Source organism: Pyrus communis, chromosome 5 (genome assembly GCF_963583255.1).
Source record: "Pyrus communis chromosome 5, drPyrComm1.1, whole genome shotgun sequence".
In the NCBI taxonomy this organism is placed as follows: domain Eukaryota; kingdom Viridiplantae; phylum Streptophyta; class Magnoliopsida; order Rosales; family Rosaceae; genus Pyrus; species Pyrus communis.
The window spans coordinates 4,024,332-4,086,938 of NC_084807.1; the positions used below are offsets into that span (position 1 = coordinate 4,024,332).

General features: G+C 36.2%; 8 protein-coding genes and 1 pseudogene across 10 annotated transcripts; 5 read left to right on the forward strand and 4 right to left on the reverse strand.

Annotated features, from left to right (window-relative positions):
• The first annotated feature begins 6,207 nt into the window (after positions 1 to 6,207).
• LOC137733596 (LOB domain-containing protein 22-like) lies at positions 6,208 to 6,921 on the forward strand. The gene has a single exon (XM_068472728.1). The coding sequence runs from the start codon at positions 6,208 to 6,210 to the stop codon at positions 6,919 to 6,921; it is 714 nt and encodes a 237-aa protein (XP_068328829.1).
• A 2,258-nt stretch (positions 6,922 to 9,179) lies between these two features.
• On the forward strand, positions 9,180 to 20,565 carry LOC137734139 (uncharacterized). The gene is made up of 13 exons (XM_068473433.1): positions 9,180 to 9,433; positions 10,978 to 11,126; positions 11,591 to 11,682; positions 12,497 to 12,610; positions 14,375 to 14,705; positions 14,922 to 15,101; positions 16,372 to 16,452; positions 16,791 to 17,009; positions 17,210 to 17,352; positions 18,266 to 18,432; positions 19,124 to 19,341; positions 19,490 to 19,582; positions 19,950 to 20,565. Exons 1-13 carry the CDS (start codon positions 9,229 to 9,231, stop codon positions 20,145 to 20,147), a joined length of 2,190 nt encoding a protein of 729 aa, XP_068329534.1. The 5' UTR covers positions 9,180 to 9,228; the 3' UTR covers positions 20,148 to 20,565.
• Positions 20,566 to 21,048: 483 nt separating this feature from the next.
• On the forward strand, positions 21,049 to 22,425 carry LOC137734878 (large ribosomal subunit protein cL37-like). 2 transcript variants are annotated; one of them, XM_068474190.1, is made up of 3 exons: positions 21,049 to 21,207; positions 21,620 to 22,002; positions 22,292 to 22,425. In XM_068474190.1, exons 1-2 carry the CDS (start codon positions 21,096 to 21,098, stop codon positions 21,976 to 21,978), a joined length of 471 nt encoding a protein of 156 aa, XP_068330291.1. In that variant the 5' UTR covers positions 21,049 to 21,095; the 3' UTR covers positions 21,979 to 22,002; positions 22,292 to 22,425. The 2 variants fall into 2 exon arrangements, with proteins under 2 accessions (XP_068330291.1, XP_068330290.1); XM_068474189.1 differs by lacking the exon at positions 22,292 to 22,425 and having other exon boundaries at positions 21,620 to 22,154.
• A 1,054-nt stretch (positions 22,426 to 23,479) lies between these two features.
• Positions 23,480 to 30,484, reverse strand: LOC137733916 (uncharacterized). The gene is made up of 11 exons (XM_068473133.1): positions 30,307 to 30,484; positions 29,499 to 29,745; positions 28,533 to 28,737; positions 28,158 to 28,248; positions 27,891 to 28,036; positions 27,027 to 27,270; positions 26,009 to 26,113; positions 25,658 to 25,840; positions 25,157 to 25,367; positions 24,481 to 24,973; positions 23,480 to 23,869 (listed from the first exon to the last, which is right to left on the reverse strand). The coding sequence occupies exons 2-11, from the start codon at positions 29,722 to 29,724 to the stop codon at positions 23,797 to 23,799; spliced, it is 1,977 nt and encodes a 658-aa protein (XP_068329234.1). The 5' UTR covers positions 29,725 to 29,745; positions 30,307 to 30,484; the 3' UTR covers positions 23,480 to 23,796.
• A 1,937-nt stretch (positions 30,485 to 32,421) lies between these two features.
• LOC137734090 (inactive protein RESTRICTED TEV MOVEMENT 2-like) lies at positions 32,422 to 34,354 on the forward strand. Its single transcript, XM_068473366.1, has 2 exons — positions 32,422 to 32,669; positions 33,067 to 34,354. Exons 1-2 carry the CDS (start codon positions 32,522 to 32,524, stop codon positions 34,170 to 34,172), a joined length of 1,254 nt encoding a protein of 417 aa, XP_068329467.1. The 5' UTR covers positions 32,422 to 32,521; the 3' UTR covers positions 34,173 to 34,354.
• Positions 34,355 to 34,654: 300 nt separating this feature from the next.
• Positions 34,655 to 39,056, reverse strand: LOC137734089 (protein RBL-like). The gene is made up of 6 exons (XM_068473365.1): positions 38,829 to 39,056; positions 38,567 to 38,665; positions 36,757 to 37,844; positions 36,428 to 36,686; positions 35,802 to 35,875; positions 34,655 to 35,164 (listed from the first exon to the last, which is right to left on the reverse strand). The coding sequence occupies exons 1-5, from the start codon at positions 38,845 to 38,847 to the stop codon at positions 35,805 to 35,807; spliced, it is 1,536 nt and encodes a 511-aa protein (XP_068329466.1). The 5' UTR covers positions 38,848 to 39,056; the 3' UTR covers positions 34,655 to 35,164; positions 35,802 to 35,804.
• A 1,189-nt stretch (positions 39,057 to 40,245) lies between these two features.
• Positions 40,246 to 44,202, forward strand: LOC137733597 (uncharacterized; annotated as a pseudogene).
• A 1,810-nt stretch (positions 44,203 to 46,012) lies between these two features.
• On the reverse strand, positions 46,013 to 48,390 carry LOC137735455 (transcription factor DIVARICATA-like). The gene is made up of 2 exons (XM_068474880.1): positions 47,970 to 48,390; positions 46,013 to 46,806 (listed from the first exon to the last, which is right to left on the reverse strand). The coding sequence occupies exons 1-2, from the start codon at positions 48,383 to 48,385 to the stop codon at positions 46,473 to 46,475; spliced, it is 750 nt and encodes a 249-aa protein (XP_068330981.1). The 5' UTR covers positions 48,386 to 48,390; the 3' UTR covers positions 46,013 to 46,472.
• Positions 48,391 to 52,371: 3,981 nt separating this feature from the next.
• Positions 52,372 to 60,292, reverse strand: LOC137735619 (inactive poly [ADP-ribose] polymerase RCD1-like). Of its 2 annotated transcripts, XR_011068668.1 has the most exons (9): positions 59,883 to 60,292; positions 59,697 to 59,742; positions 56,438 to 58,000; positions 55,684 to 55,925; positions 55,218 to 55,306; positions 54,003 to 54,230; positions 53,802 to 53,897; positions 53,097 to 53,227; positions 52,372 to 52,774 (listed from the first exon to the last, which is right to left on the reverse strand). XR_011068668.1 is itself a non-coding variant. In XM_068475065.1 (8 exons), the coding sequence occupies exons 3-8, from the start codon at positions 57,871 to 57,873 to the stop codon at positions 52,712 to 52,714; spliced, it is 2,154 nt and encodes a 717-aa protein (XP_068331166.1). In that variant the 5' UTR covers positions 57,874 to 58,000; positions 59,697 to 59,742; positions 59,883 to 60,291; the 3' UTR covers positions 52,372 to 52,711. The 2 variants fall into 2 exon arrangements, 1 of the variants encoding a protein (XP_068331166.1); XM_068475065.1 differs by lacking the exon at positions 53,097 to 53,227 and having other exon boundaries at positions 59,883 to 60,291.
• Positions 60,293 to 62,607: the final 2,315 nt, after the last annotated feature.

Below are 62,607 nucleotides of genomic sequence, written 5' to 3' on the forward strand. Positions count from 1 at the left end.
GTTCTTTACAATTGTACAACAATATATAAGGAGATTGACTCCTTGAATTATGCCACAACAGGTGGCTTAGTTGACTCCTTGAATTACGCCACAACAGGTGGCTTAAGGAAGACAAATAACAACTCCTTGAATTAAAGGAGTTGACAACTAAGATTAAGAAGATTGACAACCCAAAGATAAACCGGACTCTTAACCACATAAGGAACAATCAATACCCAGAAGGAACAAAGAAGAATAGTTGACCAATCCCCCTATTGTCCAGTGTTACCGTAAACCTACCCTAGTATTCAGGAAACCCTAACTAACTTCCAATAAACCCCCTCTCATTCTTCACTATAAATATTTCTCCAACCCTATATGCTTCTCCATCCAAAACATTCATACATATATACTTTGTTTCACCATCTTCTCTCCCTTAAAAAAATCTCTTCTTTTATATATACAATACACCCAACTACGCAACCAAAACTTTATGAAAGCCTTTAAGGTTTTGCTTGTTCTTTCTATGGTAATGGCTTTAGCCATTACTCTCTCTCCAACTACGAACCAAGAAGAATCATTCTTGGATGAGGAAAACAAAGATACAGATGATGCAACCAAAAGCATGCAATCAGATAAAGTACTGATTTGGTACTGATGTGCTTTTATAAAAAAAAATGGGTATAAAAAAAACTGAGCTCAAAAAGGTATTTGGTAAACACTTAAAAACAGCTTATTTTTGTAGTTTTGGGTGAAAAAAAGTTGAAAAAGTGAAACAGCAAAAATGAGCTTATTCTCACATCACAGTAGAAGCAGTTTTTTTTTTTTTTCAAAGCACAGCAATACCAAACCAGCCCAAAACCACTTTTCTTAGGTGAAGAAGCCACTTGCTTGCCTCTTGGGCCATTGTGACTGCATGCGACAAATGCCCTAGGGTTTGTCGGGCATCGGGCAACGCAGGGCCAGATTGCTGCAAGAAGAAATGTGGGGATACGAACACAGAATAAACTGTGGCACGTGTGGGAAGAAATGCAAGTACGGGGAGACATGTTGCAAAAGCAAGTGTGTGAACCCTAGGTCTGACAAGAAAAACTATGGGAGCTGCAACAACAAATGCGAGAAAGGCAGTTCATGTGTCTATGGGAAGTTACCATTTGAGGGACTTAACCAATTAATTATTGTTTATAATTTGATTTTTCTTTTTATTATAATGTAATTAAGGAATAAATCATTTGTAAGAGGAGGAGGATCCAACCTGGATTCTATATTTCCTCTTAGGGTTAGGATTGTTTCCTTCTTCTTGTGTGCTATATAATTCTTTTATGTTAAGAAATATTCTAGCTTGTACTCCAAGTTATTGTTTTAAATAAGTACTTGGTATTAGAGGTTTATTATGAAGTGGGTCTCTTTCTCTCTCAATTATGAGGGGAAATATAATCTTCTGTTTAATTAATTAAGTTCTTATGCGGAGATCATCTTCACCGTTCAATTTGATTAGTTTGATATTGTACGTATGATATAATGAAATTTATTTATTTATTTTTTAAACAAACAATATTATCTACACTAAATGAGACGGGATTAGCTTAGTCTCACAACGGGTTAGCAATAATTTAGTTCAAATTCACCTTTGGTGAGAATCGAACCTAAGACCATCTCCAACCGAAGGGTCCAGATGGCCATAGGGTAGAAAACAGCCCGAAAACTGTCTCTAACCGAGGGCTAGGCTAAAGGGCTCGTGGTGCCCATTGGACAAAAAAGGGCCAAAGGGCCAACCGGCCCTGGGCCGGGCTATAAATTAGACACCAACGGCTAGTTGACGTCATGCTGACATCAATTACTGTTGGATTTGATTTTTTTTTTTTTGGCCAAAATTTTGTTTAAACAATTTTAAAAATTCTCATTTTTTCCTATAAATTCCTAAGTCATTCCTACACCATTTGTCACAAAATTTTCACCATTCCTACACCATTTCAATTCTCGTATTTTCTTACCTCTTCCAATAATGTTTCCTTCAATTTTTTCAATAGTTTTCAAATGGCCTCATTTGCAATTAAAGGTAGGGCTTGGACCCGAAAAGAGATGAAGCTCTTTGCAGGGCTTATAGATGGGTCTCGGAAGATAGTGTGAGGGAGAGTTCTCAAACAAGTGAAGGTGTTTGGACTCGTGTGTCGAAAAAATACTACGAGTTATACGAAGGCACCACTCCACTGAATATACCCGAAACCACGAGAGTTATTCTTCAAGATGGAAGAAACATCTTCATCCAAGTTTGAACAAATGGCATCAAGCATTATTAGTAGCCGCAAGTAGACATGAAAGTGACACCAATTTGTACGACGAAGTAAGTGTTTTCACAATTTATTTTAAATATTTAATTATATTACATTTAATTTCATAAATTAATTTCCTTTAATTTTTGTAATTATATTTTCTAGGTACGCCAAGCGAAGGAATTGTATATGGAGGGCAGCTGGAAACCCTTTCAGCATCACAGTTGTTGGGAAATTTGTAAAAGGTGGGTGTTATTTGAAGATCCACCTCAACATAGAGTAAGTCATACGCCGGTGTTCGGAATTGCATCCTCAGCTGTAGATGTGGATAAAGATGAATCCCCTACCATTCAACAAACAAGGGTAGAAAATCCGTTTTCAGGTGAAGGTACCATACCTAGGGCTATGGGACGAAAAAAGGCCCGAAGGTTGAAGGAAAAGGGTAAGGCAAACGATGATTACGCCACTCAATAGGAAGTGGCAACATCATTACAATTAATGGCGGAGCAAAATGTCATTGCCGTGAAAGAAAGGAACTGTAAGCATGATGGACGGGCCAAACAAATACAAGAAGAGATAGATGATAAGAATATGGAAATGAACATTTCGAATTACACTCCAATGAGTAAGGCCTATTTTGATAGAAAAAAAAAAAAAAAAATTATGACCTGGCAGCAGTTGTTTACCTCTCACTATACTCCTACAATGGCGGATGATGAAGATGATGATGATTATGGACTTTAAATTTAAGTTGTTGTAGTTTTTAAATTTAAATAATAAATTATGTTTGGCCCTATGACCCTTTGGCCCTCGGTTGGAGATGTTTTTTTGTCATAGGGCTATGTTTGGCCCTATGGCCCTTTGGCCCTCGGTTGGAGATGGTAAGAAATATGGTCATGTACTGTTCATTAAAGTATTAATTTCTTGGAGGGCCAGAGGGCTAAAACAAGCCCTCTGGCCCTCCTTCAGTTGGAGATGGTCTAAGACCTCTCACTTACAAGTAAAAAGGAATATCACTAGACCAGTGGCGAAGTTAGAAATTAAAGCTAGGAGGGGCCTCTAAGCCCTATGAAAGAAATTGAAAAAAAATATATAAATAATGGGAGAAAAAGGTTCATTTTTTATAGTGGAATGAAAAATTTTAATCAAAAAAGAGTAATGAAATCACGATTTTTTTTTTTTTTTAGATAATTGTATCGTAATCACCAAACTTGTTTATAAGTTCCTATAATGAAGTTGAACAAAAATTAATAACCACAACTCAAAACTGCAGCTATGAAAATTGTTTTTCAAGATAAATTCTTCCTTTATTCTATTTATGCGTAATTTCACTATAAAAGAACACTCTACCATGCAAAATAGTGAACTAACTAAGGAAGGCTAGTTGATATATGTCTTTAGTTTCATACCAATACTTGTAAAACATATTTTCTTTTGTCAATTAGCGAAACACAATAATGCTAGCTGGGAGAAACATAAGTTGAAGAATGCAGAGTATCCAACTAAAAGTATACAAACAAAAACTACAAAATGAAAAATTTCAGGGTAGGCCAGGACCTTTCTTGGTCCTCAAATGGTTCTGTTACTGCATTAGACCATAGTACTAAGTGACCTAGAAGGAATTTAATTTGCAAAGGAAAAGCCAGCCGGGCATCTAATTGGATGAGATCATATCTATATCGGCGCCCAAGATATGATCGAACAATGAGACGGTAGCCAGTTGGTGGGACAACTTTTTCTTTGCAAGAAAATGGGAAACCCGAATAAAACTAGTTAAAACAGCATATGTCCAAAAAATTAAATTAAAATTAGTTTGGTCAAAATGATAATTAATTGCTAACACCATTCTCTATAGCTATCTAGTTGTTATCGAATATGTATAATGCACCATAACTAAGTGTGGGGTAGAAAATACCATTGAAGTGTTACAGAAAAAGTTTGTTTTTGTTTTTTGGATATATATTCAATTAAACAATAATGTCACATTTTTTTTAAATACATTGTTTAAGTGAGAGTTATCTATTTTCTGTTTAAATGAGAGTTGCAACATATAAACAGTTTAGGCATAATTTACTCCTTCTTTATTATTTTTCACTAAATATGTGTGCAAGATGGCTTTTACTAATCGGCGTTGCTAACAACGTTTAAGCCTTTGAGGGTTGGTACAATTTTTCCTTAATTACTCACCATTCTTTACGAAGTAATTAAATTGTCACGGTTTTTTTTAATAAACGACATTATGTAGTATCTATACTAAGGATGGGGAAGTAGGCTAAGAAATAACATGGTTCAAATTCGTTTTTGACGAAAATCAAACCTAAGACTTTTCACTTACAAGTAAAGAAGAAAACCGTTAGATCATAGTAATTGAATTGTCACGTTTTATAAGTACTTAAACTGTCACATATTTTCAGAAAACTCTTAATCAAAGGATGAAAATCAACATACCCCTAGAGCATGCTGCATAAACCAAACTAGAAATTATACGGCCAATGAAAAGAATTAGGAGCTTCGGCAATCTGCCTATATATTATCTGTGTAGTATGCATGTTTCTTGTTCCTATTCACCTAATTAATTTTGAGATAATATATACAAGTTACAATTTTTTCTGGAAGCCTACATTTGTTTACTGAATTATGACATTTTGCTAATATACCAACCATGCAATATTCCCCGCATTGGTGACTTTTCTATGTCAACCCTCATGCATCGTCCCCTACATATATATACATGTTCAAGCCCTGCATGCTTATCCATCCAAACTATATATTCATAATTTTCAACATCAAATACTCTATATTCTTCTTTTCCAATCACAACTAGATCACATGAAATCCCTCAAGGTTTTGTTTCAGCTAGCGATGCTGATGGCTTTAGTGGCCATTACTCTCTCAGCAACACCAGACCAAGAATTCGAAGAACCTTCTTCGGCGAGGAAGACAACAGTATTAATGTTTCAAACAGTGAAACCTTTGAACAAGAAAATATTTCTTTGGAATTGATAAATTATAGCGGATGAGGATACGGGCAATTTTCAAGTAAAGTTTCCGTTAGCAGTTGGAAGTAATGGTCGGCATCACCTGCATTTGGTGCACTGTCAAACAAGCTGAACTCCTCTGGATCTTCTTCAAGCAGTTTCAACAAATCAGCATACTCCAACATGGGTTGGTTATTGTTTGAAACTAGCTGAGAGAGCCTCTCCTGCTGCAGCTCCAGTTACTGGCTTCCACCATTGCTGGAAATGTTTCTGCATCGGCTACATTGCCTGATGCTATTTGTTTTGGCACAACCTCAAGTACCTCAGTTGTTCAGGCGACGTCTGTCAAAAACAGATTCTGATTTGGGGAAATGAAGGGAGCAGTCAGTCCTGGATTATAAATTGCGCTTGATTCATGCCTGCTTCAGTTGTTCCCCTGACTTCTACTGAAAACTGGGTCTAATTTTGGGGATTGAGAAGGGAGCAGTCGGTGCTGGACAATAATTGTGCTTGATTCATGCTGGCAAGCGCATTGGGAGCTGAAAAGTATTGGCTGAGCGCCGGTGTGAGCTTACAGGGCTAGGGCTCATAAACCCTTTTTTGTTTTAATGTTCAAAGTCAGTAACAAATGGTGAGTCAAAGAGTTTAGTTATAATATATGGAGTTTTACTGAGGTTTTTATGAACTAATCGCGTTTAAAATTTCAACTTAATTATAATTTTGTTTTTGTTGGTTGGAAGTTAATTTTAACCTAGTAATTTGCATATATACGACTCTTTGTAGATACTTTACGGCTAACCAACAACATCTACTAATTAATTTTCAATGAAATTCAAATTCAAATCTTAATAAATTTACACAATTTGAATTTAAATATTATCTCTTAAATATCCATATATCTCTCAGTTCCAGTCCATGCTCTCATCACTCAACAACATCAATCACAATCAAACCTTCAATTCTTCATTTTCTGATCGATGAAGCCAGCGCGATATTCGATAACTTCAGCTGCAGCAGTCCTTTTCACCTTGTATCTCTGCATTGTACTAATTCCTGCATCAGTTTTTGAACGTACGTTTTTCGGTTTCCCTACAATGCCAGCGAAAGGAGGAGGCAGTGCAGGTCAGGCTTGTGCAGCATGCAAACACCAGAGAAAGAAATGCACCCGAGACTGCCCTCTCGCCGCACATTTCCCGGCTAGTAAGCCCGAAACGTTTCGGAACGCACATCGTTTGTATGGGGTGAGCAATATTAAGACGATTCTTAAACAAATTCACGAACCTCAGCAGAAAACAGACGCAATGCAGTCTATTGTATTCGAGTCCGATATGCGCGCAAAGTTTCCTGTCACAGGCTGTTTGGGAATCATAAACCAATTAAATTTCCAGCTGCAAGAAGCAATGAGAGAGCTTTATCATGTTAGAACACATCTCGCCGTGGTTTGCAAGGATCAGTTGTTGCAAGATCATGCAAACCGGCGGATTGCAGACAATGTGCATGGTCAGGATGATGATCTGTACTATCGTAATTTGGTAAAACCAGCAGCTCTTATGCCGGTTCAAGTCCAACAGCCTTATAATTTTGTTCCACCGGCGCAAGCTTTTTCTATTCGTGCTGAACAAGAAACGGATGCTCCGGCAGCTCGGAATTATCAATGTTATCATGATCTGGATTCCAATGACAGATATTAATTCCATGTGAAAAAGTTCATGAATCTCAAGAAGCCTGCAAAGTCGAATAAATTTGTTTAATTCGTTGAGACCGACTGATGCAGTGCTGATCGTTCAAGATACGCGCGGCAGCAGCATGCTTCGGGCTAGCTAGCTAACAAAGCTAGACATTAATTAAGCTCGATAAGTTAATTACAAAATGATTTCGTTTCTGTTTTGTTCTTCATAATTTTTGTTGTTAAAAGGAAGACGGTCGATGTTGATGATGTACATTTCCCCATGATGTTTGTTGATCGACGTATTAAATAACAAGTCTTTAATTTCTAAGAATATTTAAACAAGTGCTTAATGTGCCGGTCACTTATTACGGTCTTATGATATTTCTCAGGTCTTAGATTCAATTTTCGCCAAAGACGAATTTAAACCACATTATTGTTAGCTCATTGTAAGGCAAAGCCCACCATTTCCCCTTAGCGTAGATAATATCGTTTGTTAAAAAAAAAAAAAAAAAAAAAAAAAAAAGAGAGAACATTGTGATCTCATATAATTAAGATAGTCCTCGTCTAATTTTGTTTTTTCAATAACAAATTATCCCCTAAGTGACTAAATAAAAGATCAAGTTAATTTTTTTTTTTCGGATACAAAGTAGCCCAAAAGACTTACACAAACAGCTTGAGTCCTAACAACCTTGAAGTATCATTTAGAAGTAGACCAACAATTGAGCGAAGAGGGTCATCCAACATAATACAGCTCAGGTCCAAAAGAAAACTCAACTTTGCCAAACCATCTGCCAATATATTCCTTTCCCTATAAATATGATTTAAATCACATTGATCACATTGAGAAATCAAGTGATGATAACCATATAACAATGAAGCCAAGAGATGCAAATCATGCACAATACTTTTGAAAAGTGAACTAAAATAGCAGCGTCAGATTTCACAATTATCCTCCTAACACCCTTATCCAAAGCTATTTTCAAACTCAAAAACAAGCCCCACATCTCATCTTCAAAGACTTCTTTTGCTCCCATATTAGCTAAAAATCAATGTAATATCTTAAAAGGTGGTTAAACACACCTCACAACTTTTAAATTAAAAATATATATCTCAATATGCAAGTGGTAGATAGCGTTGTGGTTAATGCGTTTATACTTACTCTAAGTGTCGAATTTGTTCATATTTTCGGCAAGTAAATACTCAATTTAAGATTTGGCAAGAAGTTGTTACCATAACTGTACAATATTTCATTAGGAAAACTACCAAAATTGTATAAATTTCAGCAAGTAGCTACGGAAGTTGTGTGTATTTTCAGTGGGCTTAAAGCAAAGATTGGGCAACAAATGCAACTGTTCAAATTTTCAGCAGGTACCCACTGAATTTCTAATCGATTCGGTAGGTATCTACCGAATAATACACAATTTTTCAATATGGACAAACCTAAAATCTGAATGGCGATTTTGTCTGCTTTGCTTATTTCATAATAATTTTAGAGTAATTTTGATTCCGATCCCTAATCAACTTAATTGTTAAGCTGAAATCTTGTTTGTTTAAATATTTTGATCGAGGTCCTTAACATTATTTAAGAGATTTAACTCATGTATTTATGCATTTAATGTCCCACAAATTATGAAATGTAAACAAATTTAAATAATATTTTAAAAATATAGTAAATACTTAAAAAAAAATAATATATATATATATATATATTTTTTTTTTTTGTCAAACTTAAAGATAAATATTAGAGTAACATTGTTCTTCACAAAATTATAGCAAGAAAATAATGTACCCAACCCACATAAATATTTAACATATTTTAAAAAAATAACTACTAATATATATTAAAACATAAAATAAATACATATAATTAGCATGAGTACATTTAGTAGAATTAAATATGGGTACAAATACAGATAAAATTTTAAAATATATGGGCATAAAAAGAATTTAATATATAGGTACAAATTAAAATTGAAAAGAAAATTAGTACAACCTAAAAGAGGGTTGCAAATTAAAACTAGGCACAAACTAAAAATAAAAATATATGATAAAAAATTTAGCATGACTAGATATAAATACACCAAAATGTAACATTTGTAACACTAAATGAATATATTTAAAATAAAAAATATTTTATTATTAAAATAATTAATGACGTTTATTAATACCTAAAAATCTTAATAAAAAATAAAAATAAAAATAAAATTTTAATCAATAAAATAGCAAAAAATAATAATAAAAACCTAATTTCATAATTTTATCTGCTTCATCCGTCACGAAGTCACAAATAAGAAAAAGAGAGAGCGAAGCAGCTCTCTAAAATTCAGCAATGGCGACCACGCCAGCACTGACGCTTCATCTCTCTCGCCTCGCCCGCCACTTCCCTTTCTCTTCTTCTCCTCTCCCGACTCCTTTTCACTTTCCTCGTGCTCGACTCCTTCTCAGGCTGCCTGACCTGCCCTTCCGCCGCACCCGTTCCTTCTCCACCTTCAACTTTTCCCGCCGATTCTCTGTTGCTGCCTCGACCGGCCCAGGTACGACTCCAATGAGTTTGTGCTTCTTTCTCTTTGTCAGTCAGTAATTTTGTCGAACATGTCCCGTGCCTCTCAGTAATTGACATTAATTTGCAAAAATAGTGTACTTTATGCAGTTAACGGTCTCTCTCTGCGTTGGTTGAGCATTATGTGATATGCAATCTCTATTTGTGTAGCCGAATAATCTGCTTCGAGCATTTCCAATGGGCTCCCTGAATGAGCTCCTAACTAAGATTTAGCCAGGAGTAGGAAAAATTCGTCTTCAATCACACTTCTATCGTTCTCCTAGGATAGCAAAACCGCTCGGAGCTCCTAAATCTGGGATTCAAAATGAGCCCTAAGTGCTCGTACTGTTAATTAATACTGTTTTAATAATTTTATTGGTTCATTGACTCCCTATATTAGAGTGTATGGTTGGAGAGAAATTTTTATTGGGAAGCTCCTAAGGTAGTTTTGTAGTCTTTTTCGCTAAAATTCAACTTGAAATAGAGAGCATGAGTCATAGCGCTTAGGGAACACAAGTTTGAGCGAGGATTGGATAGGAGAGGTGGAAGAAAAGGTTCGGGAACACCTTCATCCCACATTTGGGAAAATAGAATATCTTACTAGAGTGTATGAGCTCTTCTGCTCCCTTCCCTTACAAAGATGATTTCGTAGGGACAAGTTCTCTCTAAACCAAAATTTGGTCACAAGCTTTTCAAACTCTCATACTCTTTTTCACTCCGCCCTCACTCTTCTCTGAGGCAAATATAACTGCAACAAAACCTCAACGGCTTACCTGCTTGGACTGCATAATCTAGACAAGCTGGTGATGTCATATCAAAATCCTGCATTTACAGTGCCTGTAAGCCTTTAAATTAAATTCAACAAATCACCAGTAGGATGCCTTGAACAAATAACATGAGGTGGTTTTGGAACAAACGATTCTTCCGAATTTGTATCGGCATGAACAATTAGCATAAGGTGGTCTTTCTTTTGCCTCTGTTTTGTGGGACCCACAACTTTTGTTTGGGACCCACTCAATATGGAATACATTATGGCTCATTTACTAATCCGTAATCAGAATAGGAATTGGAGGAAGGGAATTGAGGAAAAGGTTGAATGGGGTAGAGTCAGACTCAAATTTGAAGAAAGTTGGGGTAAAGTCAATCGGAACGAAACCATTGTGTTTACTACAATGCACTTATTCTAAATAAATTATTGTATATGCTATATTGCTATTTAAGAGTAAATAAACCCAAAAAATTTGGAATTCTAATAATTACCCATATATTTTTAATAAAAGTGTCATTATTATTAGTATAGTTATTTTTAATAATAATGATAAATTGAAGAGGAGAGCTAGTCTAGTTGTTACCTAGCCTCTTACTTTTGTTCCAATCTCTTAACCTTGAACAAATAGCATGAGATGGTCTTTTTTAACATGTGTGGGTTTTACTTTGGCCTTGATTTTTTAAGTAGCCCTTACCATTCCCAAATTTAGGAATTGTAAGTATGAATACTAAAGGTGAAATTCAATCACTCTATTGTTCACAATTTCACAGGTCTAAGTGATGATGGGATACATGATGAAAGATATGATGTCATTGTGGTCGGAGGAGGACATGCAGGCTGTGAAGCTGCCCTAGCATCTGCTCATTTAGGGGCGAAAACTCTTCTACTCACCCTAAATATTGATAGAATTGCTTGGCAGGTTTAATTCTGCTTTTTCTTGATAACCTTATATTTTTTCTGCTGTATTTAGAAGTTTTTTTGTATTTCTCAAAATTAGATATGTGAAATTAATTTTCATTTTGATTTTAACCTTATAATTCCTCTAAAGGAGCAGGAGAAATTTTTTATCCTTTACTCTAGAAAGTTCAGCAGGTTTTTTATCTCGGTCTGATTGAAAGTTAAACCAATGAGATGTAGTATCTAGCATACATATTGCAAAACACAAAAACTGGGAGTCAGGCTTTCCAACTAATTTATTCAACTATTCTCAATTCCTCACCTTTAGATTTGATGTTGTATTCTCTCTCTCTCTCTCTCTCTCTCTCCACACACACGCACACAAATAGAGGTGCGATCATGTTACTGAATGCAAAATGGTTTAGGTGTTTAGAATCATGACACAGATCATTTACAGAGCTTCTTAATGAAAAATGTTCGATGCAGCCCTGCAACCCAGCAGTTGGTGGACCAGCAAAGTCTCAACTTGTACACGAAGTGGATGCCCTTGGTGGTGAAATTGGGAAGATTTCTGATCGGTAAAGTAATAAAATCTCCTATATTTGAATGTTCTTTTCTGAGAAGCTTGAGGGTATACTTGTGGCTTGCTATTGTTTTTATTTTGAACGATGAAATTTAGAACTGACTTTTCAAGAACTTTGTATGTTTTGGTGCGGGTTTGGGGTATTTACATCGAAGAATTAGAGAGGGTCAAATGACACATGCATTAAGAAGGATTGCATAAAATGCTTGAGTACAAAAGTAAAGTGATTGTATTGGTGTAAGTAATTGTGTATTGCAACCCCTTAACGTAGAAATGAAAAGAACAAAAAAATTCTTATTTTTAGGTAACTGGGCCTATAATTTATGAATAAAGAAAAGAATTTTTTTTTTGAGATGGGATCATTGGAGTATGATCAGAAAATGCTGTTCATCCAGTCTACAAATGGTTTGGAAAGTATTGCCTTTTTGTTTTTGGGAAAGCCATTTGGGATTTTTGTTTTTCTTTGTGGACAAAAAGAAGTTGTTTCAGGTACTCTGCCATTGCGTAAGCTTGCTTAACCCTTAAGCTTCGATATGCCCTAAATAGGGTCATTAAATTGGCAGAATATATTCTGATAATGGTAAAACATTTTCTTGTTATTGGTAAAATATTTACAATATGAAATGCAATATGTATTTGTAAGGTTCCTGCCAATTTTTTCCTGGTCCAGCATGTCAGATAATTTGTAATTCTTTCTGCTTATTCTTTGCTTTTTAAATGTTTTAGTTTTTGTTGGTTTTTACCTTAAAGTCCCCCATGTTCACCTTCAGTCTTTGCAACTGTTACTGATTTTCAATTTTTATGCTTAGGTGCTATTTACAAAAGCGTGTACTCAATGCCTCAAGGGGCCCTGCTGTTCGGGCATTGCGTGCACAGACTGATAAACGGGAATATGCTATGGAAATGAGAAAAATAGTAGAGAGGCAAGTATTACTTTTTTTTTTTTTTTTCATGATTCTTTCACTGTCCTTTTACTGATGATTGTGGGGTTTGGTTTATTTTCCTCTCTCTTTTTTTAACCTATTATTTCCACATAGACGGTCATGAATTTCATATGTGGCTGATTTTATCCAGTCTTTATACTTTAATAACAAACACTTCACGGTCTGGTTCTTATGGTTTTGCAAATTCTGAATCATGATTGCTTGAATTGGGATATGGTATTATTTTTTGAATTATCGTACTTTGAAATGTAATAGCTTTTCCCTGTAAATGCATGTTGTAGTATCAAATATATCTGCTTCTTTTTTGTTTTTAGGTTGAATTACGAAAATGTGCTATTATTTTGGCTGTGTGATCAAGCATTAGAAAGTATTTATGATTTAGTGATGCTGTCGTCAGCATTTGCTTCAGAGTTACTTGCCCCAGTACTGGCAAAAACACATTTCTCCCCTTCTGAGATGTTTCCTTCAGTGCAGCCAAGTGGTGCGGCCAAACAGTAGAAGCAACTAGATAAAAGTTGTAAAAGCAGCTGAATTGCTTACATTAAGTTAACTTTTTTGGTATAAAGTGTATTCTTCAACTTTAGCCTTTAGGCTATGGAAACGAATGAAATCCCAAAATGAAAAAGAAGTAATGTGGTGTTAAAAAAAAAAAAAAAAAAAAAAAAAAACTAGGTGGAAAATGTTCTAACGAGGACCTAAATTGGGGAGCTACGTTAAGGGCTTGCATCTCAAATGTGAGGTCAGATATAGTTGGCTGATGAGATGCATCTTAACTGTCTATGTCTGATCTATGGGTTTAGATGGAAGCTTTCATCTAAATCTATGTTAGATTACCATTGGTTATATGAGTATGCATCTTTGTATGGCTTTGATATGTCTTTCGTCTAAATCTTTGTTAGATTACCACTGGTTATATGAGTATGCATCTTTGTATGCATTTGATATGTTTCTATATTTTTATGCATTTGGTATGGACATGAATTAGCTTTGAAAATGACGTAGCTTAGTTTAATTCTTGACAGGTTAAAAGTTCAATTTGGTACAATTTTGACGTTAAATTGTATTAAAAATTTCTGCTCCAACGTATTCCTTGTGGCTGACTGAATGATATCATAGACCAAGCAGCATTCCATATTTCTCATACTAAATTCTTTCATTTATAAAATGAAATAAAACTACACATTTGAACCTGGCATGTTAACATGATATCACTCATCAAGAAAGAAGAGAACTGAATAACAAAGGAAAACTATCGGTTATCTAGGCAAGTTTCAAGTAATGATAATTGAGTTTTCATTTTATTTTGTGAAGCTTGTAATGCAACCCTTCCTAGAAGGATATATATTCATGTGCTCTTGCCAATATTCACAGTGTCTCTTTTAATTTATTGTACTGAAAATCATTAATAGGTTTTAATTTCAGATATTAGAGATCCTTGAGTTTAATATATTGAAATCAAGACTTGGAATCACTCTCATACAACTCATGAGTTTGGTACAATACAAATGGTCAACCATTCGAAAAAGAACTCACCTCCACCAGACTCACTCTACTATCGTGTGATAGGAATCAAACTCACCTGAATTAACTGTAGAAGGCCTTATTCTCCTTTTTATTGAGAAGAAACAGAATTTTTTTTTTAAACCAAAATATGGCACAATTATCACACTTATTCTCATGTTGCAGATCTATGTTTTTGTGGCTATTTCTTTCCATATATTTTGATCTGCTTTTGTATTGCAGCACACCAAACCTTTCAATTCGAGAGGCAATGGTGACAGATATCTTATTAGGAAAGAATGACAATGTTGAAGGTGTGCGGACATTCTTTGGGATGAACTTCTATGCTCCTTCAGTTATTCTCACGACAGGCACATTTATGAGTGGTAAAATTTGGGTTGGTAGAACTTCTATGCCTGCAGGAAGAGCTGGCGAATCAGCTTCACTTGGACTCACTGAAAACTTACAGCGCCTTGGATTTGAAACTGACCGGTTAAAGACTGGAACCCCAGCGCGTGTGGACTGTCGCACTGTTGATTTTTCTGGATTGGAACCACAACGTGGCGATGAAGAGGTCCATCTATTTAATCCCATAAGTAGGTTCTGTATATTGGTTGTGTGACACTCGTAATTTTAATTCGTGCTTTGCACTCGTCATTCAAGTAGATGTTAAAAAGTATTTAATGTCATAACAATAACATTTACCTTTTCTTTTCAGAGCTTAATATTTAGAACTATCAGTTTTGTTGCTTTGAGAATTGTGTTCTAAATTTGAATTGATGGTTAACAGGTTGGCTGGTTTAGTTTTGATCTTGATGTCCATATTGAAAGGGAACAAATGTGCTGCTATCTCACACGTACCACAAAGAGCACTCACCAACTAATCAAAGATAACTTGCATGAAACTCCTACTTATGGAGGATGGGTTGAGGCGAAGGGGCCTAGGTATTGCCCTTCAATTGAAGATAAGGTAAGTTGAAATTGACCTAGTACTATTAGTTTTCTAATTATTTTATATGAAGTTGGGCCCTTTAAACTACGATTGCATCACCAAGTGAAGTATAGTGTTCCAGTATCATGAAAAACAACATAGTTTTGAGTCTTGACACTTTCATATCAATTTTGTTGTAATCTGGCTCTATGTGAGGATGTGAGGTCTCACAGTAAGACCTTCCCTTGTACTGGTTTTTTTTTTTTTTTTTTTTTTTAATTTATTTATTAATGAATGCATGATTGTTATTTAAGAAAAAGCCTCTATGTGAGACTTAACAAATTTAAAAGATAATATTTCACTGTCACACTAGCTAGAACTATAACTCTCAAGGAAAAAGTTTGAAATAAAGAGGTACTCTCCAAATGGCTCTCAAAGCATCCTTTTATAGGCTTAGGAAATGAGGCCATAAACGAGTGAAATTATTCCTATGATAATGGCAATTGATGACCCATTGCTATAGTTCCGTATGCAAATAACATCCCTAATAATTTGCATCCAGATATTGATAATTCTCTGGTTGCTCATGGTCTGTCCGTTACCTAAGATAATGGCAATTGATGACCCATTGCTATACTTCTGTAGGCAAATGACATTCCTAATAATTTGCATCCAGATATCAATATTCTTTGGTTGCTCATGGTCTGTCCATTTTATTGCTAGATAAATAATGCTCCAACTTTCACAAAACACAGTAGTTATATACCTTTTAAATCCCAGATCTAGTTAAACCTCTGAGCCAGATTACCTCCACTGGTTCTGTGGCTGCAAGAATTCTGCCTCAGTGGGGCGACATAGTCAAATTTATTTAGCACAATGTGTCTGAAGCTGTTAGGACAAGCAAGGCCTGGGATGCACACTATAGGGCATCCTTTCCGTACATGAAGCACCATTTATGTACTATCATTTATGGTTGCTGTGGAAACTGTTTAGTTTCTTCCTTAAAGGTGGGGAGAACACTATAGATGGAGAATACCCCAACACATTATATTAGAAGCATTTACAATAGTGTTACTAAAATACTCCTAAGGGTCATACTAAAATACTCCTAAGGGTCAAACAGTAGTAAAATCAAATGAAGGGTGATGAGAAAGTAACAAACGTGTTAAACATGGTTTCCAACAACCGGTAACCCTTCACTTGTTTAATATACCTTGTGGAACATTGATAAAATAACATTCTTCCAATCTTCTTCTTTCCTATCAAGGGAAGCTTCCTGACGTCATTTTGGCCTATTTTTTGGGTTTAGATTGTTCGGTTTCAGGATAAAGAGTCTCATCAAATATTTCTTGAACCAGAGGGCCGAGATGTGCCGGAGCTTTATGTGCAGGTATATTAGCATTCACCTTTTTCCTTCTCTGCATTAAATGAAAAGGAGAAAAATATAAATAAAATGACTTAACTGAATGGTTAGTGCCCATTTTTTATTTCTCTTTTGATACCTTAGATATATATATATATATATATATATATATATATATATATATATATATATATGTCATCAATTTGTCTCTGATTGAATGCATGTAGATACCCGAATTTTGTCAAGTTTTTAACAGATTAACTATAGCAGATGATACTTGGTATCAATATTTTATAATCTGTGTTATGGATATGCTTTTTATAAACATCATTTCCCTAAATTTCATCATTTCCTTCTCCACATAGGGATTCTCAACTGGTTTACCAGAGAGACTACAGTTACCACTCTTGAGGACTTTGCCTGGGCTTGAAAATTGTTCAATGCTGAGGCCTGCTTATGCTGTAGAGTATGACTTCTTGCCTGCTCATCAATGTTCTCGATCTCTCATGACAAAGAAAATCGATGGGCTTTTCTTCTCTGGTCAAATAAATGGAACTACAGGCTATGAGGAGGCTGCAGCACAAGTAATTCTTTAGAGTACCTTTACTCAGTGAAATACAATCTATCTGTAGTTGTCGATGCAATGCTACATCTGAAAGAATCATGCATTAGGGTTTCACTTGTTTAAAAGGAACTTTGTGCCTTTGGGTTGTTGTGTCTAAATCAATAATTTATTTGTTCTAATTTTTTTTTTTTTTTTATTCTTGTTTATGCTTTTCTCAAGGGCATTATTTCTGGTATCAATGCTGCCAGACATTCAGATGGCAAGTCCCTCATTGTTCTTGAGAGAGAAAGCAGTTATATAGGAACATTGATTGATGATCTGGTCACGAAGGACCTTCGAGAGCCTTACCGCATGCTAACCAGGTAATGAGCTCATGATATTATCCCAATATATATAAGATCATTGTTATTTCCGGTCATACTTTTAATTTTTGGAATCAGTAAGTGCTGAGTATTAAATTTGGTGGGTGGTTGAGGTTGCATGTTTGATGGTTCGGCTTAGTCACTTCACAGTTCACATCATAAGTGGTCACGTGAATGTTTTTGAAGATACAAGCAGAACTTGGAAGACTATTTAATTGCGTAACTTTAGATCATTTTAAACAGTCTTTCTAAATTCTAACATTTTCTACATGGCTACATCATTGTTTTGGCGAATAGTTGGTTCTTTTTATGACACCAAGAGGTTCTGTAATAAAACTTAAAGCGTAACACTACTCACACCCATAACGGACCATCTATTTTTTTCTCTATTGTAACAAATATCTCATTATTTTCTAGACAAACAAGCCAATCGATGTTGCTATAACATACAGCCAATTGGTGTCATAAAAAGAACCAACTATTCTTCTAAACAATGATGTAGCCATGTAGAAAACTTAAATGTAACACTACTCCCACCCGTAAAGGACCATCTCTTTTTCTCTATTGGGCATCACTGCCCTTGGCAGATCACTGGCCTCCCCATCAATTTTCAAGGTACAATGAGGACGAGCAACTATATGGCAGTAAGACAATGCTCAACTTTTGGAAGTTAAACGGTGGAAGTAGAAGTCGTTGTTGTGGCCTTCTAGGCTTCTACACAAAAGAACATGTGAATGTTGAGGGGCACTGCTACCTCTAGATGCCATGGGCGGAATACCAATCGTAGATAGTTTGATTTATCTGCTTAGCGTCAGTTAATTCTTCATAACATAAAATAAGTTCATAATTCATCTGTAGATTTTCAAGTTGGTTTAACATTCCATAACATCCTATCCTTTATTTTCCAATATAGTCGATCAGAGCACCGGTTACTTCTCCGATCTGATAATGCTGATAGCCGTCTCACACCACTGGGGCGTGAAATTGGGTTAATAGATGATAGACGATGGAAACTCTACCAGGACAAACAAGCTCGAATTTCAGAAGAAAAGAAGCGATTGAAAAGTGTCAGAATTTCAGGTTCTCATCTCTTTATCTAATTCTTCTTATAATTTGTAGCCTCTTTACGCTTTTAGCATTGTTGTGTACTTTAGGTTGTTTAACTTGGCATATTTTAGTGAAACTATCAAGCCGAAGTACATTTTCCCCTTCTAGTTTACCAGGAAGTTTCAATTGGCCCTGATTTCAACTTGATGGGTTAACCTTGCAATTCCTTTAGATCCTTTCTACGTTGTGTCTTTAGTTGCAATACAAACAATTGTGCCAACCCTATTTTTTTCAGTTCATACCAATATTTTTCTTTTGTTTAATCTTGTTAACAAAAAGAATAAGCATTCATGAAATTTCGAATGGGATCTCAAGTCTAAGAAGCAAGGTAAGCATATAATTCATTCCCTGTTAATGCGAGCATCAGTTGTGCTCTATAACCCACCCTATAGTCTAGTATGGCCAGTGTTTAAAAAGCGCGCGTTGGGACGCATGTCACACACCTCATAGCTGTACGCATTGGCTTACACTTTGTTCCTTAGGATTAAGCTATATGGGCAAAACTGGGCATGGGTTGGTTGATTCAATACCATGTCTTTTTTTTTTACCTTTTGCTTATTCCTTCTAAGTTGGTTTGAATATTAAAAAAGTCGAATAAACTGAGATCTGTGGGTTTGGAGATATATAACTGGAACTTATAGTTATTATTCTGTGCTTCTTTCAGGAGGGGAATTGGCAGCTGATGTTACTCGTCTTTCTAGTCAGCCAGTGAAGGACTTTACAACTTTGGAGAGTCTTCTAAAGAAACCACACATAGAATATAAAGTTCTTGATAAGCATGGTTTTGGGAATGAACTGTTGTCTAGAATAGAAAAAGAATGTGTGGAGATTGACATCAAGTATGCCGGCTTCATTCTGCGCCAACAGAGCCAACTCCAACAAGTGAGGAACTATTATGTGTTTCAATAGAACCTTTGCCATTGCTTTAAGTCATGCAATTCGCTGATTTATTTCCTATTTAGATGCGTAGCAACTTTTAATTTTTATTCATCCATAATCTCATATTGTCCAACTCTTATTCTGTGTTTAGATGGTCCATCAACAGCACAGATTACTTCCAGAGGACTTAGATTACTATTCAATAACAACTTTATCTCTTGAATCACGCGAGAAGCTCTCCAAGGTGTGCAAGATATATAATTTTATTTTGCCATAACCTTTTACCAATATGTCCAGAACTCTGATGTGGCAGAAACTAATATGCTTTTCATATTGTCGACAAAATGTCTGTAGTACCAAACTCCTGTTCTTTTTTTTAACTTTTCATCTATATGTCATTTTATATGCATAGACGCCTACATGTAATGACATGATGAAAATTGGAAGCATGACACTGATTCTTTCACGTGATAATAAATCTCTTTTGAAAGTGATAGTTTCCTCTTTTATACCAAGCTGTCGCTGTATCATGCATCGTATAGTAATTGTATGCTGCTTTGTTCTGAATATGTTTCATTCGGTTTTAATGAAACAACAAATGATGTTTTCAGGTGAGGCCACAGACCGTTGGTCAAGCCAGTAGAGTTGGTGGGGTGAGCCCTGCCGATATCACTGCTCTCCTCATTATCCTTGAAGCTAATAGGAGGAGAGCGCATGAACAGAAGAAGCTCGAACTGCTAAATTCTATCAAGACGGACACAGATCAGCATGCAGATGAATTGCCGTTGACTGGGACACTCAGTTCATGATGTTTCCGTGCCTGTCAAAGTTAGCATTTGAGTTGGATTCAAGTGTATTAAGTGTATCCTAAAGTATCAATGTCTAGAGAACGCATCACGGTACGAGGTGAATTGGAGATCTGTCTGGGCGGATACCCAGGTCGGAATTGCATACAGATAGCTTGTTTTGCAACGGAACTATGAGGATCTGCTGCTATTAGCTCCTGTATACTCCGGGAACGCTTATCGATCCTTGTCCTAGCATAGTCTCGTATTCATGTCTGCAACAGAAGTGAAGATAGAAGTTAAAAGTACTAGTTGAAGTACAATGTCATTTGTTTCAGGCTGCAACTGGTGAAGGAAAAACCCCTTTTCAAGCATTAGTTATTGAGATTTTCTATTCCGTTAAGAAAACAAACCGGATACAATTGATGTTATGAAGTTGGTACATCTTTTTTAGGGTGACTGAAAGTTCTGCAATGGACAAAATGTAAAATATCTATTTTGGCCGGAAAATGCGACCGAAAAAATAAAGCTACATCTTTTTTAGGTGGACCCCACCAGTCAAATGTAGAAAATTCAAGAGTTTAAATTTACATTTTTTCTATTGGAGTAGAATTTATATGTTCGAGATGATAGAGAAAATGTAAATTTAAAGTTTTAGAGGGCAAGCCGAGATCAAAATTGAATTTCAAGGAGCGTAACTAAAAATAAGTCTAAACTTAACTGCTATTTGACGGAATACATAGAAACAAACCAAAATGGAGAGTACATTGAGTTTTACAGAGCCGAGCTAAAAATAGGTCAAATAAAAAACCTGTTGAAGCTCTTTAGAATTTCAAGAATCGACGGATCAGATGGGTATTACTGAAAACTAACGGTCAGGATTATAATCATCATCGGCTTATCCAAAGGAGCAAAAGCTAGAACATAACCAACCAAATTTCAATCTTGACACTTGAGTGAGCGAGCACGAAAATGGGTCTTCTTCTCTACTCCAATCCTCTCCCTCTCAACACCGCTTCGTCCCGTTCTTCTTCTTTTTCTTCGCCGTCTCCAACTTCATCACCTTCACCTTTCTCTGCAACTAGTAAGCTCTCTCTCTCTCTTCTCTCTCTCTCTCTCTCTCTCTCTCTCTCCATTTACTTAGTACATCAGCTTTTGCATTCTGTTTTGTATTATTTAAATTACTTCAAATGCTCGCCTATTTTCTCCAAGCCACACAGCTCAATTGGGTGTTCTTGGTTGGTTTCTGCTCGTTCAGGTCTTTTGTCAAACACTTGGCGTGCAGGCATTCGCTTCAATAATCCAGTTTCACCTCCATTTTCGTTTTTTTCTAATATCAATACATAAATGTGCAAAAATTTTCCAAAATGGAAACGTACAGTGTGATTCGAGGAGCGTTTTTGTAGTTAATTTGCTTGTTTATCTGCTTTCTTGTTTATTTTTCGGCTCGTATTCGTATTCGTATGATAATTTTGTTTTGTGTCTCTGGTTTTCAGTTTCATGGATGCACATGAAACCAAATGGTCTGCGTCCGAAATTTTTCAGCGGAGTTCGACTTCGTATGCCCGTTGTGAAAGGGTCAGGTTCAGTAGTTGTTAAGGCCTCCTCCGACATTGATGGAACTGCTGCTGCAAATGAGGGTAGTGAGCCCCTTCCAGATAGCAAGGAAGAGGTGGCGGTACCCGTCGACAAGCTTCCCTTGGAGTCAAAGCTGCAAGAGCGGCTAGAGCAGAAGGCGAAGATGCAACTGGCGAAGAAGATAAGGCTTCGTAGGAACCGACTTGTTCGCAAGCGAAAACTGAGAAAGAAAGGCAGATGGCCTCCATCAAAGATGAAGAAGCTAAAGAATGTTTGAGTTTTACCTCAAGATTTCTTGCAGGTTTAGTTCTGACCCTTTCTGTTTCTGCGGTCTCTCGTCGTTTTGTTATTGCAAGATCAAATGTCTCTTCATATTGACGTAATTTCTTAGTTTGAATCTTGCTGATGTCAATGAAAATAGTATTGCCCAATATGATGTGAACTAGGAATTTATAGATGGCAGAAATGCATTTGCTTTTTCCGCGTCGAAGATGTGAGAAATGTGGTTGATTTAGGCAATCCTTTCATCTAAAAAATGTAGAAATTGTCTCAAGTTCTGCTCCAACATTTACATTAAACCAATAATGCAGGGTAGGCTGCTTGGCACAAAAAACGCTGTGACTGAAGGTTGTTTGCAACCCCTACAAATGTCGAAATTGTCTCCTAATGTTTTATGAACTCCCATAATGATCTCTCGAACATGATGAATCCGAAAATATATTTTGCCACTTAAGCATGGTGCAGATTGACATTCTGTCACGGTGAATTTGTAAAGCATCAACCCTAGAGTTTGGAGTTCTATCCAGAGATATGTTAAATAAAACTCTAAACTTTTTAGGATCATAACCAAACCACCGTAGAACACCAAGCAGCCACCTCGCTATTCAGATTCCGGGGGGGTTTTCTCCATTTTTCCACTAGAATCAATTTGGAAATATGAACTCGATCCTCTCTCCCCGTGCTCATGAGGAGGTCGGTCTCTCCTTGTGTTTTTGCAAGGTTCTGCATCTCCTAGCCATTTTGTGCATGTTTTGATCATCCCTTGGCTTGTTCAGGGTTGTTCTCCAGTTTTATGGCTGGATCTTTCTCCCCAGTCATCCAGTGCGAACGCAAGCTTTCAACTACTGCTAATTTATTGTTTGGTTTTTTATGTTGTATTGTGTATCAATCTTTGCAGGGCAAAACCCTCTCCAAGTGCGGTTTTTCTTAGGTGCGCCCCCTGTAGCATACAGGCATTTTTGTGACCGTCGGATTTCATCCTGCGGTTAAAAATGATTACCTTGTGACATTCTTAAGAGTGTAGACTTTGTCAATGTTATCGTGAGAGTTGGTAGACGGGGAACCAAATAAGTTCCCCTTTTCACTAAACAAAATTGCTCTTGTTTTCAACTTCTAGGTACAGGCCCTTTCTAAAGGGTTACCATTTTTAGAAATAGAAAATGAGGATAACACGTGCAGCCGTCGGATCATTTTTAATGAAATCGCGCAGCTAGAATCCAAAAAAACTCTTCACGTGGCAATCGTTCAATGGATGGATACTGTACTTCTTGACCACGTAACAAGCGTTTAATAAACGATGACGCCTCAAAACTAAAACTTTATTGGATAAGTGAATCTCTTCAGGTCCCTATAGTCTACACTATGATCCTAACATTCTTTTTCGACCAAGAGTCATACGTACACTATCGCCAGAGATAATGATGCACTTTATATCATATGAGTGCCTCGTTCATCACGTGATTAGATTAAGAGAAGAGGGACGGTACAAAATTTCCCGCAGCATAGAGGCACCCATGATTGTTTTTTGGTTGTGATTATCATGGATTGAAAGGCCATCATCACCAGCAATTCCAAAGCAAAAGGAAAACAAAACACAAAAAATAGAAATTAAAAATTCAAAGTATTATCCAAAGCTTCTACATGTAATCGTTAAAATGGCTCGACAATGAATGCTTATAATTTTTCTAATTAACTCAAAGTAGCGACATTGAAGTCAAACCTAATGTCAAATCCAGCAGAGGTTCCTCAAGCTTTTCCCTTCCTTCTTCTACCGTGGTCCATAAGCATAAGCTGTGTCCAAAACTATACCTCTAAACTATAAGCTCAGAATTAGAGCAACCACGACGACAAATATGCATGGCCTTGCAACAGCACCAGCTGAGGTTGACCTGCAGGCATCAGATAGCTGTAATAAGTATCGTTCGTTACTAGTAACCAGTTCTCCCTTCTGTTTATATTACACCAGAATTCATGAATGATATAAAACAATAGGTAGTGATACATAGACTGAAACCTAGAAGCCACCACCGGTCTCAACTCCGTTGCATTATTTCATTTCTTTTTCTTTACCATTAAGTTTTATTGTATTAAAGACCAACCCCTAAATAAATGTGCAAAGATGCCGTCCTATGTTCAAATGCAAGAAATAGCAAGATGGACTGAAAGCAAACGCTATGAAAGCAATGCAACCGTACATGAGCCAACAATAACTGAATTCCTCTCTCTTCCCAGGAATGCATCAAACAGTAGTGAAAAGCATATAATTCAAATGGAAAGAAAGGGTAATCGGATCACATAGATGACTTCATGTGATCCGATTTTTAGAAAACGAGATGATAGAGACCATTATTTACCGTATAGGACCCTCGTGTTCTGGTGCAAAACAAGGGTAAAACAGTGAAATATGTAAGAGGTCCTATATGGTGGAATACAAGGTCCCTACGATGGTCCTATACTTACAAAGCTGGTCCTATACAGATGTATATGTATGAAATGTTACCTTGCTACAAGCTGCTTGACTGACTCAGTTTCAAGTCCATGCCCTAACGGGAAAAGTGGATCATAGTGTGAATCCCCAACATTCATTGGGAGTTGATCTACAGTTCTGAACCATGTCCTTGGAAGCTTTCCGCTGAATCCATGATCCCCAAAAAGGACATCAGTAATACCTTGACCTTCAGAGCCTGGCAACCATGCTGCCACCAGAGCATCAATCGAGGAAATGTATGGTTCAATTACGATAGGTCTGCCAGTAATTAAGATAACAATGCACTTGACACTTTCACACACATTGCTGATGACACTAGGGCCAGGTTCCACCATTGTTAGATTTGTGCTGTCTCCCAAAGTCTCAACATAAGGGTGCTCGCCAACCACAACAATAGCATATGCAAAGTTGTTGGACTTAACAAAATTGCCATCAGGATTTTCGCTGTAGATAACTTCTGTGCTTGAGTCAACTGTTGAGTTTATAGCACCAAGAATTGTAGTCCCTAATCATGAAAACAAAGTCTGTCAAGATCACTGCTCAAGTAGTTTCCTGGAATTAAACATTCTTAAAATAAATAAAAAATGTGATTGAAATGTATTTGGACATATTCCAGTGCATGAAATAATACTTGAAGAGAAGTTTAGGAAATGTAATCTATCAATATAGCCATGAAAGCAGACTATACCGCTTGTATAGTTGTTGCCACTGAATCCTTGCCATGTCATTGTCCATCCACCGCATTGGTAACCCAGATTATCAGCATGACTGCCAACGACTAGAATTTTGGACACCTTCTTGGGAAGAGGTATGACAGGATCTGTATTGTTCTTGCTTTTCCCGTTCTTCAAAAGCACAAGGGATTTTCTGACAGCCTCCCTTGCCAAATCTCTGTGAGCCTAGTAATGGCAAAAAATAAAATACAAAAATGATCGATTCATGTCAGGTAGTCACTAAATAAAAAACTTAACTCTTTAGTCTTTACTAACATTGATAATTGACAAGGGAAGACCATGGAACTTGGACCGTACTTGTTGGCCATTAAATGTAACACCAATTGCAAAAGGATAACTAGAAAAATTGGATTCAATAAGACTGTCCATTCTAACTTTATCGAACTATATACATCAATCAAATGACCAACATGAGAGTTGCAATGATGATATTTGATTATCTTTGATAAACTGACCTGGCTTCCAAGCTCATTGACTAGGCTGAGATCAGCCAAAGGGTTCTCAAAAAGACCCATGGTGAACTTGACAAGTAGAATCCTTCCCACAGCATCATCAATACGATCCATTGGAACCACGTTAGTCTTGACAAGGTTAATGAGATCATTAATGAACTCTTTATAATTGAAAGGGACCATGACCTTCAAAACACAGAGAACCATCTTCAGAGTTTTATAATTGCAACCCAGAAAAAAAAAAATTATTACATATGCATTATTTTTCTCATTGTTTCACTGACTACAGTGTAGCAGAGACGCTATTATCTTCTTTCATTTCTGTAAGAGGTTTTTATATAAAATAAGACAAACCATATCAATTCCAGCTAGAACTGAAGCTTGGACAGAGTATGTGTAGTTTGAATGTGGTGGCGAGGTAATCCTGTCAATACCCTCCCAATCCGATATAACAAAACCCTGAATGTTCCACCAAAACACAATATGCTGTTAGCATGAAACTGCGCAGAACACAGGTAAACGTAAAATAGCAAAATGAAGCACACCACACCTATTGTGAGACCAATAACAACCAGAATAGAAGATGAGCAAATTATCAATTTATATCTTAGTTTCGTATTGAATCTGAAATTTCATTTCATTAACACAGATGAAGCTTAAAGACACTAAAAAGTGAGAACTGATGCAAATCAGGAAATATGCCCAGCTCATAAATTGTATCTAGAGTGATGAGCAAAAAATGCATCAGACGTTTGTTTGAATGTAGTAAGATGGATACAAAGACAACAATCTGTATTGACAACATCGTTGGGCACCGAGCAGTCGAGAAACAAGTTCGAAAAATGTAATGAAATGAAGATGATGTTAGACGGGAAATACAAGAATACATAAATGCAATGAATCCACATATAGACAAAGTGAAAACATAGGAAAGTGAAGAATCATGCTAACCACTAGGCAATGTCCCAAAAAAATCAACCACATTAATGTGTAATGTGGAAGTAAATTGAATTTGATTAAACATGCTGGGGCCAACATGTGAAAAATACACAACGTTGAGAAAAAACAGATAAGACTGACAAGTATTTTAAGACTAAAAATAGACTGAGGGCAAGAACAGTTATAAAAAGCAGTCAACTAGTCTCAATTACGAACATATACTTTGAAAACCAGTGATTCAAGCTATAAGATGCTGAGGAAGAGAATACCACACAAATAAACTACCGATAATTGTAATATGAAAAATTTTTGTACCAGAAACCTTTCTTGTATTGATGGTAAGATGTTAAACACTGGGGTGTGTTAGTTTCGTGCTTACATCAAATCTTGGTAAACAAGCTTGGATATAAAATAAAAGTGAATAAAATGCTACCTTAAATTTAAGGGTGCCCTTGAGGAAGTTCGTAATTAGATCATGGTTTGCATGCATCTTTTCCCCATTCCAACTGGAGTAGGAAATCATCACGGTTGAGACACCCTTGATGATCGAATCAGAATAGGCAGGCATGTGGATGCTAAGCAACTCATGCCGGTCAGTCACAGTGTTGTTCTCATTAATGCCCCTGCTTGTCCCACCATCACCGACGAAGTGCTTTGCACAAGCTGCAACCTTTTTCCTAAAACATAATAAATAAAAAATATATCAGGAATCACTAAAAGCTTGAGTATAGTAACAGAAGCAAACATGCAAACATGAGGTGAACTTCTAACATATAATTTCAGCAGTTGAAACTTGAAGCAGAGTTTTCACAAATAAATAATTGAAGTACAAGAACATTAATAAGGAAAATATTTTAGTAAACTGCCCCTTGTGGGATAGGATATACATGGTTTGCTTATGAATCATGTAAGGCAAACCATGAGATAGACCAGTGGAGAGATTTTTATCATTGTGATGGTTTAAGTTTATCATTGTTCTATAAAAGCTTAATAGCAGCAACAAGATTCAAAATTTAAAGAAAATAAGGGGGAAAATAAATAAAGGAATCAGTAAATTCATTTGATTTATTATTGAATTCATAACTAGAAAAACATGATATATGTTCCAAATTATCTTTCTTTTTCCAGAGGAGTAAAATTATCTTTCTTACTCAAAAAATCAAGTAAATTAAGATCACTAACAATACTAAGGTATGACTGTATCTTTTAAATCAAACAAACGGAAAATTAAAATTAAAATGAACACAGAAAAAACAAAGAAAAGATAGAAGTATGCTTATTTTCACAAAATTCATACTTTCCACCAACATATGGCACTCCTTTCCGAGAATTAGCAGGGATATCTCCCTGCAAACCTGGAATAATCTCTGTCATTTCCTCCACAATTTTGTGATCTTCACTGTAGCTTTCATAACATCGACCCCATCTTGGATCTCTACATACCTATAAAGGATGTTCCAGGTAACGCGCAGAAGTCACCGGATGGAGAAAATTAGGACATCATTATCCACGTAAAAGAAGAAAATGCTGAATACATAAATCCTTTTTGCAATGTGTTATTTACCGCAATGCACGGAGCAAATACATAAGGAATCCCCGTAGCTCGGGTTTCAAGAGCAGTTGCAGAACCAATTCTTCGTACCAGTTCAGGGTCCCTGAATACTGGAAATATTTAATAGGAAGAAGACGCATTCAATGAACTAAATGGAAAACATCTCAAAGGATTTTGAAATGTGTGGTTAGTTATTTTAAAGCTCGCTGGAGTAGGACAGAGATTTACTTGTAGGGATTTGACTCTAATGGGCCCTTGTTGTAGTTATACAGTTACAGAGTGCTTCTTTTAAAAGATAGTGATAGATCTCATCCTTTGCGTAAAAAAAGAACAATGCACTATCATGTTGAGAAATGAAGCAAATAGAACCCCGAAATTTTTACTTGCCTGGTAGCTCCAAGCCCAACATTATGGGGAAATATTGTAGCATTATAGACATTATTGTGTCCATGAACAGCATCAATGCCATAGATCATTGGAATGCCCAAACGACTAGATAGGGCTCCCTTCTGAAATTCATTAATCATGTTAACCCAGTCTTCAGCACTAGCTTCTGGAAGTGGTGCACTGCCACCACCGCTCAATACACTACCTGCACAAACCAACAGACATCATCACTCAATTGTCTTATCATCTCATTGTGTTCAATATTTTTCTCTTTACAGAGAGTCTTACTCCCTCCAAGGCAACCAAGCATGGGGGAAAAAGGAGTACAATCTCAAGCCTTGCTAATTGAATAAAGAAGAACCATTCTCATAACCGGATACATTTTTACTCCCTCCGGAGTCAAGTGATATTTTCCTGTTCAGTGAAATGCAACAAAGAGATGAAATGTGAGGGGTTTTTTTTTTTTTTTTTTTTTTTTTTTTTGTGTCAACAAAGCAGGAATCTATACATATGTTTGGGAAAAGTTGCACAGTAAGTACAACTTCGTAAATATTGACACCTCAAACATCCTATGCACAAACATCTATCGCTGCCGGACAACCCCAAATGGATTGCAGGGATTTTCTACCAACTGCACCCCTTCCTTTAGCCACTTCAACTGATACATTTGTATATATAAACTAAATTCACTAGAGAACACCCCATCTCATGCGTGAGCACCTTTTTATTAAGATAAAAGTCCACAAGAAAGATACACAAGAATGGAGTTGTGCCATCAAACGATTTGAAGTTAAAAGTCACTTAACGGCTTGGTTTGAAGCTAAAGCAGGAATAAAATGCGGAGACTATGAGACACAAAATGCAGTTACTTGAAGCTTGCACAGACACTAGAACTGGAACAATTTACGTTGATGTGCATCAAACGCAGTTGAAGGTAGTTGTATTGAAATAGATGCATTGCCTTACCAATATAGTAAGTTTTCATAGTATCAGCAGAGGCAACACTCCTATCAATCTGCACCATCTGACCAATCTTCTCTTCAAGAGTCATTCTACTAAGAAGGTCTCCAACTCGAGCAGCCGGTGGTTGGGATGGATCTTTGTACTTGATGTAATCGGCTTTGACCGTTACAAAACCCATCCACCACCAAACCAACAACAAACCCACCACGGGTAACGAAACCCAAGCCATTGTAACACGGTCCCTTTCACTCTGGTAAACCAAACACGAAAGAGCGAAATTACAGAATGCCCATCATTTGTTCTAACCATTATATCTGTTTGGTGGCTGAGAAAATGCAAGACACAGAAAAAGTATGCAAAGAGTTTTTGTTCAATGTGATTGTCCTTGTTGCACAAGGAGATTATATTTTGAAAACCCATTAAATTACATACAATTATTTTGTATAATAATAATAATAATAATCTGAATGGACCCCAAAGCAATCATTTTCCAAATTTAAAATCCTAGTTGCTGATTTGCAGTAGCTTATTATATTTTCTTTTATCGGAGATCATGTGAAACACAATCTATATAATGAGGAACCAGCAAGATACAGCAACTATATAAATCCAAATATTTTCAACAAAAAAAAAATTAAAAATAATCATTGTCCTTAATCTTCCTAAAATTCTCAGAAGCTAAAACAAAACAAAGAAGTAATTCAGCACTAACAATTAACATATATAATCAAAGAAGAAGAAGAGCAGCATTGTGATTTAGAGAGCGAGAGAGAGAGAGAGAGAGAGAGAGAGAGAGAGAGAGAGATCTTACAGTGAGAGTGTAAAAAGGAAAGAGAGAGAGAGAGAGAGAGAGAGAGAGTGAGAGAGAGAGAGGGAGGGAGAGAGAGCGATGGGGAATCAGTATTCAGTAGCGTTAATGCAACTGAAGGGAAGGGATTTCAGTTTTATAGGCAGCTCGGTCAGGCAGCAAGTACAAAGATGAAGAAGCCGATTTATAATTATTAATTAGAGAGAGAGAGAGAGAGAGAGAGAGAGAGAGGAAGAGTCTTGACTTGTGTCGCCATCTGAATTTTTTTTTTTTCTTTATCTTTAAAATGGTAACTATTCAAGAACCACGGTTATTCATTTTTTTCGAAATTCGAAAAAATTCATAGAAACATGCTAATCTTTTCATGATCATAATTCTAACTTCCACAACAATAGTGGGTTTCGAACTTGAGACCATCATTTTTTCACTTAAGAAAATCTCGTAATCCATTTTTTACCACAGGCCACTAGCTCATGATTATGTCGCCATCTGAAATTGAATAAGCCCATTTTTTATGTGCTCTGAAATCTTTTTTAAACAAATGATATTATTTACGTTAAGATGAAGGGTGTGAGCTGCTTCAATAAACTAGTAATGATATAATTTTAATTTATTTTTAACTATAATCGAACTTAATGCTTCACATTTACAAGTAAAGGAGGAATATACTAGACCGTAGTAATAAATAGTCAGAATATTAAATATGTTAATTTTTTATTAATTAAATTCTAATACAAAATTTAATGGTTACAAAGTATACATCACGAGCATCATAGATTAATTTTTTTCGGAAACTGCATCACAGAATTTTTGCAGACACAAGTCTGGTGGTTTTAATTTCATTTATTTTGCTCTTTCTTTCTGGTGTTCCCTTATTTATTAAAATAAAAAGGGAATAAAAGAACGTGGGTTTTAATTGGTTGGTTCGTGCAGTTGTAACTTGTAACTTTACCTTTGTGAGAATAACGTGGGAATGTTGAGAATCTCCTGAACGTGGTTTTTCGTAAATCAACTTTCTCTTCCTAATCCTAATTAATTCCTACCTAATCATCGTAAAAGAAACTTTTTTACCCATAAAACTCTCATCAACTAAAATATAAAAGTTGATGCAAACGTTATCAGAACTCGTTATTATTTTATATTTTAGTACAATGTTTTATAATGTTAACATAAAAATTGACATTAAATTACGACGTAACGGAAAATTAATTGCGAGCCTCATTTTTGATAAAATATCTTTAGCAGTTCTCCGGACAAGAACAACCAATTTCTATCATTGTCACGATGAAATCTTTACTAATTAATCATTTATCAATAATCACTTTTTGTATTAGACCAAATCAATAAGATATTTTCTTTACTTTGACTTAGGTCAAAAAAAAATGTGACATGGTTTGAAGCCCACTTCTTTTGAATGGACCACCTTGTGTTGCCCGGCTTGCACAATTGGTTCCTTCTCACCCTCCTTCTACACAGTACAGGATCCAATTTCTTTGCCAAAGCCCACCCCAGATTTCAATTCAATTCCTTCATGCAGGCTTGCAGACTCTTCCCATCCAACACAAATTCCGATTGTCCAGTCCGCACATCCATTTTTATATCTCGCACATTCTTTTAAAGTAACAAGGGTTGTGTGAGAAGTAAAAGTAAATATGTGGATAGCATCATTGAACATGCAATTGTGTTTAAGTATGACCTATGAAGCATAGGTACGATGACACAATAAGACAAATTTGTGAAAATTAAGATACGATACGACATAAATATACTTATTAAATTATATATTAGTATATAAATCTTATTGGAGGCTAACAAAATATCACTTTCCGAAAATTAGAGCAGGTTACAATAATGTCTTAGTAAAAAGAAAATGAAAGAAGTGAGGAAGATAAAACCCTAATTGGTGGGTAAGGGCAACCAGCCAACTCTAGTTTGCAGGTGAGGTTATACCTCGTACAACACCAAGGGACGCTTGAAATTGTAAAACACCACAAAACCAAAGCAACCAAAAAGGAATATTGGAAGAGGAATAGTCCCACTATTAAGAAAACTCCACCCCCCAATCCCCCCTCCCCCCATATAAATTGTCACGCAGGCCACCCAGCATGTCCTACAAGAAACCCAAAACCAAGCACCAATAATACGATCTCTAACAAAAGGCAGGCAAACAGGAGAGAGAAAGAGGGGAGAGAGAGAGTTGGCTAAGGCCGTACCGAAAATGGCATACCAAATCCCAAACCGATCCCGAACCTCCAGTGCTAATACCCGCCCAAGACAATCCCATCGTCTCATTTATGAAGATTTCCAGCCCCACTTTGAATTGAAGGAAGAGGAGGAAGCTCACATTGTACAAGTTCATCTGCCTGGTCTCTTCCTCTTCTTTTCCTACTTTCTTTCTTTACCCGACTCTTTACTCAAGTTGGGCGCTCGTTTGGAATTGCTTCTTTATAAGACATTTTTGTTCATTAGCACTTTTGGTAGAATCGCTTTTTTTAGAAGCACGTCAAATTTTTTTATTAAATTGCAAGTGCTTTTTTTAATCCAAAAACACTTCTTAACTTTTTCTGCCGAACATGATCGTAAGCGCTTTTGATGATTTGAAAGCGGGTTTTAGTTATTTTAAAATTAATTGATTGCACCAAATTACGTTGGTATTATATTAACAATCTACATTATTTTATAGAGAGCGGGGAGAATTCTCGACTCACTAGACAACTGAACCGACCTAACTCATGTGTTGCAAAATATATGGTTTATTTTCAGGTTTTAAGAAGGAACAGGCTAGGATTACCTATATGAATAACCCTGGTGTGATTAGGGTTTATGGACAAAGACCTCTCGACAACAACATATGGAGCCGTTTCAACCAAACATTTCCGGTTCAACGGAATTGCGACGCAAGTAAAATTCATGGCAAATTTAGCAATGGGATTCTTACCATTACAATACCAAAGAAATTCATCACATGGACTGCAACAGCCGAACCTGCTGCAACCACGGTCAAGCCGAAGCCACACGAAGTTCAAGAGGACCCAATTCCTTCAAAGCCGAGTTTGACAACACCGGCAGGCCCTCCGACAGACACCTCTTCGGATACAAATGGTCGGGAAGTTATTTCTCAAACAGCTGCTGCTTCTGCTCGAGGTGAACAACAAAGGGGCAAGACAAGTGCTCAAGAAGCTGCTGCTGCTGCCGCATCAAAGGCAGAAAAGGCTACTTTCACTGCCAGAGATGAAAAAGAAATGGATGACAAGAATGGTCGTCCTCCATTAGCTCCTCCGAAAGGCACTGCAGCTGAGACAAAAGCACATGAGGATACGGAGGATGAGGCTCTTCCAAAACCAATTTCATCGATCCAGAAGGAAAAACAAAGGGATGAGAAGAGGCTGATACCGTTGACTGGTCCGGAAACAGGCATAGGCGAGCCCAAGTCTGACGAGGGTGATCAGGATGGAAAGAGAGGAAAGGCTTCTGTCAAGAGTGTTTATCGCACGGGGGTTGAAAACAAGGATCAGAAAGAAGCAAAAGGAAAGGCTGATGCAGAACCGAAGAATGCTGAGAACGTTGTCAAAACTAATATAAACAAGGAAAGGGAGACCGATGAGAGAAGCAAAGAAGCAAGTGCCCTCCTTAAGATTTTGGAGAGGGAAAAGAACAAGGACAGGGGTTTCAGTAAGCCTAAAGAGGAGGGTTCTATTGCTGCACATGTGATGGCTGCTGCAAAGGAGCGTATGAAAAATCTCGGAAGCGGGATGAATGATGAAGAGAAGCAGAAGTTGATCAAAATGGGCGCAGCGGTTCTAGTTATTATGGTGCTAGGGGCTTCTGCATCCTACAGTTTGTGGTCCTCTGGGAAAGGCAAAAACTAAGGCAGGCATCTTTTCACATTCCATCACAAATCTGTTATTACAAACTACACGAACACATACACAAGTATTGCAGCTTTTACATCCATTTGTATAGAAATTAACTACGACGACGCATATATATACCTTACAAACAGGTGTAATATATATCCATCCTTGGATGAAAGCAATACAAATGACTGGTTCAGCAGAGGTATATCATCTCGAAATTGATTCATACCCGAAACAAAAAATTAATATGTTGATCTGCAGAGGACCCCAAAACTAGTACTCAAAACAAATTACATGATCTGCCTTTATGTTTGTGGAATACAAGTCTAGTGGCCATCAAAGAAATCATGAAATTCTCAATGAAAAACTAAGAGTTCATCGATCAGTTAAAACATAATGCAAGTGAGATGTGCATAGGACGTTAAGACAGACCTGACTGGAAAGAAAACATACATACATAGACTTGATTGAGAAATTTCCAACTAATTGACGAATTCTTTAATTTTGTCATCAAATGTAAACAAAAATCCATGCAAACATGATATAGACGGTTATAATTACACGGACCTAACTGAAGAGGCACCCAACGATGAGGATCAAATTGGTCATTTTGACTAAACTAAGATTATAAACTGCTTTGTCTAACATGCACATGATTTAATCATACAACATACCTAAAAATCATCCAAAGCTCCCCTCATCCTCCTAAATTTCTGCAAGTGTCAACATAGCTCAAAATCTCAATCAAGTAATCCAAATAGGATTTTGTCTACAGAGTGCTACGCAGGTGAAGATACAGGCACTTATGACGTCTTTGGCAAAACAGTGATCATAAGCTTTGGGCAAACCAATCGATGTGCCATTGATATATGCCATCATACTTCTTCGGTTGTTAGTCACCACAGATATTTTGTCACTGCCACTATAAGCACCCAAATTTCAAGATGCAAGAGAATGGTCATACCTAGCAGCATCAACAGTTGTCATCTCTGCTGTATTTGAAACTGCGGAAAATTTATAAAAAAGTGAGACATCAATAAATCAAAGCATTCTTTAGGGAGGATAAAGAAATAGTACGTGCCACATCTACACGAATATATCCCATAAGGCCGTCATTATCTCTCATTGGAAAACTTCCCCAAGCATTTTCTATGTTTCGCTCGTCCTATATGTTGCTACGATTCACTCAGCATTTTACTTCAACTATATTCAAATTATTTTCAAGATACAAACAATTCAGAACAATCTTATAGAACCTCAAAGGCTTTACAGTTATGAGGGTACAAATGAAGACTGTAATCAAAGAAATACCCAATTACCATTCAGAAAACTCACAAAACCATTAACACAGATAATAGATCCATACAGCAAGCAAGGGAATTAATTTCATAATTCTTAAAAGACAGAAAGAAAAAGTGACAAGTGGAGCAACACTCTGCTGTGAATGTTAAATATGACAGACTTAGGAAAATCTATGTAGTAGCCTATATTTATGGAAATATAAGAAGAATGGAGAAAAATAATAAAAAGTGTTTCTTTTAAATATATATATACACACACATGTGAAGCGAAATCCTAATTGACTATAGATTTATGTTTAAGTTACAACGTTCTACTAGAAGATTTCAAGGGTTTCTTAACCTTCTAAGCCTGAAACTCCAACCCCTTCTCGGAAGGCTTCCGTTTTCTTTTCAAGCGTGTTGCTCCAGCATCCTCTGTATTAGACATATATAAGTTTAGATACGAGCCAATTGTCCAACAAACATGTGCAAGAAAAAAGTTATTTACAATCTGAATACCAGCTCACTGTCTTATGGATCATCACTGTATGCCAGAATAATATAAAAGAAAGCACCAAACCTCACAAATTAAGCTTACTAGTGGAGTTGTTAATATGATATTATCCAAAGGAAAAGGAGTAATGTTTTGTTATTACCCCATTGGTGTGTTGTGCACAAAAAGGAAAAAGAATATTGATCTATGATTTTAAGATGAAGTTTTAGTGCCTGTTTGGGGTTGCTTATTTGGGACAACTGCTTTTTCAAAAAAAATTTGCTTCATGTTTGTTATGGTATTGGCATATTAATTTATGCCTGATAAACTGCTAACCTTCGTTGCACTGTTTTAAATTTTCAAAAAACAAATTTGCTCTTTTTCCTGTCAAAATAGAAAATGGGAATGAGAGTTCTGTACTCCTCGTGAACTTGAAATTTAAGTGATAAAATCCGTGCAAAGGCACATAATACGCATCAAAGTAGTAATCTTACCTTCAAGTGGACTTGATGCATGATCAATTGCACATCCATTTGGTGTGCCCTCTTCTGAAATAGGGGAGCCAGAATTACTATCCACCAACTTTGATGAACTCTCTATGCACTTGTCTTGTTGGTCCGGAACATCAGGAGAAGGAATTGCAGGTAAAAAGCAAAGCTCTTCCTGTGACATATCTGAATCACTGAAAGCTGAATCCTTCTCCACTGTCACAATATCAACTTCATCATCTTCATTAATATCAGATCCTTTTACCTGCATCAGTAACTTTAAATTAGACACCGGAAAATGAACAAAAAATAGCCCAGATTCAGACTCTTCTAACCTTCTCAGTTTCAGGGATTAGATCAAACTCATCTTCTCGTTCTACGTATTCCTCATTTTCCTCAAGCTCTTTGAAATCAGGAGCAAATGCACTCCAGTTCTCAGTGTAATCTTTAGCCCAGATATAAACCAAACCAGTCAGTGAAACAGAGACAACAATGGGGTGAACAGGATGCCACACCAAATCGATCAAGGCTTCCTTTGGCCCTTCAAGAATTTTCACAAGATGCCCGGCCCTATCCCATATGTAAATCTTGTGTTCTCCTTTGCTTGCAGAACCACCAATCACCCACTCACCATCACCACTGAAACAAGGTGCTTTCCAATGCATCTTTGTGATGGCATCTTGAAACTCACGGAAAAGTGTTAAGCATTTTGATCCAACAGCTTTCAACTTCTCAATACCATCAGTTCCATCAAGGGTCTCATTTAGGTCATCCAGGGTTTTAAGTCCATCTTTCAGAGGCAGAAGGTTCTCGTAGATCCTGATTGTTCTATCATTTGAATTTGTAAGCAAATACTGTCCATTCCTGCTGAATACGATGTTCTTAATCACAGAACCTCCAGAAATGGGAACCACGGCACGCACTTGAACACTTTTATAATCTATTACAAGTATTTCACCTTTGGAGTTCCCCGCATAAATTAGATCACCATACTTATTAAAGCAAGCAGCAGTAGGAGAGAAAGGTGGAGTTCCCTCAGAGATTTTGTTCCGTGACAGAGGGACAAGTCCTGGGTTAGAGTCAGGAATGGAAACTGGAAGAACAACTGTGCTTCCAGTATTCAAGTCAACAATGATGGGAGCAGAAGAGAGAGGGCATGCCAGGCAAAGAGATGGAGTAGGCGAACCAGGATGAAGCCGAGCTTGTAAAGGGGTTTGTTGCAGTACTGTTCGCATTATCTTCTCTCCACTGACAACATCCCATAGTGTCAACGACTTGTCTGCAGCAGACACAAGAATGCGATGGCCATACTTTGACCAACATACACTAGTTATCGCAGCAACACAATCTTTATCATGAAGCTCCTTGGCAATGCCCCTGGTCTCAAAATCCCAGATGATGCAATTTCCATCAGAGCACCCCGCTGGTCAAGAATACCAAACAAGTATCGAATGTAAGAAGAAGACCCTTCAGAATATCTCCAGTAGCATAAGGACACATCAAATGTCAATGGCAGTACAAATGAATGCAAAATTCAAATTTAAACTAAACAATCAACATTTAATGTTACGGCTTCCTATAGACAACCTCACTTAATTCTTTGCAGATGCAACTCAACAAGTGGTTAAGACTTTTTATTAAATTTAATTTACATAAGATACATAATCTTCATTGAAGATTTAAAAGCGAACAACATACAAGTGAACAAGGAGCCCACGTCTAGAAAATAAAAAACATAAAATCCGCAGCAACACCACTGTCGTAGGGGAAAGCATGAAGACAATAACAGAATTCCGACGAACTACAAAACAGAGGCGCTCCAATCTGAAGAAAAAAATAAAAAAAACAACAGAAAAAGATACCTCCCAAAATATTGCAATGCCAACACTCTCCTGTTAGCTCTTTCGGGCATAAATCAAAGGCGATTAAGAAATGGCTACGCAGAGCATGAAATGGCTACGTTGAGCATGAAATGGGATAGATAATTCTACAATGTTACAAATTGTGGACTCAAGTCCTTATTACTCAAAAGGAAAACTTAATGTGCACCAAATTTACAACTTTGCTTTTGTTTATCGTTTTGTAAATTTATTTAGAAAAGTAGAAAAAGCAAGTAATGGGGGCGGAGGTGGGTGGAAAAAATACCAGCAAGAAGGGTACCGCGGCGGTTGAAGGCGATGCATTTCATAACGCCATGCTCCAAATACTCCTCTATCACTTCTGGGAAATCCCCTTGTAATGGGTCTTCACACAATTAAGTATTTAGTTAATTAACTAATTGATTAATTATACACTTAATCATTCAGATTTTGGGTTTTGTTGCCAAAAAACCATCAAATTAAAAGAAAAAGAAAACAAAATTCTTCAATTAAAAGTGAACAATGAAGAGAGAGAAGTGGGGGTTTACCGATAATTGGGGCGTTCATGGCTATGTGGTTGCAGAGTTGCTTATCAAAGAGAAACTCTGCAAAATGCTGCGTTTTGATGTGTGAAACCAGCAACAGCGGCAGGAGGAGGAAGAGGAGGAGGAAGAAGCTCCCTCTCTTCTGTGTCAGTGTTGTCGTCTTCTGAAATCCCCAATGCTTACGTGGAAAAGCCCACGCGGGTCTTTTTACATCTACCCACACCCTATAATTTCCTCTTTACCCAGCCCTGATTAGAATGGGAGGGATTCCTATTTTTCTACTTCAACGTTTTCAACTCATGAGTGATTTTTTATTTTTACAATAAATGATAAGTTATAGAAAAGAGCTACCCAATCATACAATAAAGAAATTTAACAAGTAAGCACTAAACAGGTCCCATGTTTTTTTTTATATATAAAACTCACAATATCGTGCGACGATTGCTAGAGTGTTTGGATTAATGATCACTTGAGTGACAGTTGTACATGGTAATAAAGTCAATTTTTTGATTTTTTTTTCTCATAATTTGCATTGGAATCTTGCATTAACACTATTGGAATATGCAATTATGAATTCGGCCTCTAAATGAGTAGCGTTTATATGTTTTATTTTCTTACATCATAACATCAACGTATAATCCCAAATCTGCATCGTTTTAGCATCTGAAAATCTACAATCGACATTAGTAATTTGAATTGATAATCTACGTCTGGCTTTGATATATACATCTACATCTGCCTGGAAGTGAAATTACAAATGAAAAAAAATATCACTAAATTGTAGTAGTAAGTAATAAATGTATGTTTAATATAAAAACAATGAACCAAATATATACTAAACTAACTAAAATACAAAAGTTGATTACAAATATATAATTTGAATAAATAACTATAAAAATCGAAAGTTTTTGAAAGTTTTTTTTTTTATCAAAATACTTCAGAAAAAATTTGGGTCGAAATTTTCATGTTCAAATTTAGAAATTTTATTATCGAAATAAAAAACATCATTCTAACTTGCACTTCTATACTCAACCAATAAACTCACTCATTAGACCCTAAACCCTATAGGCATCAAACTCAAAAGTGCAACTCTCCATGACTCTTTGCCACACAATATTTTTGACACAATTCTTATGTCAACATTATAAAATATTATGTCAAAAACGTGAGATGACAGATAGTTCATAAACATCCCATTTTTAATCTCCTTAGCATTTGTCTTATTTATAAGGTGAGAATTAATGACAAAATAAAAAAAAATTAAATAACTCTTGAATACTACGATTTAGTAATATTATTATTTACTTGTAATTGTAATGAAATTTTAAGTTCCATCGTCACGAATTTGAACTTTGTTATTTAAAAAAACCCTTAGGTTCGAAATCTCCCGAGCCCCGACTGTTGAAATCCGCGCCAAGGCATGCTTCCGCTAGTAGGCTGAGGGTTTAAGCAAACGCTTCCATTCGTCTTCCCCACCCGCCACCATCGCCTATACCTCCACCTCACTCGCTCTCTCATCGCCACCGTTACTCCGCCTAAGCGAGTCGGGGCCCACAATGGCAGCTTCCACTGCGACGAAGCCCTCGGCTGCTTCATGATTCGCCTCACCGACAAGTTCTCCAATGCCGAAATCGTCCGCACTCGAGACCCCCAGGTTTTCCATCCCCTTCCTTTCTGATTGGTTCCCGAGAAAATTTATGATAAATGAAGAATTCGAAAGACTCTCACATCATCAAAAGCGCTTCTGAGTTTTCCAAACCAAAATAGTTTAAAGTGCCTCGGGGTTTAATATAGCAGTTGAAGTGCTTTTTGAAATGGGCTCTTCCATCAAGAAGCACTTTAAGTTCCTTTTCTAGGAAGCACTTTCATTTTTCTTAAATGTTTCGATCTACTCCAAATAGAAACGCTTAAAGACGCTTGCAAATAAAAGTGCTTTCTAAGGAAGCATATCCAAACGAGCTCGAAATTGGAAATGTTTGAGGCAATTTATGATTTCATATTGTTGTTATTGTTTGGTTGAGGGTTTTAGGTTTTGGAGGGTCCGGATGCTGTGCTTGATGTTGGCGGTGTGTATGATCCTAGTAGGGATCGGTATGATCATCACCAGAAGGGATTTGAGGAGGTTTTCGGACACGGGTTTAAGACCAAGCTGAGTAGTGCTGGTCTGGTTTACAAGGTATTTGCTTCAGAAGGTCCTTTCTTTTCAAGGTTTGAAGAAATGGGATTTCCAAGTGTTTTACTTTCCTTGTGTTAAATCTGTTTGTAGCATTTCGGGAAGGAAATAATAGCCAAGGTGCTTCAGGTTGATGAAGGCCACCTCGATGTGCATCGGTTGTTCTTAGCTGTTTACAAAAGCTTTATGGAGGTGACTACTAAAATTCTGCATCTTTCTTTTATATGTAAATGGAACTTGTTTAGAATTAATTCATTATCTTCATTTGAACTCACACAGACTTGCGGATATTGAGAAACTACTAATGTTATAATACAGAACAAAGCCCCGATGATGGATGCCCAATTTGCATATGTTTGATTTATCAAGTTTTCATTGAAATGGCGTTTGTAGTTTCGTTTTCTTTGCTATTCAAAAGATTCTCTTTGACATGGATTCTTTGTTAGTCCAACTGTAATTTTGAAATTTTTAATTACTTGTAACAGGCAATTGATGCTGTCGACAATGGGATCAATCAGTACGACACTGACCAGCCTCCGAGATATGCGAATATCACACACTTGTCTTCACGGGTGAGCAGGTTGAATTTGGATTGGATAGAACCTGATCAATCATCTGACAAGGAGAACAAAGCCTTTCAACGAGCAATGGAACTGGCAGGAAGTGAGTTTTTAAGTGTACGTCTTCCTTTCATTAAGACTTAACAGATACGTAGAATTTGCTCTTTGTTTTCATTTTGATAATTTTTCACTTTGCTTTCTTTCAAGTTCGAGGACAACCAAATAAACAGGGGCTGAACGCTTTGCTGAGGTTGTGTTTTAGTTGTAATTATTGCATCACATCCCTTTTCCACGACATTGTTTTTTTCAAATTTCGAGTGTCCTCTATCATGCAAAATCATGGTTACCAGCTCGGTCTATTGTGACGGAGTGTCTCTTAGCAAGATGGAGTGTTGATCCTGTTGACAATATCCAAAGGTTGTTAGAGTTGTTATCAAAATTAGTTAGTTAAATAGCTTAGGCTGCAAGTTAGTCATGATGGCTATATAAACTGTATTCTCATAGTTGTAAAGTTTAATTCAGTATCAATGTAATCAATTACTTTCTCTCTCTCTTTTATTCTCTTTCTGCATTTCTGTACTTCTCTACACTACTGTTAAGATGGTATCAGAGCCTAACCGTGGTCGCGTGTGTGCCGACGAGGACGTCAGGCCCCTAAGGGGGGTGGATTGTGACATCCCACATCGCCCAGGGGAGTGATCCTTAAATGTATATTCTCATCCCTACCTAGCACGAGGCCTTTTGGGAGCTCACTGGCTTCGGGTTCCTTAGGAACTCCGAAGTTAAGCGAGAAGGAGGCTTGAGCAATCCCATGATGGGTGACCCACTGGGAAGTTGCTCGTGAGTTCCCAAAAACAAAACCGTGAGGGAATGGTAAGTTCAAAGCGGACAATATTGTGCTACGGTGATGAAGCGGACTCGGGAAGTGTTCCGTCCCGGGCCGGGAAGTGTTCCGTCGCCATTTTTGCGTCTCCGGGCTTCAACAACTGCGAACAGAGAGGGAGAGAAAAGGATAAGGAAGTGTTTGCAAGTAATTCGGAGTAAGGACATTGTGTTCTGGGTTTCAAGGTTCAAGTTCTCAGGTTTTGTCTTAGATTACTAATTTTCTTTCCAGCATATTAACTGTTTGTGATAACGTCTCAGTGAGAATTTTCTTGGGAATTTTGGAAGTGTCAAGGCCGATAGCCGTATACTTCAGATTTGTTCAGATTTGTGCACTCGAAAAAGGCCGATTGCCAAGAGTGTGTTGAATGCATTTTGTTTCCTCCATAAGGCCGATAGCCGGAGTGAAAAGTTCTGTCTCAGATATTGTGTGTTATTCCTTAAAGGCCGATAGCCGGAGTAACGTTCTTGAAAAAAAATATTTTGTTGTTATTGTGTGCAACTCTATTAAGGTCGATTGCCGGAGTGCAGTTCTTATTCCCTTTCTTCATTGAAGGCCGATTGCCGAAGAAGGTTGTGTTTCTTGATTTCTGTGATTGTAAGAAGTTGATTGCTGGATGGTCTGCTTCAATCTCAAACTGGGCAATCCCAGTTGAGATTGAGGGGGGATGTTGACAATATCCAAAGGTTGTTAGAGTTGTTATCAAAATTAGTTAGTTAAATAGCTTAAGCTGCAAGTTAGTCATGATGGCTATATAAACTGTATTCTCATAGTTGTAAAGTTTAATTCAGTATCAATGTAATCAATTACTTTCTCTCTCTCTTTTATTCTCTTTCTGCATTTCTGTACTTCTCTACACTACTGTTAAGAGATCCAAGTGGAGAAATCATTGTTTTGACTCGATCTTGCCCCGTAAGTATGCAGTGGCGTATTCGTTTTGCCAATTACATACTCTTAGGTTTATGCTTTGTCATAATTCTGATGCTATTAGCTAGAGAATTTCTTCATTACCTTCAACTGTTTTTACGTGGTTAATATGTTTTTAATCCCTGCAGTGGAAGCTACATTTATTTGAGCTTGAAGAGGAGATGAAGATTGAGCCTCCCATCAAATATGTTGTCTATCAGGTACCTTTATCTCTCTGGTGGCCTGCTTGTGATTTTATTAAGCATGTGTGAAGAAAATGTTATGAATCGCTGTCACAATAATGGATATAATACACGAATTGGTATTAGGAAGCTTGTTTACCTATGAACATGCAAGTTCTTTCCGTGCAAGTCGAAATATTTTTAGCTTCTTCACGGAGGAGCTACTGGAAATGTAAGTAGCTTTAAAAACGTTTCTCTGGGACCATTTGGAAGCGTAGTGTATTCTGAACGCTTTTAGTGACCTTTACCCTTTCGTTTAGTCGTGTTGGTAATGTCTGGATGTTTTATCTTGGAAGAGTCTGTAATTTTACCATCACAATAAAACAATGTGCAGGATGATAGGAGCAAACACTGGAAAGTTAAAGCGGTGGCAGTTGGTCCTGATGGATTTGAGAGCCGGAAGGCTCTTGCATCACGGTGGCGAGGGCTTAGGGACGAGGAGCTCTCGAAGGCGGCTGGGATTCCCGGATGTGTTTTTGTCCACATGAGTGGATTTGTTGGTGGAAATCAAAGTTATGAAGGTGCTCTTGCCATGGCAAAAGCGAGTTCGAGGTCTTGGCTAATGACTTGGAAGATGCAATTATATCTTTCTGTGAGTATTTATCAAATATAACAAAAAATTAACCCTTAATTTCAAAAATATTATTTTTTATAAAATATTTCAAATATATTCAAAATTTCATCTAAATAGACATAAATAATCTCAAATTTAACAATCAAATAAATTAAAGGCTTTTTAGCCAAAATGATTCGTGATATTGACATAACTCCTTAATCTGGTCTTTAACAATTAATGATAATCAAAAGTAGTGTTCTTGAATTTGTCTATCGTGAATCATTTTAATCTTTCTTTGAATTTGTCTATCATGAATCATTTTAGTCTTTCTTTGAATTTGTCCATCGTGATCATTTTAGTTTTATCGGGAAAAATCTGTCAATTGCTCTATTAGTGTGATGACGTGGTGCCACGTGGGTATCGCAAATACAATCATATAACGATATGTGAATTAACTTTAAAAATTATTTTTATATTTAAAACTGAAAATGATATTAGTAAGAAAAAAGTCGTTGAAGGTGTGATTGAAATTCTACTACTCTCACTTGCGGTAACCACAGCGGCCCTCAATGTCGGTGATCAGGAGGTTGAAGGGGATAGGGTTGTGGTGATGGAGTGTAAAAGTAAAGGTGAAGTTGGACTGGAGCTTAAGACGACAATATCTAAAAAGTTTTTAATTTATTTAATTGTTAAATTTGATGATATTTGTGTCTATTTAAGTAGAATTTTGGATATATTTGAAAGTTTTTATAAAAAGTGACATTTTTGAAATTAAAAGTTAATTTTTTACTATATTTGATAAATACTCTCTTTCTGTTTACCTTTTTGATGATTTATTCATTATGCAAAACATTAAACCCAAATTTCCCGTTACGTGACGAGCGATATAGAAAATAGGGAATAATTCCGACGAGAATGATTTGTTCGAAAAGGAGATGGACGAGTATGTATCATTTGGCTAGATGACATAAAGGCTACACTGCCAGAGATCCAAAGAAGCCACCATGCACGTGCACACTGATTTACCCCACCGCCGCTGCCACCGCAACCATCAGAATCACCAAATCCACCACCTCATCAACTCTCAGAAAACCCATCTCCTTCACCCTCATCAAATCCAAGTCCGTCTCCCCTCTCCAAACCCTAAACCTCACCGCCAAACCCACCACCTTCTCAATCAAATCGACCGCCTCCTCCGACCACTCTACCCTCACAACCACCACCGCCACCACCTCCATCTCCCCAAAACCCCTCAAAGTCTCGCCTCTAAAACGGCGAAACCCTCAAGTTATTAATAAGGAACATTATCAAAATTAACATTGTAATGGTGTTACAAAATGAAGTAATATTCATGTCTCGACTGCAAAAAAGTTAAGGTTACACCATAATCGTTCAAATTTACTCAAAGTCATATAATTATTGTAATGTTATAGTTAATTACGCAAAATGACATAGATATTACCATAACCAGGTTGTCATTTACGATGTGGATGCCATACTATCTTAACTGCATTGTTAAGGTGAGATTTTTATACTTAGAGGCGATTGCATTACAGTACTAATGTTCAAATTAAATGTTACTAGTTCCTTTATTTATTTATTTATCAAATGGTAGCGCAAATTGACTCTCAAATTTAAACGCAATCATATACTAAATATTAAAAAAGATAAATTACATATACTAAACGGTCTAAGAACATCAAAAAACTTGGTAAAAACTATTTCATAATTATGTTGCGAAAATTCTATGAGATTCCAAACATTTTGAATCTGAAAATTCTGATCCGATCTGAAACTTTTGGAATGAAAACTGCAAACCAATTTACCCATCCGAAAAGGAGTGCTATCCACACCCCCTTTATTACTTCTCACACATCCTTTGTTAATTTTTGTTCTTGATTTTCTATAATTCAGTTAATCCGACAGCCGCAAATTATGAAGGTGTGTATGAAGTTAAAAAGAGTGTAGACAGGCCAAACCAAGGCTTTTGGTCAGCAACACTGCACAAGCAGAATCCATCGCAAGGCGCCCTGCAGCCAATTAGAATCGGTGTGTGTTTGCCTTTACCACAGTAGCCAACAACCAGTAAAGGAAAGAAAATTTGTACACAAAAGCTACTTTTGAATCAACCAATAAGAGTATCCTACATTTCTGTATCCCTTCACATAAGAAAACGGAACCTAAACTGTCAATTTCACTACACAACTCTCCTAATCGTATACCGGCTTAAAAGAACGAAAAAACATATAAAACTTTACAAACTGTACTTTTCATAGCAGGCAATTTCTCTATATACAATGTGTGCAGCACGAGATCTATACGCTTCTTTACATCGGATAGCCGAAGTCTTGGTACCCCAACAAACCCCCCTGATCAGGCACACGACTCTGCGGGGTCAACTGTTGCAATGGAGACTGATGAGTCGGATCTGCAGGTGGAGGAATCCAATTGCGATCAGCAGGCACTGGTACCGAGTTACTCTCTACAGTGGTTATGTCGTGAATGCTTGATCTTTTCCTTTCCTTTTTCACTGAGCTTTGGCGAAGGAAATACTTCTGGGCATGGCTTGCTACTTGGGTTGGTGTTCTTGTCACAACCACATTTCTTGAAATGCTCCTCCAGTCGCCCCTACCAAACTTTTTTAGTCCGATTAGAAATAACCTGTTAGAATACAGAAAAAAAAAACATCAGGCTCCTGAACAGTAGAATCGGGCTAAAAGGTATAAGTGGAATTTGGTATTAGTATTTCCTAACACAACCGCGTCGTATTTAAATCTGATGTAGGGTCGTAAAAACAATAAATGAAATACATCTCGTGATAACAGAACCACTTCAGTATGCCTGACCTATCAATGAACTACATAAAATATTAGGAAACTCGAACGGAAACTTAACCAATTTCTACTCAATGCCATTTTGAGATGAAAAATTATATTGAAACGACATTCAACAGCTTTAGTTTAGGCATCGGACCACTACAAAATACGTCCATTTATATCTTAATGGAAAAATAGGACTAAGCTTAGACATTCTAAATAAGAATTTCAATTACTTAAAGCCCCAAACGAAGAAATTCACGGCCTCGTGCTCCTTTTCTCTGTCCTTAGAAAAACCACAACTATGTTTTTAGACACAATAACAACTATTTCACCCTCTGTTCCAAATTTAGCAACAAACGCGCATTCTAATTTAGAAAGTATGCAACATCTTGTTCAGCTGGCAAGAATGTTTTCATGACATCCGTCAAACTCGGTAAACCCAAATATAGAGTGGAGGACAAAGTTTTAATGACATTCCAACTAGCTTCGCTTGGTAGCAAGGAAAATGGAGAACAAAGTAATGAACCAACATTTGGAATATTAAGACCAATTCTCTAGTCTGTTTGACTTTAAAAAAAATTAATTACAACCCAATATTTCCAAACAAAGAGACCAAAACGATGAATTTTCAAATTCCAATTGGCGAAATGTAAAGTATTTGATTGATATTGGTCAAATATGGATGACAAATTTGATCAAATACTGAACAGTAACCATTTCAGCCACTGGAATTTGAAAATTCATCGTTTCCGCCAATTTCCCCCAAAACAAAAAGATGGGATAATAAAATCAGAAACAAAGAAACAAAAACAACCCAAATCGCATTCATTTTGTTTTCGAAAATCCAAATAATCAATACACATATATATATATGACGATAATTATCTGAGTTTAATTGAATCTTTCCCTCAAATCGTATAATATAATATAGTAACAAGTTCAATTTCTTAAAATTTAGAAACAAAGTTTGATAATTTAAAGAAATACCAGAGAAAAAGAAATTACTTGTGTTCTTGTGGAGTCCAAGGAGTTCCCTTCTTCCTCTCAGGCTCGCCATGCTTATTGACCTTGGACCCAAAAGTGATCTGACCGGCCGTGTCCCAGCACTCATCAGCATAACACGGCAAATTGACCCGGCCGGAATCGATCTCCAAGACATCGTGCACCAAATCCTCGTAGTGCTCCAAAACCTCTTTAGGAGTCTTGCCCGGTAGCTCTTGGGCGATCCTCTCCCACCGATCGGGCAAGTCGTCGGAGAACCTGACCAGCGCCTGCTCAAACAGCTTGTCTTCAAACCGAGTCCACGGAGCCGACGCCGCCGACTGAGCCACGTCCGACCAACACGGGGCCGTTTCTTGGAACATTCGCGGGCTTGGGGTTTTTTCGGGTTTTTGTTGTTTTTTGTTTGGTTTCTTGGACATTTCGCGTTGTTAGGTTTGGTGGGAGATTTGGAGAGTTTTTGTGGTTTTTATAGATTTGGAGATTTGGAGGTTTTTTCGTTTTAATTTTTTTTTTTTTTTTTTTTTTTTTTTTTTTTTTTAGGAATTTTTGGGTGCGGAGAGAGTCAAAATGCCAGCTCATACTTCAAAATCGACACGTTTTGTTACTTTTTGTTTCATGTCGTTTTCAGCTGCACAAGTCGAGTGCCAAATGTACGCGCCTATTTTCTGCCCTTTTTACTTTTTTCGAGTTTTTTTATGTTAACCTTTTTGTTTATTTATGGTTGGATATTTTCAATTGAGTCATTAAAAAAAAAAAAATTTAGCTAAAATTTTCTCTGAGATTTGCATAACTCATCACTTTGGTTCATGAAATTTAAAATCAGTAAAAGTGGTATATAAGTTTGTCTACTATCAATCATTTTGGTCCTTCAATGAAAATTTATATTAAATAAGGACCAATATAACAAAAATACTCTCAATTTAATAAACAATGGGCCAAATGATTTGACAAAAATTAAGGGTATTTTTGTCATTTTAGCCTTATTTAATTTCATGGGATGACCAAAATGATTAATGGTGGACAAATTCAATGACTACTTCTATTGATTTCAAATCTCAATAACCAAAGTGAGGAGTTATGCAAATCTCAATGATTATTTTGGCTAAAAAGCCTTAAAAAAATTAGAGTGACACGTGGTCATGATCCACTCACTTTGTTTTGTGCCCCCTTAGAACCTAGCGAGAACAAGGTTTGAGTTATAGAAAGACGAGTAGTAGCGTGGACTTCCTATAGTGGGTTAACTTTTGCTTTGTCACTAATGAGTTGTAATCAATTGTATAAACTTACTTTTAATTATATGTTATAACATGTACATTGTGTTTTACTGTTGTACACACTACTGTTATGCACTAATTGATGTGATATAAAAATTGAATTTACTTCAAGGATGTGACCCCAAGTGGAGAGTGTTGGAATCAAATTCGTGCACTTCCGTGAGTGGTGGTTGAGCGCAAATCCGAGTAAATCCAAGCAACCAACAAAAGAGTTAAATAACTGTGAGGAAACCTAGGACCCGCCGGGGAGGGGAGTGTGCCGGCAAAGGCTCTCCGACGGTCAAGTTAGTGAATGACTTTAGACTCAAACAGTAGACAAGAGAATTCAAGTGTTTATACTGCGTGACAGTAGATGAACCCTAGGTGGGTGTATTTATACTGTGGGGAGACTTTTTTTATGATAGAATCATCGTTTTAAGCTGGGAGAATCCTAAAGGATATCTAGAAGTAGATATTGCATCCTCTTTAAGAGTTGTGATTATTTGTCGTGCACGTCAATCCCTAGGTTGTAAGAACTTCAAGACTTATAGAATATGATTTGTCCATATCCGAATCAAATTGTGTGTCTTGCGGAACAAGCATGGTCATCCAACGAAGTCTCAGGACTCCGCCTAGTGCCCCGAAGTAGAGGTATTTCAATCTGAATAAAGTAACGTAGGAAGAAAAAAAATTCAATAAAAAAAAGAAAGAAAAAAAGCAATAAATAAAATAGAAAATGATACAATCTGTACTTGCTAACGATTGTCCACAAGATCTATCACTAGTGTGGTAGCGACTGCTCTCATTACCAATTCCCCCCCCCCCCCCACCCCCTTCCTTTCAATTTTTTTTTTTTTGTGTGTTTTTTTTTTATAGATTTTGCTAATGTTTCTTTTATTTCTCTTACCATACAACAAACTATCTATTCATGTTCTTCAAAATATATTTTCCATGCAAATCTATTAGAATTCATATTTAAACACTTGTAACCAACGATTTAAACCTAATTTTAAAAATTTGTGAATTTAATAGTGGTTACTCAAATAAAATAACATAGGAAGAAAAAACTCAAAGGAAAAAAACAAAAAAGCAGAAAATAAAAAATAAAAAATTGGAGTAGGAAAACATCGGTACCACGCTACCGATCCTCACCCAGTCATACTTAAATCACCGTTCAATTTATTTATTTTCACCTTCGCCTCACTATGAAGTTTTGAAAAATAAGGCAAGACTTTCCGTTGAGATTCTTCAAGGGTAGAACCCCATTTGACAATATTTCAGTTCTCACTACTCTATTTTTCACTTTTTTTTTTAGTTTTCGGCTTAAATATTCTACTAAATATACATTTGTTGCTCAATAAATCGTAAGTCTATTTCCAAATGAATTATAAAGTTTTCCTTCATGCTCACGGAAAATATTTCGCGAAAATAAAAAATTTGCATTTGTGACAAAAAAACGTGAGTTACACATTCGATTTTTAGTCGGTTTTGCAAATTCATACATTATCATCGTTCTCAGCTCATCTTGTTAATCCAACAACCGTCCCAATTTGCTTTTTGGATTTTTTTAACTTTTAATATCAAGTAAAAAAGTTAACAGAGTCATATCTAAGTTAAGTTAAAGGACATGTATCAAAACATTAGCAAAGGGACACCTAAAACGGGACAACAGAGCTACAAACGGCATGCATAATCTTTCAGGCTCAAGTTTATCTCAACTTAGCTCAAGCTCATAAACATGTGTTTGGCTCGATTTATATTAAATTGAAACTTAGGGCTCGTGTGGTAGTGTTTTTAGAATAAATGAAAGTTTTTTAGGTTCTAAAAACACTTAAGATGCCTCCTACGGGAAGCATACCTCTCTTCGTCTAGGATTCACGTACATTTTTATTAAGGATTAGTTCCAAAAATATTTTCATTAAAATGTACAATCATTTTAATATTAAGCATCCAAATCAACTATTAATAAGTTTTTTTTTAAGATAATATCAATCTTTGATATTAACATTAAAAAGAGTGAAACCCAAATTAATCTTAAAAAATAAAATTTAATACTTTAAAATAACTATATAATCAACGCATAAAATTACAATTTACTCACAGCTTTTACGAGTAATCTCCGACTCTCTTGCAGTCTTGCGACTTTTGTTGAAATTCTTCAAGATCTCGTTACTATTTAACTGTACTAGTCCACTTAATTTCACTGTCAATCATCCACAGACGTAGTTGTTTTAGAGGGAGCCTAGTAATCATTTTCAATCCGTTATTTAGTTAAAATGATCTCTAAGATTTGCATAACTCCTTACTTTAGTCTCTGAGAGTTGAAATCAATAGAAGTGCATTGTCCATCATCAATCATTTTGATCATTTTCTAAAAAATCTCCATTACATAAGAATAAAATGACAAAAATAACCTTAATTTTTTGTCAAATCATTTTGGCCTATTGTTTGTTAAATTGAGGGTATTTTTATCATTTTGATCCTTATTTAACATAATTTTTCACGAAATGACCAAAATAGTTAATGATGAACAATCTCAATAACTACTTGATTTCAAATCTCAGGAACGAAAGTGAAGGAGTTATGCAAATCGGACCATTTTGCCAAAAATACCTCTTCAATCACTACAAGAGAAATGGCCACTGCACATTCCCTACCGTAGTCAACCCTTTTAAGCACTGCCCTTTCAAGCCTTTGACACTCTCCTATTTAATTTATAGCCGTTGATTCAGTTTGATTCATTCAATTTAATAGTAAGTTATAAAAAGCGTGTAAGACGCTAAAAAGGATATATGAAAATCACTTTTCAATGATGAATCCCTATGTGACTTCTGCAAGAAAAAAAGAAACCAAGTAGTCAGATTTGGAGTTTCAAACGATAGCCTCACCTACTAGTACCTATCAATCATTCGGATTTTGATCCATATCCAATCCGAATCCTATGTAATTAATAGGATATGGATCGAGACTTCCAATCCAATTATTCAATACAAATCTGAATCCAATAATCCAAAAGGGATCCAGATATGGGTCAAGGCTGATCCGATCAGTTTTTGAAATGCGAGGAAAGAGCAAAGGGTTAGTCAAAAGTATGAAAGTCCGAATCAAGATAGCCTTGGACCAAAGTTACTGAAAAGTGCAGAGGCTTCACAGGAGAAAAACACCACCATCTTCATGCTATGAGTCCCAAAATATACACAAGAAATGTAGCAGCAGAAAAACACGTTAAAATCGTCAGGACTCAAGTCTAGACTTCTTTACAGAGCATAAACTTAAAGCAATACACCAAGGTAAATGTAAAATGTTTGGATAAAATTTCACCATAAGGAACAAAAGCTAAGAAGTCCGATATTCCTAAATTACAAACCTTAAATAGGTCCATGGTAACGTTTACTTCATGTCGACACATTACTACCATGCCAGCTTCAAACCATCATTGTCTTGAGATATCTGAAACTTTTATGGACAGGCTACTCGAGACAGGACCACACACTACTTGAGGCAGCGTAAACCCGTCTTTGGAACTTCCAATTTACTCATTGCTTTATGAGGTATCTGCAAGCAAAAACAAAATAATGAAAAAATTTATACCACCGGATCTGATCTAAAAACTGGATTTAACAATTTTAACTGGATGAGCCAATGTGACTGGGTTCACTTGGAACCAATCAACCATCGAGTCTGGTTTACCCATAGGCTATGTTTGGGTAAAAGGAATTTCCAAGTCCCAAGGGAATGAACCCAAGTTACTAAGAAATGGACCACAAATTGTTTGATGCCGATGATTAGGAATACATTTCGACTAAACAGGTCAATCGGAAACAATTCTTCTGGACTTTACGCCATTTACCGCAATCCATATTTTTGGTATTCTGACCTCTTTATTTCATGTTTTCAACTAATAAAAAGGACTCGTCCAATCAAGTAACTTCTTTGATAATAAAACATGCCAAGATCGTCTTGTAACTCAAGCGTACGCTTTGCAGTTGAGTTCTGTGCTCAAAAACCCTGTCATTATATAACACACTAATATAAAACGTGCATAACAACGTGCAGAGCCTAAGTTTGTGCCAAATCTTGATTGGTAATTTATGCTTCATTTAAAATTAAAAAGACAAAATACACATCAATAATCATTTAACTTTCATTTGTATATGATATCGATTCAACATCATGTATTTTCATAATCATACTTTATAATATAATTTAATACAAGAGAAAACACTTGCAAACCCTTGTAAAACTGTATATAAAGACTTGTTTCCAACTTACAATTTTAAATAAAGAATATAATAGCTAAATAGCAAACTACAAGTTAAATTACTCGATTGATTACATCAGATTATCAAGAAATAGTTGAGAGGATTAATGAAAGACTTTCATTCAAACAATCCATTCAATACGAGCACAGAAGGAGTTATCATAAAGAGACCTTCAAACTCAAATGAAATCAAGTTTAACCCCATAGCGTTATCGTTCTTCATTAAATGAATTTCATCCTTTTAATGTACTATATAAAACCATGTTGAGGTTGATGAAGATCAATGTGACACCAATTAATCTAACAAAATTAGCATTGTACCTTACACTGAAGTTCTGTTATCGTAGACCTCAACAAAGTATCTCCAACAACCAACCTCAACTTTTTCACAAATTCATCACGAGTTATCTTTCTTTCCTGAAAATATATTATCATAATCAGACACACAAAGTGTCCACATATTTCGACGCAAAAAAGTTCAAACAAAAAAGGAAAAAGGGAAAATAACAATATTAATCATACCCTGAACAAGTCATAATGAACATTAACTTGTTTCATATCTTCAGGAGGAACTTTATTTTCAATAGCAGAAAACAACATGGGGAAAGGCATCCAGGGTGATTTAGGGGTTCTTTGAGGAGCAGAACCAGTGGTAGTGGTTTCCCCCTGAAATCTTCCAGGCTTTGAAATCATTTGACTATTGTTTCCATGAGATTTCCCAGAATCAGAAAGTGGCTGAGTCTCGCTCCCCTATTAGTTTAAAAAAAAAAAAATGCTAATTGCTGAGTACCATGGTCTACTAGTACTCCACAGTCAATAAAGGAAAGTAAAAAAATATAGCAAGAAAACTTCTGTTGCAATACAAACTATTCTCAAGTAAAAATGTGATACTAAGACCCAAAAAAGTAGTTCATTCTAGCATGAATGCAACTCATAACAAACAAGTCATACAATGCACTTGCAGTGAACAGATAATTATTCGTAAGTCCAGAAGCACCCGATGATCTTTCGTAGGTGTTCAATACAAAAGCCAATATAAGACTTCAAATATTCCATAGCACCTCTCCTATCTAACTAATGCAAGTTCCACATGCGTTCGATTAAAGAGAATGAATGTCTAGTGACCCATAATACTCAAACCATCATTATTGCTTTCAGGGCCAGCATGTGCACATTATCTAAGCCAATGAATTCTAATACTGAAGTTAATTTCCATAACCATATTGCACAGTCAACATACGATACATGGCTATATTAAAGAGAAACTGTCTTCGAAACAAGTAAAATAATGCAAGCTATACTACTATTCACTGAAGTGGAATTTTACTTTCAGTGGACAAAATAATGTAAGCTATACTATTCACTGAAGTGGAATTTTACTTTCAGTGCAAGGCAAAATAATGCAAGCTATACTATTCACTGAAGTGGAATTTTACTTTCAGTGCAAGACCTAGAAAGCCTACAAACTTCTTGGGGACTTCAGTTCAATAAATCAAACAGCTTGAAAATAAGATCTAAGCCTCAACATAGATGTGAAATTATATGTCAAACGAAGCTCATTAAAATAAAACTTTCAGGAGGCAGCCACTTGGATTGGATGAACATGTATGTAACTCATTTCAAGCATGCTACTACGAGGAATAGATGCAATAAAGCACACAAGTAATCAGGTCAAATTACAAGCATCCATATTAAAGCCAAGAAGAATCATAAAAAAAATATATGAACGGCACGCACTGTATCAACTGCAGACGAGCCCTGTGGTCCTTGGCAGGATGTCCCAACCCCAGAAGCACCAACTTTAGTCGCAGTTCCAATTAGATGTCCTGTAAAAACGTCATGTGCCAGTTTTCAAGTAATAAAAGAAGCTTCAAATAATGAAATCATATTATAAATACAGCGTTTTCTGAGGATACTGCCAGCTATCTCACTGAATCAGAAGTTGGAGAGGTGATTCCTCATTCATCTCTTGGATTTAGTGAAACATCCCAACCATTGATGTCTACGACCAATGGATGAAGCCTGTTTGCTTAAACTAACTTCTAAACATTTTCCATCCAAGTTGTGACAGAAATTGAACTGTGTATTTCAGAGCCATAAAACTATTAAAATATAAAAAGTATGGACACATAGGCTCTTATTACAGGTTAACAAAAAGAAAAAAACTGAAACAAACAGAAAGATTTAAGGATTAGAGTATCACCTTCAGTATTGGATGTGATCTTGAAACTAACAACAAATTCTGGACATATGTGTGTATTCATGTTCATATTCCAGACAATATAATGTTTTGGATCCTGAAGACCATCCACCCCACTATCAAAGTCTTTGCTACTGGGATGGAATTGCTTACTTCCAGGGTGAAGTAACTCCATATTTCCCATTATGACACGACATAATATCATGTGTCGTGCCCCATTTTCGTCAACATCACAAGAACTTGCACTGTGAACAAATGAAAAGTTCAATCCACCTCGAATAAGTATACTAAAAAAAATAACCATACATCAAACAACTGTTAAGAGATAAGTCAAATTATCAGAAAAGTTACCCTTAATAACCAATACCAATAACTTCTCATGACAAAGGAAGCCAGCAGTAACATATAACCATAATAATAAAATAGAAGCAATCAACAATGACCTTAGTACATTTATAACAATGAAGGTAGTGAACACAAACAAATGATGAATGCCTGCTATAGCATTGTCACTCAAAATAGCCACTTTACAAGGTAATGGCTAATAAACAACTGCAGGTCACTGAGGGACATGCCATATGGGGTAACTAGGCCTACCAAGACACTAGATGCAGGACAAAAACATTAATAGTGGCCGACAGACAATACACCTCCATACCTCCAACCCAGGAAGACTAACTATTTTCAAGCATCTCATCATTCATATCAACAGTATGAACATAATTCACACACAGAAAAATAGTAAACAAACACTAACCAGGTGTTAGAGAAGCTAGCTTCTGTGAGATGAACACCAGTTCCATATATGGACTTGTTCGTGGCTAGCCCAGAATGACCAAGCCCATACATCATTATAGTTGACAGCTCTCCTTTAGAAGAAGCAAGCCAAGCGTATCGTATATTTGCATCACCACGAAACGTTTTCATAATTTCTACCTGCTTCTGAAAAAGTTCCAATCGTGCTTGCATCAGAGTACTTGAGCATTTGTATATATCAAGTACTTCTACACTATCAAAGTTGCTCATTCCTTTAAGGAATATCTTACGCACAGTATCACAATCCAACTTTTCCTTTTCAATCTTAGTTGCTCTAGCTAAATTCTTTGTCATTGCTTCATTATCTACAGAATACTCATCAACGTTTAGACCAGGTTTCCTGTTGCAACTATTCTCAACTTCTATACCATCACGATTGCTGGCAGGTATTTGATCAACCTGAATTTTCTTTACAAAGCCATTCGACTCCCCACTACATTCATTCAACCCAGATTGACCCATACCATTTATTTCAATTTCCAGGTGCAGTCTTATCTCACGTGATTCACACTGATCTTCAGCCCAGGGTTCCAAACCTTTGCCACCGTCAGGTGGGCAGTACCAATTTGGTTCAATCTCAGTTGCGCTAGCTAAATTCTTTGTCATTGCTTCATTATCTTCAGAATACTCATCAACGTTTAGACCAGGTTTCCTGTTGCAACTATTCTCAACTTCTATACCATCACGATTGCTGGCAGGTATTTGATCAACCTGAATTTTCTTTACAAAGGCATTCGACTCCCCACTACATTCATTCAACCCAGATTGACCCATACCATTTATTTCAATTTCCAGGTGCAGTCTTATCTCATGTGATTCACTCTGATCTTCAGCCCAGGGTTCCAAACCTTTGCCACCTTCAGGGGGGCAGTACCAATTTGGTTCATCATCGTCCTCAGCATAAATTTCTGGAAAGAAACAATTACCAGCTTCATCAATCCAAGCAATAGGTTGCTGTAGACCAGTTTTCAAGTCCAATCGGAACATATGCAAAAAATCTAGCACATAATGTTCACCATGTGATTTGATGTTCACAGTTTCCTTCTTGACCTGTAGGTCTTTCCTAACCAAGTCAACAAGATCCTGAGGAAAATCAGTCCATTCACCACTCTGATAAAACATTAGACGCTGTGGCACACCACTCCTTGAAAAATTTGAATAAGATACAAGTAAGGATCGTTGAGATCCTCGGCTCATAAGCTTACTTTTGCATCCATATAATTTCCTTCGCTTGGCAAGCTTGTTCAAGCTCGGCCTCTGTGACACTCTGTGTGTAGCTCCAGGAAAATATGTTGCATACCGAGTTGCCCGCTTTCTCTTTAAGCCGAGCATAACTCTTCGACCACTATCCAATACCTTTGCGACCTTTGCTTCCATTTTTGTCTACTAGACCAATATCTATCAGCAAGTTTGAATCCAAAAGTTTGAATGCAAAATTAAGATAGAATTCCAGCCCCGATCATTCTCAGAAGATGATCCATTGAAGATATTTTTCAAATACTTCCTGGGTGGAAGAAAATATTAATCAGGGGAGAAAAATCAGACAGAAAGATAAGCAAACTTAAAATGACTGCAAACCAAAACACGCATCATTATGCAACCAATAAATTCAGCACTATACAACTTCCATATAACTAGAGAATGCTGATAATTTTCAGCTAATTAAGTAGACAATCATTCTTGTAATTGACGTAGTTTTACCAAATCAGGATGCAGGAGACTGAAAATGAATCAAATCAAAATAACTATAATTCAGTGGTGATGGGTCTTTTCTTGAGAGAGATACAACCAAGGAGCATCAATCATTCATTTTTTTTTTTTTTTTTTAAATTTAAGATGGTGCCACAGTATACCCCTCAAAAATTTTACCAAAAGAAAATTACAATTTGATAACATAATGACATAGCAACTCAAAGATATGACTAGCATAAAGGCATTAAAATTGAAGATTATAGCACTTGGTGAAATTCCATAGTTAGAAGCTGCCTCTAAATCAAATGTTATAATAACCAGAGAGAGAGATAAGGGTTAAAAAAAACTATAAAAACGCCAGTCAGAAGAATTCTTAAACGGATTCTTAAGATCAAGTAATACCGCTTAGAAGAGCATGCAACATTGCCTCAAAGAATTACCTCTGTCCTAGGGTCTGTGGTGTCAATACGGGGATCTTCTATAGGGAAATGATCCCACACCTCAGATATGTTTGTTTCTCTCTTCTTTCTACCAGTAGGGGGTTAGATGAGCTGTAACCAATGTTGTTTCATCTGGGAAAGAATCAAGATCAACAAAAGTGGTTGTCGTGATTGATCTTTGATCAGAGAAAGGGTCTCTCCGATACAAAATTACTGTGACCAAATTCAAAGGCGAAGGCCTTTTATTTGTATTTCTCCCCATTGGTGCAGCTTGTGTAAATCTGAGGAGAGTGTTAGTCATGTTTTTCTCCATTGTTCTTACTCAATACAGTTGTGGTGGAAATTGTTTCAGGAAGTTAGAGCTAGTTGGGTCATTCCAAAGGGTTGTTTCAAGCTTCTAAGCACCAAGTTTGACGCTTTAGGAAAGGGGAGGAAAGCTAAAGCTTTGTGGGGCTGTTTGGTGTTGGCAGTTTTTTGGAACATTTGGTTGGAGTGTAATAGAAGAGTTTTTGAAGATTATAATGGAGTGGGGGTAGCAGAACTATGGGGTAGAGTAAGATACAGGGCAGCCATCTGGGCATCAGTTTTGAATGAGTTCAGGGATTATTCTCTTTCTCGTATAGTGTGGGATATGTTAGCAGCTGTAAAATGCGGTTATATTACTTGTAAATCGATCTACTTGAGAGGTCTTAGCTAGTTTTGCTAGATGGTGGATTTCTTATCCACTAATTTGTAATTCATGGTATTTTTTAATAAAGTGTTATCATTTCTTCTAAAAAAAAAAAAAAAAAATACTGAAAGAAATCTGAAATCTAATTTTGTAAAATGTCCAGAATTATCAACAGTCCATATACATAGATACAATTTCAAACAGATCAAAGCCGATTCAACATAGATTCAAATGCAAACAGTTTACTTAAAAATAGCATAGAAACCAAACAGATATTCAGATCATTTACAATCAAAACTGAAAGTTCAACCACATAAGCAGAATAAAATAACTATTCAAAAATATTTAATCATCTAAACAGTAACAGTATCAATCAACCAAAATAAAGCAACGGTTACCTCAATCCTCAGAGCATCAACCCAGTAAACCACGGTGCAATCAAGGCTGACCAAAAAATAATAAAATTGATTAGATACTAACACCAAAACAAAATATAATTGAAATTATAAAAGAAAAAAAGTATTATCTGTAGATTAAATAATTAATTAAAAATTGAAAATATAGTTTTCCCCGTTAACACTCACAGATCGGCTTCCTGATGGCTTCAATTGCATCCACGGCTTCGGTTGAAAATTGTGAGACAGAAATTGGGAGGGAAAATGAGAAAAAAAACCGATCGGGATCAAATTTTGGAAATTTGGCATTTAAAACGGGAAGAAGGCTTCTGAGACGGCAAGAGAAACCGTAACCTAATTAGAGACTTGAAAACCTGAAAGCCGAAGGGAGAAAGATGAAAAAGACCGATGGACTCTGAGTAATTCTGAAGCAGTTGGTGAAAGGGAACGGCGCCGTTGTGGAGGGGCAGTCGGAGTCGTGGTGATTACTGCGGCGGTGCTAGGGTTTCGGATTGGCCAAGGGTTTGACAGAGCAGCCGCTGCTTTGACAAGTAATTGCGGATGCGAGGGTTGCGTGGTGAGGATGAAGACCTAGAAGGTTGTGATCCCGTGTTGTCTTGCTTATAATACTAGTCAACCAACACGGTCACACGTGGCGATAAAGATAAAGTAATACTTGTCTCGCACGCGCTCTTATAAAGTCGGTATCTTTTGCACACGGCGTTTGATTTAAGCAAAGAAATTGCACTCAGGCTGGTTGGGAGGGCATCTTTCTGTCAACATGTAATGTCAGGTCCTAGTTGTACAACAATATCAAAAAAGAAAAAGTAACGAAAAGGATTCGAAAACTTTAACTTTTAATTAAAAGGAAAATTTTATTCTGACTCATTTATCTTCTTTTTAAATCTAATATATAGTTTTTAATTTTGAAAGTTAATCTGCCCAATAATTTTCTTTCTACATCCATAATGAAAAAGAACAAAAAAATTAAAATATAAAATTCTAACACTAGAAAACTTGGGCCATGCCATCACTCCAAACCCTAACCACCCCCAATTTCTACCCCTCCCCAACCCCCACCGCCATCTTATAACCCACAATGAAACTCCTAAAGATCTTAGCCATCAATGTCCCCTTCCCGACCTTTTACCGGCCACACAATAGCTCTTTCTTCCATGCAGTTCTTCTAACATGTCCGAATTATGCCGAAATTATCGACGTGTCGAATCTAATTGTGTTGGCCCATATGTTAATAATACCATTAATTTTTCCAACAAAAAAAAAAAAAAATATATATATATATATATAGACATGTTTCTTTTGGGTTTTTTAATCGTGGGTTGTTGGGAATAATGTTCTAATTTCCAAATTGTTGTGGGTGGTAAGGGAGGTGGCGGTGGGGAGTTGGGGAGGTTAGAAACTGGGTGGTTGAGGTTTGAAGAGATAGGGTGGTTGGACTTGCCTATTGCTAAATTATTATTATTTTCTTTTTGTGCTTGTTGGGTGTAGAAAGAAAATTATTGGGCACATTTGGAATTTCAAAATAAAAATTAATAAGTTAGGTGTAAAAAGAGGATAAATGGGTCTAAATAAAATTTCCCTAATTAAAATGACAAAATAAATATGTAAGTAAATAGTAACAGGGTGACTTTTTTGACTAAAAATGTCGTTAACGTTAAAAGTAAATAGTACTAGAAATGTTTCATTAAAACTAAAAAAAAAAGGGTTTTTTAACTTTAACAGAATTAAAATAAATTTGGTGTTAGATTACATATTGAATATAATCCCTTGATGTGTCCTTAATTCAAAATAATTAATGTGCATTTTATTTAATGTCTCCCATTAAATATTGAAATTTATTAATATACAAATTTTTATGGGAATTGCTATTAGCATTCAAAAAAATCTCATTATAGAAAGTTTGTAGTGCCAAATGAGATTTTTGGAGTGATAACAACAATTCCCATTTTAATTTATTTTTTGACCAAAAAAGAGTTTTTTAATTTATAAATTTTATTTCACATTCTTCAAACTTGAAAGACTCTATTATTGTATCTAAATGTTAGTACCGAAATATGTATACCAACATGTATTATATTGAACTAATATATTTACATGTTAGTATCGAAATGTATGTACTGAAATATATGCACCGAAATGTTTTATATTAAATTAATGTACCTAAATGTATGTACCGAAATGTATACACCAAAATATTAGTACCGAAATGTATTATATTGAATTAATTTACCTAAATGTTTGTATCGAAATGTATGTACGGAAATGTGCTTACCTAAATGTATGTACCAAAATATATTATAATGAATTTAATATACCTAAATGAAGAAGACAAAGTACATTGAAATATATTGTATAACAAAAATTAATTAATCTAAATGTTTACAACAAAATATATTACGATAAATGAAATGAAAATGATAATGAAATAAAATTAATACATTAAAAATTAGGAAGAAAAGAGAAATAATTAAAAAATCAAAACATAATTAATAAATGAGGTTATTAATGTATCAAGGAACTAAAATTAGATTTTGATCTTACTCAATAAATGAGGTTATTAATGTATCAAGGAACTAAAATTAGATTTTGATCTTACTCATGATTTTAATCTAAAAGTCATCTTTGCCAAGGATTAAAATAAAGTTTTCTATATAAAAAATCAACTAGATTCAATATTTCAACAAAGTATATAAACAAAGTACTTAATAATCAACGTCTGGAGGCTCGAAAAGGGAAGTACCGAAATGAAAAGGAGTAGGATTCTCTTCCCTCCTATTATCATGCCCTTCCATCCCCTCCTCTCACGCTCTTCTTTTTGTCATATTCTCTATATAAAAAAATTCAAAACAAGATGTAGACGTGGTGGAATCGCAACCATTTAAATAAGAAAGGA

Coding starts and splice junctions, on each gene's coding strand:
- LOC137734139 (XM_068473433.1), top strand. CDS start 9,229: ATGGCGACCACGCCAGCACTGACGCTTCATCTCTCTCGCCTCGCCCGC. Junction 9,434..10,977: donor TGCTGCCTCGACCGGCCCAG/GTACGACTCCAA, acceptor ACAATTTCACAG/GTCTAAGTGATGATGGGATA. Junction 19,583..19,949: donor CACGCGAGAAGCTCTCCAAG/GTGTGCAAGATA, acceptor TGATGTTTTCAG/GTGAGGCCACAGACCGTTGG.
- LOC137735619 (XM_068475065.1), bottom strand. CDS start 57,873: ATGGAAGCAAAGGTCGCAAAGGTATTGGATAGTGGTCGAAGAGTTATG. Junction 55,926..56,437: donor GCTAGCTTCTCTAACACCTG/GTTAGTGTTTGT, acceptor ATTTGTTCACAG/TGCAAGTTCTTGTGATGTTG. Junction 54,231..55,217: donor GCTCGTCTGCAGTTGATACA/GTGCGTGCCGTT, acceptor TTAAACTAATAG/GGGAGCGAGACTCAGCCACT.
- LOC137733596 (XM_068472728.1), top strand. CDS start 6,208: ATGAAGCCAGCGCGATATTCGATAACTTCAGCTGCAGCAGTCCTTTTC.
- LOC137734878 (XM_068474190.1), top strand. CDS start 21,096: ATGGGTCTTCTTCTCTACTCCAATCCTCTCCCTCTCAACACCGCTTCG. Junction 21,208..21,619: donor TTCACCTTTCTCTGCAACTA/GTAAGCTCTCTC, acceptor TCTGGTTTTCAG/TTTCATGGATGCACATGAAA.
- LOC137734089 (XM_068473365.1), bottom strand. Junction 37,845..38,566: donor CCGCGGTACCCTTCTTGCTG/GTATTTTTTCCA, acceptor ATTCTTGACCAG/CGGGGTGCTCTGATGGAAAT. Junction 35,876..36,427: donor TGCATCAAGTCCACTTGAAG/GTAAGATTACTA, acceptor TGTCTAATACAG/AGGATGCTGGAGCAACACGC.
- LOC137734090 (XM_068473366.1), top strand. CDS start 32,522: ATGGCATACCAAATCCCAAACCGATCCCGAACCTCCAGTGCTAATACC. Junction 32,670..33,066: donor TGTACAAGTTCATCTGCCTG/GTCTCTTCCTCT, acceptor GTTTATTTTCAG/GTTTTAAGAAGGAACAGGCT.
- LOC137735455 (XM_068474880.1), bottom strand. CDS start 48,385: ATGTCCAAGAAACCAAACAAAAAACAACAAAAACCCGAAAAAACCCCA. Junction 46,807..47,969: donor TGGACTCCACAAGAACACAA/GTAATTTCTTTT, acceptor GTATTCTAACAG/GTTATTTCTAATCGGACTAA.
- LOC137733916 (XM_068473133.1), bottom strand. CDS start 29,724: ATGGCTTGGGTTTCGTTACCCGTGGTGGGTTTGTTGTTGGTTTGGTGG. Junction 28,037..28,157: donor TATTTGCTCCGTGCATTGCG/GTAAATAACACA, acceptor CATCCTTTATAG/GTATGTAGAGATCCAAGATG. Junction 26,114..27,026: donor AGGGCACCCTTAAATTTAAG/GTAGCATTTTAT, acceptor TGGAACATTCAG/GGTTTTGTTATATCGGATTG.